Source organism: Passer montanus, unplaced genomic scaffold (assembly GCF_014805655.1).
Source record: "Passer montanus isolate IOZ18808 unplaced genomic scaffold, ASM1480565v1 scaffold54, whole genome shotgun sequence".
In the NCBI taxonomy this organism is placed as follows: Eukaryota; Metazoa; Chordata; class Aves; order Passeriformes; family Passeridae; genus Passer; species Passer montanus.
In genome coordinates, this window is record NW_024370374.1 from 5,545,565 (window position 1) to 5,617,653 (window position 72,089).

The 72,089-nt window shown below is 37.8% G+C and overlaps 1 long non-coding RNA gene across 2 annotated transcripts; it reads right to left on the reverse strand.

Moving 5' to 3' along the window:
• Positions 1 to 25,886: 25,886 nt before the first annotated feature.
• On the reverse strand, positions 25,887 to 53,621 carry LOC120509896. 2 transcript variants are annotated; one of them, XR_005629362.1, is made up of 4 exons: positions 53,487 to 53,621; positions 48,603 to 48,761; positions 47,972 to 48,141; positions 25,887 to 26,672 (listed from the first exon to the last, which is right to left on the reverse strand). It is a non-coding gene; the product is annotated as an uncharacterized LOC120509896 (long non-coding RNA). The 2 variants fall into 2 exon arrangements; XR_005629361.1 differs by lacking the exon at positions 25,887 to 26,672 and adding an exon at positions 36,704 to 37,183.
• Positions 53,622 to 72,089: the final 18,468 nt, after the last annotated feature.

Genomic DNA, 72,089 nt, shown 5'->3' on the forward strand with positions numbered 1-72,089 from the left:
CTCTGAAGCTTGGTGTTTCAGCATTAAAGGTCAACAGAGCAAACTTTAAAGTTTCATTTAATTTCCTGTGGTTTTTCCTAACCAACGAGCACTTTCATTTATTCCTTTTCAAATGGCAACCTTCACACAATATGTCTGCACAGAAAAATTAAACCTGCTCTGCATTTTAGACCAAGCATAAATGAAACAAACTGCCACCAATGCTGCTTCTTGTGATGCATTTACTGCATTAAAATCTCCATTTGGCAGTAGGGACAGCCAAATGTTACCTTGTTCCACAAGGAATTTTCTGCTCTGGAATGTGTCTGCTGGTCAGATTTCATTGTCCCTTCACAGCCATGTGAAAATATAGGTAAGTCCTAGAAAAGGACAATGGAAAACAATTAGTAAGTAGATAAAGTGAAATTTCTTCCTTTCACCAGTGAAACTACAGGTCTGGGTGTTGAAGATTGAGTGCTGAAGCTTGAAATCTGCATTCAGTGCTGAAGGAGATGCTCAGGTGCAGCTTCCACAGATGGAGAACACAGCCTTAAGTGTATCAACACCCTGATTCTACAGCTGATCACGTGCACTTGAGCTTCCAGGAATATGTGTCCCATTTTGATCCAGGTCTAACGTTGGAACTGTGATCTTTGAGCTTCATTTGAAACAGCTACTTGGTTGGATGGGAAAACACTCAACATATGAAAATAAATGTTATTTAATTTTTTATATTTATTATTGATTTTAAGAACATTATTTATTATTTATATTTTGCTATGCGTTGCATAGAAAAAGTTAAAGTAAGTGTTAAATAGTAAATATTACAGTGTAGAGTAAACAAAATGATCAATCGGTATCTGAAGCACCACCAATCACAACTCAAAAATATCATACTTCAGCTACAGGACCTGCTTAAGAGCCTCCCACTTTCTCAGATGCACAAATGCAGAACTCATCCCTTTGTGAAAACCTACCAAATTTTGTACCTGTGCCTAAATTTATATTTTATTTATTACTTAAATAAACTTACTAAAGTGTTCCACCAGTGTTGTCTGATAATGTCAGCTGTCCACTTCCACACAGACTCAGCTGATGGAAATTTCACTGCAGGCTCTTTGCCATGCAGATCCCAGGCTCAGAAAAGTTCATTGAACGCCAGATGTACCTCTGGGACTCACCCTGGACCACCTCGAAATCCTGGAATCAGAGCTGAAGTTAAGGCATGCCTTCCTTTGAGATATATATTTCGTATTAATAAGGGTTCCTTGTCTCCCTGAAGTTTTTCTGAAATTCTACAGGTTTGAAGGGTCTCACTTTTCTTCTCAGAAATATAATCAAGATATATAAGAGTTTCAGTTAAATCCTCAGAAAGTATAAGGTCTTCAAATCAGAATGTATTTTATCTGTAACACCAGACAAATTTTTAAAAGAAATTATTGGAAATATGTAGAGAAATAAATAGAGTGATAGTTGAATTATCAAGTTAATTTAATATCTCATGTTAAAAAACCCAAACTGCACTAGGGGATCTTAAGGGAAAATCAATTAAAATACTTTCTGCAGGTGAATATCAAAGAAAAACTAAAGACCAGCCCAAACTAAATTCACCCCATAGAATTGCTGCGGCATTTGCAGGGGATGGAGGGGTTAAGAAATGTTCTCAGAACCCCAAAAAAAGAACATTGCAGCAGTACAGCCCAGACAGAGCAGTTGTCAGATGCTGCACTCTGCTGAGGAGCAGCTCCAGCTTCTGTGCAACTCAGGCATAAAAAAGGAGTGAACTTCAGTTCAGGATATATTTTATTTCTTTAGTTTTGCTTCAGCAAATATGAGATTTCATTTTGCTTTGTTTTTTTTGCTTTTTAACTTCACACTTGGCTGTAGGTCACAGTAGCCCAGGTAGGACAACTTTACTTCTAGAGAAGTAAAAGAAATCTGTTGTGGAAGCAGAAAGAAATAATTCAGAAAAATACTAATTTAGTTTTCCTGTTCATTTGTAATTGAATGTGATCAACTATCTTTGCAAAATTAAAATCAAGAGATTTGCTACTTTGGCAAGAAATGAAAGTCAAATGAAACTGAGATAAACAAAAAAGCTAACCCTCAGAAAAAAATCACTAAAATGGTAAAAAATAGAATATTAGAGATACTAAAGAATTAAATAAATTTGCATGTGACTGTGGTTCAGTTCTCTTCAGCAGTTTAAATATTATGAACATTAGAGCAAATAAACATAGTCTAGGTAAAAATAAAGATTTGCAGCAGCAACAAAAAAATACATCTACAGAAAGAGAATGAAAACACAGACCTTCAGGGTTGGGTTTTTTTGTGTACACTGGATATATTCAACCCTGTTTGAGATATCTGGTGGTTCAGTGGTGGTGTATGAATAGAATAGAATATATAGAATAAATATAACCATATATAATGTAATAAAATACAATAGCATATCACATAATATAGAGTGGACATAAACATACTGCAGGCTGTAATCCACGTGAGGTTATAAATACTGACTTTTATTGTGTAGCTTTAGTGGTCCACTTCATTGGTTTAGCACTTGATTTTTAAAGAATAATCCTTTGAAATCAATGAAAATTAGAAACAGAAACATCTTTTAAAAAACCAGCAGCATCCAGTGTGTGATCCTGCATGCAGCATCCTGCTGAGCACCTTAGTTTGGGTGCAGATGGCCAAGATGTGGCCCCAGATCACCAACTGCAGCATTAAATAATTTCATCTTTCTCTCTGGAGATGTGATTTAGGAAGTTTTTAAACACTCACTGATGTTTTCTCAGAATCTGTTCTAGCCTGTGCCGCTGTCAGTCCCTGCTATGACAAACTGCTGGCATGTAACTGTGTATAATTAATTCCTGTACCCCTACACACCTTCCCTAGAGCAGCTAGAGGTACAACTTCGGTCTAGGAAATCTTGAGAGCTCTGGTGACAAAGTGCAGAGGAAGGAGGTGTTTTTTGGGATGCAGTTCTTTGAGTAGAGAAGCAGTGACTTTCTCAGGTGACAGAAATGCAAAGTTGGTTTGAAAAGCCTGGTGTCTGCTAAGGAAGGCAGGAGCCTCCCTTGAAATGGAAAATGCAAACCTCCTCTCCCTGAATTATTATAATTTTGAAATTAAGGAGGGCTCTCAGGCAAAGATATGGGAGAGTAAGGATAACAGTTCTGTACTAGGAAAATTAAAAATAAAAGTATTGTAATACAAACCACTGGCAGAGTGAGAGCAGGAGCTGAGCCCTGTGGGTCAGGGTGGTGGCACAGTCCCATCCCATGGGGGCTCAGCCCTCCTGCAGTGCCAGCTGTGCTTCTGCTGGAGCAGGGATCCTGCACAAGGCCTTCTGTCAGAGGATTTAATGGCTGTACCTCAGATTCCAATATCCCAAACCACAGAGAGGCTTTAAAGGGTTGGGTCGCTTGAGAATGCCCAGGCTGGGTTGCTGGAGATGTTCCCTTTAGGAAGCAACAATCACAAAGGTGCTTAGAAGACAGTTCCATGATTATTATCTCAAACATAGTGTGGAGAAAAAGTGACATTTTTTTTTCACATCCCTTGGAAGGGAAACGTAAGGGTCTCTGCCCCAGCCTGTCCATTTCAGCAAGGGCTGCAGCAGGACTAAACAGCTGCCTCCTCTGCTCAGAGGACTAAAAGGAAGACTAATCCATGTATCATTTACCATTTATCATATCCATGTATCATTTCCTGACAATCTTACAGAACTCCAAAGGTCCATGTGACAGCATAGTGAAACTCAGATATTTAAATGAACCTTGCAAGTTATGTGAACCATCTGAAGCTATTACAACAGTTTTTAGTTTGTGCCCAACTTGATATCGAATTGTTTTTATGTATTTTCTTTATGTAGAAGATGTAGGAAAGTACTTAATACAACACTTCACTTGTATATCATAACCAATAAAATTAGATCCAAACAATGCTCAAAGTCTGAACTAAATATGAAAAAAATAGTTAAGCACCATTCTTATCCTGATTTATTTAACCTATTGCAATTTATAGCAATATTTATAGTTCTAATCTTGATTTACATTGTTAAAATCTGAATTTATAAGATGTCCTACAAAACTGGTGAGATGTGACTATCTTATTTGAGCAAGAGTAGATACATTAGTTACAGCTTATAATCAGAAAACAGCATGGGTTTAAAATTATCCAAAGAGATAGAAATGGGTTAGATAATTTCAATTATGATGGTTGTTATAAATTTCACAATTAAAAAAAAAATTAAAATTGCAATGTACCTACCAAAAAGACCATGGGATGCTTAGTCTGGTTTTGAGTCATTTAAAGCACTACAACATCATAAAACGGGTTCCAATTGTTTCTTACAAAAAAATAGATATAAAACATTTCTTAGAAAGAGAGTCTGATAGGGTATGTCTCAATGAAATCATACTCTGTTTCTCACAGAAATCCACACAAACTCCATCAGTCACACTTTTACCCATCTCTAATTCCCTATAAAGGGACAAGCTAATTCCTTGTGGTAGTTGACTATATTGAAGCAAGACTGAAATTTGTAGTGAGCACTCACACTGAGTGTTTAAAAGCATAAAACATATTGCAGATCAAAGTCACTGCTTGTCTTGGTATTTCTGCTTCTGGAATTATTGCAAAACACTATTTCCTGAGCTGGGAACTTATGTTTTGCACATGCTTTATTCATAGGACTGAATACTATTTCACAGTAATTTTCTTCGAGGCTTGAGGAGGTAATGCAAACAGCAGTGAATTTGCAATTATTGTTTAAGTTGGTATTGGACCAAAGATGTAAAAAAAAAACAGACTGTAAAGAAAGAGCCTGCTAGAAAGCTGCTATAGTATAACCCTGTCAGTTTTAATTCCTTGAATTAAGTTATGCTTTGTGCCCCTTTCTCCTGTCTCAGAGCACTGCCTGTAATGTATCAGCCACTCACTGATTTACAGATTGGTCAATTGGAAATTAATCCTTGACCCAGAGATTCTGCAGCCACGAGGGCACTCCATGGTTCAGTGAAGTTCCTGCCAAGATTTCTGTGCTATTTATTATTGATGAACATATTCATTAACAATAATGAACATATTAATGATTGTATACCAAAAGGTCTTTGCAGAAAACCCTGAGAGCTGCAAATGTCAACACCTGGTGAACTTTTAAAGCAAATTTATAAACTTTGTGTGTTACAAATGAAACATTGACATATTTTAATCTATAATGAATTAATGACTGAAACAGTAACTGTTTATATGAAGAATAATTTTGTATCATTACAGAATCTCTTGTGCTTGCAGTGTCCCTGCCACGGAGGGTTTAGGAGCCCAATTCCTTGCTGGCAGCACTAGATGGAGATAGTGACTCACACAAAGCTTCCTGACAGATGCTTTCCTCTCTGCTGAACCAGTCACTGCCAGAGAACAAGGTTTCTTTTGGCGTGTTCAGTTTATTACAGATTGCACAGTTACTGTTGTTTGGAATTCTTTTTTTTTTTAGTAGTCATTACAAAAAAAGTGAAATAAAATTACTCATGCTTTGAGTAGCTGGCAGGTCTCCCTGAATCTCTTTCACACACACATATGTAAATGCAAATCACAAAACTCCTGGCAAACTATAAACAAAGGACCAGGATTTTATTTCCAGGTTTAGTGTATGTGAAATCTATTTAACAACAGTAACACCGATCATGTTTTTATTTGACCCATAAGAAAAATCCCTACCCCTACTTTGTAATTGAGTGTTCTTTTGAAATTTCTGGAAATAAACAAAACAAACAAACAAAAATCTATACCTGCTAGTTTACTTTCCCCACACATAAGTCAACATATTGATCTTACCAGGTGTATTTAATTGTGTTTACCACAGAGCAGCTTCCCAATTAGCAGCTGGACAAAGCTCTCACGTGCCAGTCAGGAACACTGATGGACATCACACTTCCCATCCCTTATTTTTGATTTCCCATGACCGAGGTTTGGGAAGAAAAGGGATGCTAAAACAGAAAAGTCAACAGGGAAAGAGAATTGCCTGTAACTAAACAACTGCCAGGAGAGTACTGTGCAGATATTTTGGGTTAAATTTTCAGAAGTGGCTCGTGATTTGAGGAGGTATATGGCATCAGTGTGAGACAACGTGTAATTAGCAGAAAGGAGCTACACAGCACAGCCTGCAAATCTGACATGTGTGAATTATTAAAAAGTTGGAAGTCAGGTGTGCAGTGAGTCCTTTTATTTAGGCTGCTGTTTAAGACAAAAGCAGCTGGAGTTCTTGTGCTGGTGCACAATCTCCCAATTGTCTGAAAGATGGGACCTCCTGGCAGTGACATTGTTTTGACTTAAAAATCATTTAAACACACTGAACTGGAGTGTGAGCTAATTTCCCAATGGCAATCAAACTTCAGATCCTGAATTTGGCTGAACCTAGCTGTGGCTGACTGCAGTCTCTGCAGCCACGTTGGAACAATGCATCCAAAAGGACCCTCTTGCAAACATCTGCTCCAGCTAGCTGAGCCCTGGTAGGCTCCTGGCAAATTGCAGTGGCAGGCTGCTGATGTTCATCACAAACTGGCTGGAATTAATACAGCCTGGCCTGGTTTATTTGGATTTCTTTGCACTCTTGCACCTTTCTAAGGGAAAAATAAGTATTTATACTGTAGAATACTGTACATCTAGTGTGCTGGTGGAAGCTGTTCTGACTTTTGTTCAACAACACAAAGATTAATTGGCTTCACCTGAGAGCCTTTTGAGGCACCCAGCTCTTTGTAAGATGTAAATGCACTAAAATTTGCTGATTGGTGTGACAGAGAGCACATCCAGACTGAAAAAAACCAAAGAATTCTTCCTCAAAGCAAGGAGGACAGCTCTCAGAGAACACAATGCTGTGGTGTGCAGCTGTCCCACAGCTTTTTTTGTCTACTGAAAGGGGAAAAGGAGCTGGGCTGGCTGCTTGAGCGTCCCAAAGTCAGTGGCTGAGGTTAGTTATACACTTGGAACTCCCCCATAATCATTCACCAAAATTAACATTATTTACAGCTGGAATTAAGGAACTTCTGTAGTTTAGATGGTCTCCAGCTGAATCCACCTCAGTATTCATGGTTTAATCAGGATTATGATGTTTTTCTGGCTGTTTTGGCAATGAGAAGGCTCCTGCCAATCTTAATGTATTTTTTTGGTTCTTATTTTCTTTAAGACAGGTTATCACTACTGACATCTAACCTGAAAAACAAATACCTAAGCATACCTGATTATGTGAAAGGGGCCAAAGAAAGTCCTACTCAGGGCAGGCAGAATTTCTGTTTATAGTTTGTGATACGTACAGGAAAAAATCCAAAATATCCTTCTGGAGCCTTTCACTACCAGTTTATTTCCATCTTCAGTTTCTGACAAATGAACAAGAACAACCACAAAATACCGCTAGGTTTTTCTCTTCGTTCTAGTTTTTTTTTTTTTTCAATGACTCACTCATTTTTCATGAAATTAATTATTACCATTAATTTATTACTAAAAAAGTAGTTACAGACTGAGTTGTTTGGGAGGAACAAATAAATGCCTATATTCATCTATCCCTTTATACTGAAGTGAAGCAACTACAGTGTATTTATAATTCTCAGTGATTTTGCATTATCAGAGTCCCTGTTAGGGCAGGTAGTTTGCGTTTGTCTATTTTTTTTTAGCTTGTTTCTGAATCCTGGCTCTTCCTGATGCACTCACAGCACCTTGCTTTACTTCCTTTCCCAAGAAGAAAGGGTAATTATATGAAATCTGGGAATAATAAACTTAATAAGCTGTGCTGGGTGTGTATATTCACAACAACCAGAGGAAAGGAGGGGGATAAAAGACCATTAAATCTTCCACGATAGGATTTGAAGAGTATCAGGGTAGCCACCTGCTTTGGGCCTGATTTTGCTGACAGTAGAATGAATTTCAGAGCATTGTTTTTCCCTTGGTAATTTGACTTTAAGAGCTTGAATAAGACATAGGTATGACTTTTTGGTATGATGAACCCTTAAAGCCAGCTGTTAAATAACTACTTTTAAAAAAAGCTCTGCTTCTTTTCCATGTTTTCTAAGAAGGCTTCACTTACATAGGGAGAATACCATGAATTTCTTCTTGTGTGGAGAGTCAAACATGAAATACAGGATTAAATCTTAAGGTATAAAAAGGGGCCTTTTTTTTGTTAAAAAAACAACTATATTCTTTGTAGTGTTGCAATGAAGTGCAAGATCCAGTGCAGGATATAATTTGAATATGATACTGTTTATCATTATCACTCAAATTATAATATAATCTTATATAATTATTAAACATAATATAATGATTAAATATAATATATTATAATAGCTTTAGGGAACCCAAAGCACCCAATTAGCATGTCTGTAACAAACATGCATGAAAGACTTAACAGATTAGTACTTGTTATTGCCAAGGACTGAAGCTTTTCTGCAGTTACTCACTTTGCACATGGCAAAACACATTGTTCTTTGTCTTTATATTTGTGTTTTAATACAGACTAAAGTTTTGAAGCCTTGGTATTTAAAATTGCACTCTGAAGTCTGTAAGAGAAGAAAAATCAGATTTTCAAAGACTCTTTACAGAAGAGTTAGCAGAAATATCCCTTTTTGTACTAGGCTTGAAAAGATAGATTTTATCTTAAGAAAACTTTAAGTTAAATAAAGCAAATTTGTTGAAATTATCTAATATTTATAAAAAATAGAAATTCCATGAAATCTGATGGGAAATAATACTTTCCTTCCTCTTGCAAGCTATAGTATTTTCCACATATCTGGTGTTATGCTGTTCATAAATGTTCCTCCATATCTCCAATATGGACTCTATGTGCACGGGTTAAGGGAGAAGGAAAGAAAAAAATTCTTCACCTTTTACATGTAAAGAAAACCTTTAGGAGGGGTCATCTGAGCTTTTCCTTTGACTTCTTGCCACGGGAGTACCATGCTGCAGAGAGTTTAACCTGGTTTTGCTTGCAGATGATCTCAAGTGAAGTAGTTGCTGATAGTGATCAATATTGAAGGGTTAAATGCAGTGGGGAATGGGGAATGGGGAATGGGGCAGGAGCATGGGCAGTGTGTAGGGATGAGGTCAAGGCTTATGCCCTTGTGAACATTTGCCTGTGGGAATGTTTCATAAGGAGATGCTTCCAATTTTGGAATAAAAACAAATGGATTTACAAAGATACATTGCTTAGTGATGAAAAAAAAAGTATATTGGTTAGCATACTCAAAATACAGATTTGTGCAGCACAAAAGAAGGATCTGCATGTCCAAGGGAGCAGCAGGGACAGGAACAGTCAAAGGGCTCAAAGGAAATCCATGCGAAAGAAGGGCACAACAGCAGTGCCAAGACTGGCAGCTGTAAACCTGAACAAAAGATTGCAACCCTAAAAAAACCCCACTGCTCCAGTCAGGGGTTAAATTCCCATCCCTGCAATGCCTGCAAACCCTGCCAACACCCAAGGCACTGCCCGCATCCTCACCTGTGCTAGCAGGGGCTCTCCAAGCCTCCTTCAGCAACCATGCAGTCCCACACTGTGTCCTTTACAGCACAAAAATACAATTACTCATAGCCAAAACTTCAAATTCCCCACATTTTCAGAGAGTAAATAATATATACCCTTACCGAAATATTTGCTGAGCTGAAACAGCTGACAAAATGTTCTTAACCTCAGTGCAGCCAGGGTCTGAAACGTGGACTTCAGGAACAAAACAAAAAAAATATAATATAGTATAATATGTAAAAATATAACATTTATATATTATATATATATATAAATAAATATATCTTATTCTAGCTGCAAGTAGAACCTCTGCTCTGCATTTAAAACTGTTGTAAAAAGTCAGATGTTGTTCTGTGGAACTATGATAAGGTGGTTCTTTTAATTTGTATTATATACAAATATATATATTTTTATTTGAATGTATATATAAATAATATATAAATTAAAATATAATACATTATATATATATAAAATGCAATTTTTAATATAATGGCACAGTAAATAAAATATATAAAGGCACGTGAATTACAGTTGGGCTGTGTCTCTGATAAATCACATAAGCAACTACTTCCAGATTCCTCTAAATTAAAACAAAAAGTGTAAAGAGAAAAAAAAAATTCACTTATACTATTTATTATACTAATAGTCAAAGCTCTCCAACTCAGGCCTAATAAATGGCTTTTAAAATTTCTCCTCTGAGCTCAGGCTCAGAATGCATTGCTGAAACACAGAATTCCAGCCCCTGAAGATCTAATGCACTGATCTAATGCACTGTGCCTGACCTATTACAGATGATTATAAATTACACAAGGCCTTGTGTTGCTATAATTTTCTAGAGATTGCTTCTTAAAGGCAGAGGGTGAAAAAAAAAAAAAAAGAAAAACAAACCAGGAAAGGAGAATAAACTACCATTTCTTTTTTCTGTGCTGGTTTTAGCTCAGTCAGAAATACAAATTTGGAGCCATAACCACTGCAAACCATTTATTTACTCTCTTACTTGAAATTTACACCATGAGAAAGCAGAAAAAAGTTTATTTTTTAATATAAAATTACAAGAGGGGGTGGGTTCTCTGCCGCCCACTCTTGGGAGATTTGGCAATTTTTCTGCAATATATTCCAGAATATTACAATATATTCAATATATTACAATATATTCCATATATTACACATATATATGAAATTAGGAAAATTATTCTCTTTCTTTAGAAAGATGAAAAATTTGCTATGGAGATTTTGTTATGTGACAGCAGTGTCATGCAAATACACAATTTAGAAAAATAAAAAACCTGCAAAATTTGTATTCTGAATGGTTACTTACTTTATTTTTGTTGGGTAAATTATTTGCAGGTTTAGAGTGTGTTTGAAAATTAATAGTGATGTTCTTTTGTGCCATTTTATGCAGTCCCAGAGACCAAAGGAGCCTCAGGAATTAATTGCAGCCTTCTAATAAACACAATGGTGTAATGACGTATTTAACATTACTGGTTTTTGTTTGATTCCAAATAAATTGCCTTTTTTTTTCTTTTCTGCTGTGATACTAAAACAATTACCATTCTGAAACAAGGATAATTAATCTACAATTTTTTCGCATTAGATCATATATCCCTAAAGAGTGCCCACAGATTTGATGGTCTTCAGCTGCTGTGTATTTATTTTTCATTTTTTCTGGTGGCGCACCGCCCCATCAGCGCTGACATTTAAATGAATGAGTATTCAACACAAATGTGATCGTTTGTGTAGCATCCAACGTGGCACCATACTGAGATGATTGCTTCTGGGAGCCATCCATGGGTTCCCGAATAGGGGGGAAAAGCCAGGCAAAATTTTATCAATTTACATTTTTCTGTGATTAATTTTTATGCAAATAAGGGCCCGACCGTGCTCCCATCTCACCTGAATCATGCGGATCATCAAAGACAAATTGAGCATCACTTATTTAAAAAATAGGCTTTAAAATACTCTACAGCTGTGTTGGAAAATGCTAAGAGTGGGGCATGAACTTTTCTAATGTAACAGGAATAGATAAGAAAATGCTTCTCTTTGCATTTTTGTCCACACTGTGATAAACATGAGTCTTAACAAAATCCTAAAAATTGTCTTTGTTTTATATTCCTCATGCCCTTGTAAACATTTGACTGTGGGAGTGCTTCATAAGGGGATTCTTCCAATTTCGGAATAAAAACAAATGGACTTACAAAAACATATTGCCTAGTGATGAAAAAAATTATATTGGTCAGCATGCTCAAAGTACAAATTATATTTTGATTTTAGATACAATTCAAGAAATCATCTGGTGATATACTGCAGTGGTAAGGGCCTTACATAAACAACCTTCTAATGTTAAAGCTGTTAAGACACACAAAAATGTAAGTTCTGTCTACAAATTAACACATTCTGTACATTATTGTACATATCTATGTGTATCCACAGAATAAAATTGCATAAAACTGGATATTTAGATTTAAACAACAGACTTTGAAAACAAATTTAGGATAAGGAGGTTACACTGATGGGTATTTTATAATTATTGATACTAATATTGAAGTATATAAGTGTGAAGAGCTATTCTTATTTACTTTGTAAAAAATTATATTTCTCTTCTTTTAGGAAAGGAGCAAAAGTGTTTCTTTATGGCATTAAGGAATAAGGCAATGCTGTCAGCCAGAGCTGTCATTTTTACAGCTGTAAGATTGCTAGCACTCAGGAATATGAACACTTGTGCCTCTAATTTTCACTTGGAATTTGAATCCAGGTGTAAGAACATGTTCTCACAAAAAGCATTCTCTTATAAGAAAGCTGAATTTTGAAAAGGCAGTTTTCCCTTCAGAGCCATGTTCTGAAAATTGTAATATGTAATGTCAGTTCAGAGACTCGTTTTACAAGTCTTCCCACAAATCCACATCCCCAAAGCTAATCTCCGAGGAGTAAATGTGATGTGTAATAGAGAAAAGACAGTCTTTATCAGTCTGAGCTGGAAAAACAGAGGCACTGTGGCACCGGAGCAGAGATGGCCCCTATGAATTGCACACATTAAAGCTGTGATTGTACAGGTCTGATTAACCCACAGCTTAATGAGCTACTTTTCATTAAGCTGCACAGCTGAATGTGTGTTACTGCACACCCAAATAGAATATGTGTTTGCAGACATGACCAATTTCATGCTCAGCCCTTCCTCTGAATCAGAATCATCAAAACCACAAACTTCCACAGACCCTGAAGAGTTTGGTCTGTAGGTGTAAAAATACAACACACAGGCATTAAGCACAAAAATAATAAACTTATATTTCTATAGTTGTAAGTGAGAATATGCCTTAAGTAAGTGAGAAATTGTATTGATAAGAGGGTGAAGAGTTTATAATGTAGTAATGCAATACTATGGAAAAAGTTGGGAGGTTACAAGTTATAATATGTGTGCCTGTGAGTTAAAAGCCCATTGGATAAAAGTATCTGCAGTGCAGCAGATTTAAGTAAAGGTGATAGGTTAGAAAAACAAAATAAACCCTGCAGCAACTGCCTCTATTACATTAGAAAGTTCTATATTGCCTTGTAACAAAGATCTTGTGACTGTTCTGAGCTCTGACTGACTGCTTGCTCCTCCAAAATCTCACAGCCTCTGAGACTGATGTTTATCTGAGCAATAAATCCTTCTTAGCTTAAAAATAATCCCATCCCTTCATTACTGACAGCCACAATGATACTCTGGAATGTTTCATGCTAAACCACAACACCTGAGGTCACAACTGCAGCAAAGCCACCAAGGATCCCCACACTGGTCCCAGAGCTCTGCCTGGTCTCCAGCCTCCAGCCAAGACCTCCTTAATATCTCAGACATACATAACCCATAGAGTCTGATGCCTATAAATGTCTACAAATTCATTCCTCATCTCCCCCAGTTGTGATTTTTGAAAACAACTGTACTGTGGTAAGTTTGGGGATACCCAACAGCTTGACTACATAAATGGTACAATTCATCTATTCAGAAAAAAAAAAAAAAAAAACTACTATGTAACAGCTTCCTGTGAGGATTCTGAATCAACTGAAAAGGTTGCAAGTGATATTCTGGTGTTTAACTCCAAATAATTGCCACAATCTCATGGGATCTGAGAGGCATGAAGAGATCATTTTACAAGCTGTGGGCACACATTTGAGGATGGAAAATATCTGTTGTCTAATAGCACGTGATCACACAGGACAGGTTTCAGGGCAAGGAGTTAAAGATTTAGGAAACATGATGGATGTACATCAAACCTCCTCAAAAATCATGTGCTTCCTTTGCCATAGGAATGCAAACAGTGCAGAAAGCCAACAAAAATCAGCATTTCTATAAAACAAATGCCTGCATTCACAGTTATAACAAAACATGGAGAACATTTGGAAGTAAAAAATCTTGTCAGACTGATTATTTCAGCCTTAAAAGAAAGTATGTGTCCTTTAATTTACACATTTAAACCAAGCAAGACACATATGTAAAAAAGATATTATACATGCATACATACATATATATACACATATATATGCATATTTACACACATATCCATACATACATATATATACACACACATATTCACACATTTATATGTGTATATATAATATATATATTCATACATATGTATATTTATACACATATCCACACATATATAAATAAATAAATATAAACAAATAATATATATAAATACATATATATATAAATATATTAAAAAATAAATATATAAAAACACACATACAGATATTTCCTCTACAAACACATGTGGCCCCACAAGGTCCCTTTTTCAGCAATCTAGGGAGCAGACTAGGAGCTGTTAAAAGGTGCTTTAATGCACCCCCAGAGCTGTCAGCTGAGGTGATTCCAGCATGCTCAGCTGCAGCTTAAATTCAGTTTTCCCCCTAAGGTAGTTCATCCCCAGAGTGCCAAACTGGCCCCCCTTGGCTCAGGGTGATGCTCTCAGCTGAAGGATGGGCATGAAAGGGTGGCTGGAGTCCAGCTTTGGGAAAAAAACCCCAAATTTTCCTAAAGTGCAAGACAGAGGTATTACTAAAACTCATTAAAAAGAGCACAAGGAAAGGAGCTGATCAAGGCCAGGCTGATGCTGTGCCTTGCAGAAGTCAGGTGGCAAGCTGCTCCATTTTTGCTGCTGAGGTACCAACCTTTGGCTTTAGGCCCATGTTCTGAAACCACAATGCTCAGAGGGAAATGCTGCATGGAAGGCAACAACAGACTTTGCTTTCTGGGTATGAGCCTAGTGACCCAGAAGCAGGGAATTGAACTTAAATGTCCTTAAAATATCTTTTACTGTGGTGGATGCTCAGAAAAGTATGTTTTACTGGAGTTTTATGTGTAGAAACAAAAAAATGGGTAGCACAGAAATGAAAGATTTTGAAACCAAGGTGCAATATTTGGTGGAGAAAACCAGAAATAATTTGGAAATGGAATGGTATGAATCAGGAAAAAAAACCCAACATATAAGTCTCACTGAGGTATGTATTTGGTGACACTATTTCTGCTTTTACATATTTTCCTGAACCCCAGTTCTGTTACCTGAAATCTTAAATGTTCATTTTCAGGCAATTACTAATATTTGTATATTTTTTTTATACAGATATTACCACAGGCTCAATCAAGCAATTGGCATGAAAATAATGAGAGGGCTGCTGTTGCTAGAACAAACTTGTCAACGTTCTTTTGTACTGTCCTAGTGATTTATTTTTTGGGTACCCACATTGCAAAATTATGAAAAGAATAATCATTTTATAACTATTCATTGCATAATTTTCATTTCATAATTTTCCAATTAACTGGAGGAAACTTTACTTTTAAACATTCCCTATCATTTTAAATCTACCAGGAACAACACTGGATTCCCACCTGTTATTATCATTGTTATTATTATTATTGCAGTTAATTGTTCTTATTATTGCAGTAAGTTTATTATTCCTGCAGTGCCAAGCTGAAACAGAGACATGGTTTATTCCTCACTCCAGCCTGGATCCTCACTTAGCTCATACCTTGCATCTTCTGTCTGAGGATACTTTATAGACACTGCTAGGGATTAGAGCAAAGAGAACATGAATACTGAAAATAAAACTTATGCTGGGAGCCTCTGTTCATATAACAAGATAATTCCCATGTTGTCTCTATCCTCCTGTTATTACAGTAACATATCCTGAACTCCCTGAGCTTTGTGGGAGATCTGTTATTGAAGGATTTCCAAATGGATGCAACGTGTTGGACACACCCTACCACAACCTAAATCATGATTTTCAGATATGCCCAGAATATAATTCAGAATCTTTAGTTAACTGAACTTGATCTGAACTGACCTTTGCACTCCTGAGGCTCATGCCTCAGGGCCCAGCCTTCCAGCAGGGCTGAAGATGCTGTCTGTGGGTTTGTGACAAGAAATCTGAGAGGTGTGACACCAACCTCAGCTGCTCCTGCAGTTATTGAAATTTAACTGCTCAGGTGAGGAGGCTGAGTTGGTGCCTTGTGAAGCCTGACCTAGAACAGAGACTAGACTCACAGTTCAAGCTCAAAGGGATATTATTTAACACCTGCCATTATTCACCACTTTCCTTACTGTCTGTCAGAATGGGAATCTTTTGAAGGACAACAGAGGATTCTAATCCCACTGAAGATGCATCCAGAGAGGGGGGAACAAGGCTTGTGAAGGGTGTAGAGAAGAAGTCCTGTGAGGAGAGGCTGAGGGAGCTGGGTTTGGTTAGTCTGGAGAAGCTGCGTTGGTTTCTCTGGGCCTGCATTGAAGGCACTTGAGACAGTAGTTCATGTTCAGACTCAGGTGTTTACTATTTCTTATCAGTAAAACAGACTCACTAATGTGAGTTTTGCAGCTTTTCATTGGAAGGCACAAAATGGCTAAATATCTCTTGTTACAAGGTCTTTTAAGACTAAACTATTCAATTAAGAGCTGACACTTAGATTGTTTTCCCTTTTAACCCAATGACTGATCCCTGGAAGCCCACAATGTGAACTTTGCTGTCCAATTACAAAATGCCACCCAAACCCATGAAGAAGAAGGAAGAAGCAGCATGAAGAAGAAACCCAGGATGACACCCTGTGCCTCCATCTCGCTCCCATCCACTACATACTAAAAATCCAAAACCTAAATTTCTCGCCAAGTGACACACCCACACTGCTCTCTATAATCTGTGGCACACTTTTGTGGATTCTAGTCTTGTCTTGAAGTCTAGGGAACTTTGTCCATGGATGAGGGTCAAAGTCAGTGCTCCCCTGGGGGTCAGGGCACCACAGAGCAGACAGAGAAACATTCCCAGTGCCCTGGGTTTCCATAACTCTGCTCTCCACAACTGCCTGCAAGGCTCTCCTGCTCTGCCTGGAGTGAGGGAAAGCAGCCTTAGGCTGAGACAGGGGAGACTCAGATTCCATATGGGAAGAAAGGTTTCACTGTCAGGGGGCTCAAGGTTGGAACCCTGGCTGCTGAGAATTTCGGACTTTCTGTGCTGGCAGGCACTGACCCCCAAGAGAACACTGCATTTGACCTAAGACTGTAGAAAAGACATCCAAAATTGAATGATAAAACTGAGATTATGAGTGTATAGTTTAAATAGAAGTGTATAATATCACATAGTAGAAAACTTAGAGTTTAATGTTTTAGAATATAATAATATATATAAAACAAGATAGAGGTTTTAAAGCAGAAACTAGCCCTTCTTCACCTTCTTCATGAGTTTAGGTAATATTATGTAATTAGATAAAAAAGTCCACATTGCAGGACATGATTAGTTAGTTATTAAATTAAAAGTAAAAATAATATAAGTGTCATTTCCTAATTAAACAATTTATCCTTAAAAAGCCTTATGGAGAGAGAAATACAACTCCGTTTTAAGCTTGTTATAGTCAAGTGCTGTAAAACTCACAGTTTGTAACATAGATAGGGACTAATGAACACCTGAAAAATACTGTCTCCCAATTTTACCCCAACCTTAACAGAAAAAAAAAAAAACCAAAAAATCCATATAGTGGTGCCAGGTGTGAGGAACAAACTGGAACAGGTTGCCTAAGGACTTTGTTTCCTGATAGCTTTTGATGAATCACTTAATATATGTTTCAGGTATCCCCTCTGTAAAAACAAACTACTACCTCAGTTTATGAAGTCCTCTGCAGCTGTAGAAAGAGAAGTTCTGTTGAAAGCTAACTATTACTGTCAAAATATCAGGAAGATAAAATTAGTATTCATAACATGACAGAAATATTTTCTTTGAAATGAAGGAGACAGATGCTAACAAATAGCAGAGAGCTCTGTGCCTATATTGAAAAATGGGGTGATACTGAGAAGCAATGCCAGAGGAAGTAGACATTTATATTTTTCTGCATATTTACTTCTAACTATAGTTCATCTTTAATAATTTTGCCCAGAAATTACCTATTATAATATATTGGTGCAATAGATCTCTAAGGCAAGTCATGTTAAGGAGAACAAAAAAAGTGGGAAAATCACTTAGTTAGTCCAGAGTAAACTACATCAAACTGAGTTTTAATATTTCTTCTTTTTCCATTTAGCAGCCTAAGGGATGTCCCTGCTGCTGACACAGCAACCTTGAAGAGTAAAGCTGCTGTGATGAATGGGACAGAGTATTGCAGAAATTATATATTAATTGGGTTGGTTTTTTATTCTTGGTTGGTTGTCTTCCCTGGTTTTTCTTCTTGTTGCTGTTCTTTGGGTTTTTTTGAAATATTATCTCCCTGTATTAATCTTCTGCTTTTTCTGGTCTTAGATATGCTTTTTCTGGTCTTTGATATGCTTTTTCACTCTTGAGTTCTGTTCTCTCTACCCTTCTTTTACTCAGTTCTTGCTGATTTTAAGTTCAGGTCTGAAACTTCTGAACCTGTTGTGGTTGAGTTTAGAAATTTCTGGAAAATTCTAGAAGCAAGATCCACAGGGGCAAATGTACTTATTCTTACAGCCTGGATGTTTGAAATCTGATTTTCTAGTCACAAACCACAGCTGTCCCACCACTCTGCTGCCAGTGCCACAGCTCAGAACACAAGTATGCAAATTGTCAGACAAAGCACACATGGGACAAAAAATCACCAGGGCAGGAGTCTAAGGAAACATAATAATCAATTCTCTCCATCAGATGTAAGAGAAGAAATATTGTCTATTCAGATTTCATATAGAGGTTAACTGTCCCAAAAATCCGTGTCCTTGGTGTAATTTGAAAAAAGGACGTCAACACTTCATTCTCAGCAGCTAAAAAGCTATTTCCTCTTGAAAAAGAGGAGTGACAAACACCAGCAAACTCTTTTGCAGTTTAAAAGCTCCTGTCTGTGCACATTACTCTTTCACAGGAAAAAAAAAAAAAATATATATATATATATAAAAAAATCTCTGTTTTGCTTTGTACACAAGGCTGCAACTAATTACAAGAAGAGACAGATGCTGGGTAGCCTTAAGGCTTTCCCTGCCACCACAGTGAGTCTGTGCACTAGTCAACAAGCAGGTAGTGAGTGAACTCAAATGTTATCTGACAAGGCAGCAGATCCCATCACCTAGGGTTAGAACACAGACAAGCAACTCCGTGCTCAAAAGTAAAGACAGAGAAATTTCAAGCAGATTGTTTCTGACAGAAATCATATCACAGCCTCACTCCCTGACAAAGTCTCTGCCAATGAAACTCTACACTTTCTGCTTTCCATCCTCCCCTTTAAGAAACAGCCAGCATTTCCAAGGTACATTGGAGGTGACAGCTCAGTGCACAGTGCTTAGCAAGTGCTTCTATGCTTGTTTTCTTCTCAGAACTATTAGGGAACCTCCACTGTGGGGGAGCAGAAGAGTGCCCCACTTTTTCCTACCTGGTTCTTTGTTTCTCAAGCACATCCAGCTTGCTCACAGATGTCACACGTCATGTTCACAACATAAAATCCTGGCATGCAAAAGCTTCACGTGCCCACCTGGAAGTTTTAGTGAAGTTGAAACACCCTGAAAAGGAAAGTTAGCAAAGGGATAAAACCTGGCTTTAATTGCCAATGCTGTTTCCCCTGAAAGTATTTTGTTGTTGAAAAACAAAATCTCCTAGCTGAATCCTAGGGGAGAATTATTAGTTTTGAAATAGAATTTTTGCCCTTCCTCCCAATAAGCATGATCTCCGAACATGTTTGAGTGTTACAAATCCTTGCAAAGTAACAGATTTGAACAGTTTTCTTGCTTTCCTGCCCAGAAAGGATTGAGTTCATCTAGATTGATTTGGCTGTTTCACTGTGAGTAATGTCAAAACAAGACAGGAGAAATACAGTGTTCAATGGAGCACGAGAGATTTCATGTCCATGGGTTCTAGCAGTGCTGTGGATTTTGACCTGCAAGCTGGGCATTTGCTCCCAATGGCCCGTGAAAAGCCCCAGGGAAGTTTTTGGGCTCTACTGACTAGCATTGCAAATACCACTTTCTTTTGCTGAAAAGGAGTGTTTTCCAACCTCAAAAATAAAAAAAAACAGAGGACGTGAGGCATGCTTGCTTTACCCTGTGGTATCACTAAGACACAGAAGGTGAATGAGGTGCTTATTTGTAAATATTTCTTTCAGCATTTTGGGATAAACACACTGCTGATTAGCACAGGTGAGGAACAGGACTGTGAACAGAAGCAATAAAAGAATTAGCAAACCTTACAGACAGAACATGGTCACCCTGTGCTAAAGTTACTTTGGACTCCAGAATTATTTTCCATTTCCATTCCTCCCGCTAACATTTTTAGGAAAGACGTTAAGGATTAAGATATTAAATTTAATACTGTGAACTCACAGCACTAATCTCTTTTTTTTACATTACTAAAATGACTATTGCAGCATATTTCACTTGAGATTACACCATAAAACTGGCATGGAATATGGAAAACACATCTTGTTGGATTCAGTCAGTTTTGTAATCAGTGCAGCACGCTGATTTCTCTGCAAGATATTGGCTTTAGCCATAATTGAATTTACATGGCTTGGGGTGATACCTTCCACTGTGGGACAGGGTATAAGTTACGTAATATTCTAAATGAATTAAGCTTTGAGCAGACTCTGATTGATATTTCTAGGCATAAGAGCTAACAGACCTACATTACCAGTAGTAGCTCCCAATTACACAGCACTACATCAAATGTGGTTTATTAAGTCTTTGTGCCTCATCAGAGAATTTTTAACATTGGAGTATCAGAGAATTTGTAACTTTGGAGTGGTTTTCTGTCTTAAAATATTTTATGGGAAGTCAAATTCTTTGCTAGCAGTATTAATCTACAAGTGTAGTTAGCAAGAGTGTGCTTGCTCTCCTTATCCCACTGGAGCTGCTTCAGTCAGCTGCTCCCAAGGTAAATTCTGCTCTCTGCTGCACTAACAGCACTGCCACACACTTTATGAACAATTTAAAAGCACTTCCACTCTGGGGCCAGTCATGCACATCATGTGTGGATGCAAGTGTCCTGCCTGAGGTTATGAAAGACCTACAGTCCACTTCTCTTTAAAAGGAGTCTGAAAAACCAAAAAAAAAAAAAAAAAAAAAAAAAAAAAGAAAAAGCATAATTTGCAACAGCAGACCAGCTTATATCCCCATTTCCTCTGTCAAACTCTCGGATCTCTGCTAGGGAAATCAACAAGCAACCTTGAGGTGTCTTTAAAAGGGATGGAGAGGAATAAAAACTTGACAGTTTTTGTATTGGTAGAAGATGACCAAGAAAAATCAGACCTAAAAAACTTAACCACAACCTTGATGCTTCCAAACTTCTGGTACCTCAAACCTGATATACAGTTTAATTCATCCAGGCAGACCCTGGACTAGAGAGCACTTAGGCTTTGGACCTTCCTACTTAAATGAATGGTTGGCTTGCAGTAATAATAATAATAATAATGATAATAATAAAATTGATGATAATAATAATGATTGTTATAATAATGATAATGATGATGATAATAATAATGATAAAGACAAAACAACAACAAAAATAGCAACAACAACAACAACAACAATAATAATAATAATAATAATAATAATAATAATAATAATAATAATAACAATAACAATAATGATGATAATAATAATGATAATAAAAACAAAACAACAACAAAAATAGCAATAACAACAACAGTAACAACAACAACAACAATAATAATAATAATAATAATAATAATAATAATAATAATAATAATAACAATAACAATCTTTATTTAATCAAATTAGCTGCCTGGTCTCTGTGAAATCATTACATCACGAGTGCCTGAACATCATGAGCTCTCCTTGATTAATGTGACCAGCCAGGAAGGCAATGTTCACAGAAGGGTGAAAATTACCAGAAATGAAAATTACCAGCTGATTACTAAAGAACATGACTAATGTAACCCAGTGACTCACTTACTCTGAGGTTGCTCTGGACTTTCAGTAGGATGAAAAGGAATTACTCCAAGCATTAGCTCTTTTTCCACGTTTTCATCCTACCCATGGAACAAAAGCTGTTGGTTCATGCCTTCCCAGACACGGGACCAGTTGTTTTAAGAAGTGCTGGGGAGCTGCACACAGATAAGCCCTGATGTATTTCAGAGATGCCCTCCACAAGTTTGGAAAGGGCTTTTAAATTCTTCAGAAATTGTAGCTTCATCACCACTATATCTGCTTTGTCCCTCCATAAAATTCCAGCTACTTCCAGGGCACTTTCTTGATTTTTTTTGTATATTTTGATGACCCAAAAGAGCTAAAAAGAAACTTTTTGGAATCTGTTTATACTAAATTATGTAGGTTTTCCAAAAGTAGTCGCATATAAAATTAAAGTAAATCAATAAAATTTGATGAAATAAGTGTTCACTGCAAAATCAATCAGAAAGCATTGGGCAGAATGGTGGGTAACTTAACAAATTATAGCTGCTTTATGAAAATTATAATGGAAATAATTTTAAAAAATTGGTGAGCATGCAGAGAAAGATACGTATGGATTTTGGAGGTTCCTGGAGGACTCCCTGGCAGGTGGCAGTGCTGCAGCAGTGAAGGGGACGTGCACAGCACTCAGGGCTACCTCTGCTCACAAGTTAACACACCCCTGGTGTGGGAACTCAGTACATCACTCCGGATGCCCTGGTGTGGGAACTCAGTACATCACTGCGGATGTCCAGAGCTACCGAGACAACCCTCGGGGGGCTCGGGAACCCTGGAATGTTGCCAAAAGTGCCTGGTGGCTTGACTTTGACCCTTCGGTACTTTGAAAAGAGCCCACACTTCACTTCTAAAGTTGGAAAAAATAAAGTTAGCAATCCAACTTCCTGAACACCTGACTGGGGAATTCAGAGTAAACAGACCCTGCTGACAGTCAGAGTCAAGGAGAAGCAGCTGCCTGAATTCCCTCCCTGGATTGCCCGAGGGCCCAGAAGTCATGTCTCACAAGCTATAAAGCAACACGGGCAGCACAGGTGCTCAGGAGAGCCCAAAATAAAATTTAAAAATGTCTATGTGCTCCAAGTGCATATCTGTGCATTGAGAGCTTATCTAAGGATGGCATGTGCCTTTGCAGAAATGATTAAATGATTTGCATAAATGATTGCCTTAAATGATTCACTCAGGGTGTTGTCTCTGCAGAGGAAAACATACAGGAACTGTCTCTCAATTTGGTGATAAAGCCTTGTAGCAAGGCATAGAATGGCCAATTTAATATGTAATTTTATTTATTCTAATCTGTGGAAAAACAACCAAAACTGCACGATGGCCAAGGGTATCTTTTTGTCCTGCTACAGATAACTAACTACTACTGAAATGATGTGTTATTTTAGTTCTAGCCAATAAAAGAAACTGAGGAGGCTTTCTTTCTTTCTCTCTGCTGTTTCCAGGTAGCTGTTGCTAGTTAGTCCACACAGTTAAATGATTTCTTGTGCATCAGGTGCTTGCAAGGGCAGGAACTTTGCTTTGGTACACATTTGTAAAGTGCTATGGGTGCTTCTGGTCCTTTAAAGAATAAACAACACTAGTATGCTTCATTTAACATGTCTAAAAATATTTTTCCCCCAGGAAGAGCAGGCAGGCACTCTGTAACTGGCCACAAGGCCAATAAAGGGTGATGCACACTGAGGATTGTCTCTCCACATCTCACTGGCCATTGCTGTGATCTCTGGCTTAAAGCTCTACCACACTGGGAACTGCTTATCCCAGTAATTATTAATCAGGGTTAGGTGCTGGTACCATACACATCCTGACAAAATTTTGACATAAAAGAGCTGTTAAACTTTGCCTTTTTCCTCACTGAGATCCTTTGCTAAAACAAAAATTGTTTTTTCGCCCTCAGCCTGGTAAATTAAAAAAAAAATACAGTTTTTTTGTATAGAAAAAATCCTAGAGAAGGGTATGTTGTGTCTAAAGGTAAGTGCCTTTACACCTTCCTGGCACAGCTCTTGCCAAAAAGGAGGTTTTTAAACCCTACCTTCCCAGCAGTGGCAGGATTTGTGCCCGTGTTCCCCCCAGGCTCTGTCCATCCAATGGCTGCTCCTTCCATGGACACACAATTCCCTCTCTGGCCACCTCTGCTCATCACTGGCAGTGGCCCTGCTGCTCTCAGAAACGCCAGGAGGGAGAGCTGAGGGGCAGCAAACTCCCAGCTGCAATTCCCATAAACGATGGCCACAAACCCTGGAGCAGAGCCGCATTTCCAGAAGAACCAATGGAGCTTCTGTGGGAGGAAACCAACATGTGCTGGGTTAGCAGCAATTCTGCATCTCCATTTCTTCTGCAAAAAATTAAATTTACCTTGTCCCTGCTTTTGGTCAGGCATTTTTGCTTTTGTTTGTTGCGTTATTTTTTTCTTTTTCTTTTCTTTTTTATTTTTAATAGACATTTTGTAAGAGTTCTCACTATTGAAATCGCGTGTTTTCTAGAAGAAATTTCCTGCCAGTCAGACAGCATTTGTAATGACTCAGGTCCCCTTCCTTCTTTGGGAAGAACTCTGAAAGAAAAATGCAGCATAACTGAGATGAATGGAGCTGCATAAAGCTGCTTCAGTTGTACAAGGCACATCCCATCCCCCCGAGCCATACTTAGACCTCACAATTATTCTTAAAGAGAGAAAAGGACAGAAAAATTTGGGTTGGTTGTGTTGTGGGGTGTTTCCTTTGTTTGTTAGAGATCAAATGAGAAGAATCATCAGATTCACCCTGAGAAGTGGATTCTCCACAAGGGAAGTTTCTGCTTTGGCTGTCCTGGAGAAGATCAGATGTGCTCTGCCCTATTGCTGCACCTGTTTCAACTAATTTCAAATTTAAAAAGGCAGATCCATACCTATTCTGAGTCACAGAAGAGCAGCCAGTCAGGTGGAGGACAGAAGAGAGGGGTGGAATTAAGAGTGGTTTTACCATTAAGAGTGGTTTTACCAGGCGTTCTGGTTTAGGGTAGCTTTGGGAGAAAAACTTCTCAAGGGGTTTCCTCTAGAAAAAACAAATTGGAGTGGTGTTAGTGAAACTGTGGGATGTTTATGCCAGCACAAAGGGGCAAACCATCACCCTGTGCTGCACACCCTGCAGGGTCAAACAAGCATGTGCCTTGACTCCTTCAGGATTCTCTGGGGCAAGGAAAAGCTCAGTCATGTTACAGATCCTGTGGCCAATTCTTTCAGATAACTTTTCCTGAGCTCAATTTTTAATTCTTAAAAAATATACTTAAATTATTCTATTAAGACTTATATTGACTGAATCAGTATCCAGGAGCATGCTGGGGACAATCTGTCCCATATTCTAAGATTATTTGTTCACTGTTGATTATTTTCCATTATTACCAATAATTTACCCATCGACCAGCAGATAAATATAAGCATTTGCTTGAAATAAAAATTATTTAAATTTTACACAACAGGAAAAAAGTACAGGATTAAAATTATGTTCACTAACCTCCAAGAAGAGAAGCCCAAGGCTTTTGGGTGTTTAATGAATTAAACCTTGGATTGTTGTTAAACATGATTTTTAGCCACACTGAGAATTGTTTCTTGGTAATAACAGGTTTTGAACAAAATGTGCGGGTTTTTTTTTTTTTTGGTCTTTTCTGCCTCTCATCAACTGTTATTTTGTTTCTCTTTTTCTCCCCAGCTGCTCATGTTATTACTTGCTTAATTTTTCCTGTTTCTCTTTCGATCTTCCCTCGCTCCAGGTGTTTCAATGCCAGATTTCAACTATTCTATAGATTTCTCTAGGAGGGATTTGTTTCAATTGTATTGCTATGTTTTAGGGACTTATTGTTGCTGTTTCAAATTAAAACAATCTTATCAAATCATGATTATTCCTGCTAGAGTAATTTTTTGTTGGGGTTTTTTGGCATAAATACATGAGATTAAATTGTGGCTGAACACAGCTTCATTTGACAGTATAATATCATCTTTCTATTTATTGATTACCAGCTCAAGTAAACATACCATCAGCTCACCAAAATCAATACAGAGTTGGAATTTATATTTGAGAAGAATTGCCTGGTGGCAAATAACTTTTCTCTCTCTGTGCATGTAAGTTGCAGATGATCTACAGCCTGGAAACCATATTCAAGTTAAGTAGCAGAATAAAAACTGCACAAGGTACATGACAAAGCTTTTTTCTGTACAATATTTCCTTCTGTAGCAGTAGGAAAATCTATTCAGTGACCAGCCCTGGTGGTTTAGCAGGGTTTTTTTTCACTTGGGCAGTTACACCAGTAAAGTCAGACACGGACTGAAATGAAACAACCTGCAATTGCTGTTAGAATTATATCAGTAACTGCTTGCCATGCCAGATATGTCAATAACCAGCTGTTTATGTAGAAATAATCTGTTTTGCTGTTATGCTTCCATTGTATTTAGCCACATTCTTGTTATGACATTCACTAAACAACCACTAGAACCCAAAATGTCATTTTAGAGTATTTTGACATCACTGAGAACAGCAGGCACAAATGTCTGAACCTAAGTTGACTGTATAGATATATTGGGGAGCTACACAGGGATGGAAAAAAAACCTGAGCAGCATTAAACTTGCCTCCTTACACCGATTTTATATTTGTGCTGTAGCAAATATAATTTCACCAAAGTAAAAACGTAGGTGAGATTTCATTTTCCTCCACATCTGTGGTTTTTTTGTAGTCATTACTAAGAAAACTGATGAGCTTTCAGCACCATAAAGGTCCACCAGGTCCGCCTGATGATGTCTCCATAAGGTTTTTCAGCTCTTTTTCTTGAGGAGTTCCTGTGCCAACACAGAAAAAATAAGAAAAGTGAAAAGTCTCAAAAATAGTATTTAGTTACATTGCCTTAAATTGGCTAAAGATACAACAGATATCTGCTGTGGCCAGACCACACGAGCCTTTAAAACACCAGTTCTACCCAGCATTTCTTAATTTGCATGGACTCACACAGCAGAAAAACAAACAAACAAATAATCAAACAAAGGAAAAAAAAAATGCAAAAAAAACCCCAAACCAAGAAAACCTGAAAAACAAAAACAAAATAAAACAAAAACCAAACAACAAAAAAAAAAAGGAATCAGCTTCAGCAGCAAACAAAAAAAAATACAAAAAAACCCAAAACAAAAAAACCACCAACAACAAAAAAACACAAACAAACAAAATATCAGGAAAAAACTGTTTGCCTAACAAAACCAGCTTCAGTAGAGGAATCCCCTGGTGGTCTGCCATGGGGCTTCCTCCTCTGGGGAAACAAACTGCCATTATCCTACCTGGGATTCAAATCAAAATCAGATTACATGCTCACTGTGTGCAGTGCTCAATCTTTTCTCCTCTGCAAGCGTTTATAAGACACGGGGTATCCTTCACCAAGAAGAGAACACATAATGATAACATATTTATGAAACTTAAGTGGTTCAATTATTTTCATCCCAGTAGCTTTATGAGAGAGGTAGAAGTATGAAACTCCACGAAATAACTCAGAGGAATTATTACAATGCTTGTGCATTACTACTAATTCCACCCTATTAGATGATACTATATCTTTTCATAATGAAGATTAAATGCAGCAGAAACCACATAATGGCAGAACTGCTGTAGATCAAATTGAGTCTACCATAAGAAAAATGATCACTGATCCCAAGACGTTATGGAGTAGTAAACTTAAATTGTGCTGCTTTTCAAGTTTATGTGACTATGATTATTTAATTTTCCTTTGTGCCTGCTCAAGTATAGCTGTTATGCGACTACACATGAGAGAACCTGAAATTAATTTGTCTGTATGAGATCAGTGACTGTACAAATTCTTATGAAAACTAACATGCCATGACAATAGTAATTTTGATAAAATTACAGCAAGAACTGCAATTCTCTGCCATCTGGCTGTCTCATCATAACTACTTTGATGTGCTTTTTATTACTTATTTACTTACTTCAACTACTTTAACAGTTGTTTCGGAGCTTAGAAACATTAACTGCCAAGCAATATTAAAGAAACAGCATTGCCAAAGCTTAACATTAATTCCTCACAGAAGTCTCAAACAATCTAAAATCATCTTTAATTAAAGCCCTAAAAATGATAGATCTACTCCATAATAGATCTACTTTATGAAGCAGACACATTTTCTATTTCATATTTTAAAATGCAAATATGTATCAGTTTTCAGAGTAGTCTGATTAGTTTATTCAAAAGTCTGAATGAACTGCCAGACTCCTTTCATCTTCCCAAATAAAACCTTTCAATTACTTTTGGAATTGAGTTACATATTTACTTAAGGCACGACCACAATTAACAGACTGAAAGAGAAGTGTATCTAGGTACATTTTTACAAATAAGGAACCCATTTACTTGAGGTCAGGGTATCAGTACTGTGCATTTCTAATTCAATCATATTTATTCCAAGGCAAATCATCTCTTTGGTGCCTTCTTATGAATACTAACCAGCCATCATGATTTATCTTCTTTATAAGGGGTGGAGAAGGTCAAATACTGCCTTTATGTTACCACTGCAAATGTGTTTGCTTGGTAAAGGTCCTGATCTGAAAACACAGAACTTTTGTAATTTTATACCGTAATCTAGCAGATTTCTGAGATAAACCCCAGCACATCCAAAGCTCAAAGAATCTTGGCTGTTCTCCAGGAGCTAAGGACATTTTCCACATCCCTTGGAGAATTATTAGATCGTAGTACACAACGTGGTTCCAAACGTGTGCGCACGAGGTGTCATCTACAACGTGGTGATTTAGCACATGTAGATTTTATAGAAATATTGGATTTCTGAGTACACAACCACCAAGAGTCACACCATGGGTCTGAGAGAGATGTCCTTGAGGCTTGGGGCTGTGACCACTTCCCTGGGGAGCTGTGAGGGGTGAAATCCTGCTCCCCAAAAAGCCACATGAGGTTAACCCATATGGACCTGGTTTGGCTTTCACCCCTGAGCCCATAAAATCCACTCCCACTTCCAAAGGGTGGCCAAACCCTCCTCTCCTAGTGTACAGCACCAGCCCACTGCGTTAGCTGAGCTCAGGAACTCTAGGAATTAACTGTAGGAATTAATGCCACAGAGGTCAAATCTGTATCTTGGGGTCAGGGCAAGGACCTGGAATGGTGGAACTCCGCTAACAATGCTGTATTTCACCTTCTGTGAGCTCTAAACTTGCAGGGAATTACATAAAAACACCCCCAAAACAAAACTAAAAAAAAAAACCCAAAAAACAAAACACACAACCCCAAACCCCCCAAAAGCGACAACTAAAACAAAACAAACAAACACCCAAAAACCAACCAAAAAAACCCGAGCAACCAAACAAACCAACAAAACCAGCAAACACAACAGAGAGAGCTGCCATCAGAAACTCACAAAAAACACAACCCAAAACCCCCCAAAAGCAACAACTAAAACAAAACAAACAAACAAACACCCAAAAACCAACAAAAAAAACCCAAACAACCAAACAAACCAACAAAACCAGCAAACACAACAGAGAGAGCTGCCATCAGAAACTCCTTGCAGATGGCATAAAATAGCTTAACTACAATTCACTGGGAGCTAATTTCAGTCATTGCTAATACATGCTGGGTAGAAAATTAGTGTCAAACAACAAAATGGCATAATTTTTTAAAAGCATTTGGATTCAAGTTTCAAATAATCTCTATTAACCAGCATTCAAGTTTGCAGATAAAAATCTCCCCCACAGAATTACACGGTACCAGCTTTTCCTTCAGTTTTAACAAAAAAAACAGAGGATGTTGAACATTATTGTTAGATTGTAATAATTAGAGTAGTGAAACATATGGCTATATAATACAGCCAGATATTTATGTAGTGACTGGACAGATACAGCATTTTGCTAATTGTTTGCTTATCTGAGTTGTTTTTCTCTGCTGAACAGAGTGGAATGTTTCTGCACAGAGCTTTTCCTTTTATTCTATATTTGATCCCTCCCTAAATTTATTAACACAGACCTGCCTGAATAGGCCATGATACTGAAATTATGGGGACAGAACAGGATATCCAGATTTGCTGCCCATGTCTGTTTACTCATTCTTGTAAAAAAAAAATAAAATCTTTCTTACTTTTTATCTGAAGACCCAAAAATTAGAGGGCTATCAATTGCACCATAAATGGGTATATCAGAAAATCTGCAAAGACTTTTGCAAAGACAAAAAATTAGACTCATTGCAAAAGTACTTCTCAAAAGGAGCAGGGCTTTGCTTTGGTAACACCACATATGAAGATTTCAGCAGCACACCTGCATTATTATTTTTTTATTATGCTTTCAAACTTCACAGATTAATAGCAAGTTGAAACAGGTAGTAATGGAGGTACTCTCTGTACATCTAAGATGTTAAACCACAGTTTGCACCTGTAGAGAGTTAAGACTGCAATACTATTAATTCCATATATAAAATTCTGCAATACTGTTACTTCTACAGGGTTTCCAAAACTTGGGATTTTTTTTTTTTTCAATTAGAAGGTGAATAGTTTTTGGAAAGAATAATGGATTTATTTTTAAAAATAAATTTACTCTAGGTTCTAGTAAGAGTCAAGCAGTGGGTTGCATAAAACTGAAGATAGGAACTTGGCATTAAAAAGACCCAAATCATTTTTGCTTTCTGTTATTGTAAAATTAGAGAGCTTCGTAAAAATTAGAGAGCTATTGTAAAATTAGAGAGCTTTCTGATCCGTTTCGCACTGACACACATTCCTAAACTTGACCTGTGTTTATAACAGCCAGAACACATAACATGTGCAAAAAAAAAAAAAGCCAAATGCTGAGGCAAATTAAAGGAACTAACAGCAATTTAATCTGTAACTTTCTAAGACGTTTGAATATAATACATTCTACTTTAACCTTTAATTCCAGTATTGTCATTCCATATTAAAATTCAGCATTCTCAAGTCCATGCTTTAAGTGAAATCTCTGTTGGGCTTTCTATTTTCCTCCAAGCAAACTGCAGAAGGATAAACACTTGTTAGTTAGAAAACCAAAACTGTTCCAACTCTAAATAATATCAATATTTTAAAGTGCGTTTTTGCTATGAAAATAATAATTACATGGCAAAAACATTCAAACAATTATGCTGGGACAAAACTCTGACTTGGGAGATAATGGATAGAGCCAGCAGGGACTAAAATGTGCAGCATTTCCTGGTCATTTACTCACTGGAAGATTTGAAAATCAGTTTATTCATGGGAGAAAAATAACCTATTGCCACCAGTCCTTGATCATAAAACACATAGAACTTTAAACTCCCAGTGCAATATTGAAAGGAAATAAATGTGCATCTAATCAGCTTTGCCCTTCATAGCAGGTATCACTTTGGCAATCAGGAGCACACTGTGGATAGCAAAAATAATGGGAAGACAATATTCTGAGTGGGGAAAAAAAAAGCCTCCACACTTTGCAAAATACACAGGAAGACTGTAACCACAGGTGGCTATTTCTGCTGACCTAAAACAATTCCCTAAAACGGTGGCTGTGATGCAGCCAGAACACCAAGGGCATGTTTTCACTTTAACTTATGCATTCTTCTGGAATCCTGAGGTCTGAGTAAACTGCACCATCCCAAATAACCCTTCAAGATGCAAAGGCAGGCTCACACCGACAGCCCACAAAGAGGTGCATGAAATGACTGCCTCTTATTGCTGAAATCCCAGAGAACCATTTCTCTTTACACGTCTCCATCAGGAATTTGTTTTCGCTTCCACTTGAGAGAAACCTGACAAAATGGAGCAACCTTAGCGAACAGAAAGGCAATTTTCATAAAATGCACAGTCAAACTGGTAAAGGCAAAATCATCTAAATTCTCCAATTTTTACTTCAATTTGAAATAAAATAATGTGAAATACAGTCATTGTGGGTTTCTCATAATAAGACACATTTTACAGGTACTAACACCAATAAGTAATGTATATGAATTTGCTGGCAATTCCGAACTGCTTGTCTTTCATAGGATTTCTTATGGCTATTTACATTTTCACTCAGTGAAAATCAATTACCTTCCTGCAATAAGCCTCATTTGCTACCTTTGAGTATAATAGAAACACCATTAGGATGATGACATTACCCAAAAGAAGGGCACCACACAGTTGGTAGACATAAATTAAGGACCCTTTCACATATGCATTAGAAATACTGCTGTGACTGAAATATGCATAAAATCTGTATCTATTAGAGCTATTAGCGCGTGCCGGTGATGATTTTGAAGGAGGGAGGACGAGGGGGGAGATGGCGATCCGCTACTTCGACAAAATCATGTATTTCCTTTTTTTTTTTTTTTTGTGTTAGTGTGTGTGGCTCTTTTTTCCCCCCCTCTCAGGATGCACCACTGATGCAATAAGCAGAGGCCCCCAGCTGAGCTGATTTTGGAAATGCCACTGAGCATGGCGTGCGCGCTTCACTTGGCTTCGCCAGCGCTGGGCTCCGCGGCCGCTCTCCTGCCGCCCTGACCTCCGCTGCTCCGCGGATGTACGCCTGGCTGGGGCCCCGCTCATGTGGAAAACACCTCCTGCCCATCAATTCACGGGATTTAGGGACGTTTAACTTCCATCAGGGCTCCTCGGTATGGCAAGGGTAACTTATTACCGAGCGTTAATGGGACTAACGCCGAGGGCTTTGTGCGTGCTTGGGGGGGGAAGAAACTAATTTAGAGATTCCGCCCTTGGAGTCTGTGAAGCAGAGGAAGATACTTCTGAATGCAGTTATTTTTACCTGGGCTCTTATGAGCTTAAGCAAAGCAAAATTATAACGCAGTGTGATGATGTATTATGTACTAAAAGTGTAAAATGCAGGTCCCTCCTTCCTGCTTCCGTACTCGTTTGACATACCAATGAGCCCATTAGGAATAAGAAAAATATTGGGATGCTGTTTCTCCTACAGGACTGCTGATCATATTTGTCATGTGATTTCAAAAGAAAAGTTTGTTTCTCTTGTAAACATAGCAAAAACTATTTGGTTCTACCAGTACTGAGGAGAAAGGAAGGTTTTAAGGTTGCTCTCACCACTCGAAAAGTCAGGACAATCTCAGTCCTACAGCAGGCATTCTGCTGACAGTGCTACGAACAGAGTTATTTCCACCAAACACCCAACATAAATGTGTGAAAACTTGCCAAATTACCAAAGACGGAAGTATTTAATGTGCAGAAGTGTGATCCAGGACTTCTGGCATTCCATAATGAAGAGCCACGTTGGACATGCAACAAAAGCAGGAATCTGGGGCTCCTCTGCCTTATAAATGAGTCAGGAAAAGGTGCTTGGGAAAGGCAAATGGAGGGGAGAGGAATCAGATCTGGGCACTGCCCTCTGCACTTCCAAGTTCCCTGTATTTTGAGCCTCCTTCTCCACTGCGGTTCTGTACCCTGACAGATCAGAGAAAGTGCCGCACAGAGTGCTTGGTGCTGAGCAAGCGGGTATTGTCAAAAAGGCTCCCTAAAAACCAAACATTAGTTCCTTTTGCTTAGCCAGATGGACAAAGGTTTCACTGTGTTTGAAAAAAAAACTCTGCTGAGAACCGTGCAAGCTAAAGCCCACAGATCAACAGCAGAGTTAGCAAGATTGTTCAGATTGCCAAGAGTAAAAAAAGGATTCTCCTAAAACCCAGTCTATTTATACTGTTATTTTCATAAAGTTCCCATTAAAGCTTGAACTAAAAGAACATGGAGTATTTCCTAGGTAATATGCCTTCTAATGTATTGCATTTTTCTGTTAGGCACAAAAATAATAGCTGTATAAGTTTGCTACATGTGATTTCCAAATAAGCTTGGTAGGAATAAAGTGTTACTGAGTTCTTAAGGAAAATGCAGTAAAGAACTAACCTTTTCTATATTTTTTTCCCCTAGGGAAAAAAGACCAAATGGATAAAAAAGTCATCTTACATTATCTACTTACAATGTTGTCTATTTACATTAAAAATTCTGATTGGCAGAGGAATGTTCATACCTCTTTGGACATTTCTATTACTATAATGTACAGTGGAAAATACGCAGAATGGATGTGCCTTCAGATTAATCATTTAGACACTATACATTTCATAAGTTTAAAGGTCATAACAGCTGAGCAAATAATTTCCATCAACATTTTAAATAAGATTATAGGATACATAGATTTTTCATTCAAACTGGGCAGAATCTGTGCAAGGTATTGTGGCATTGCAGGAAATTATCTCTCTGAATGAAGAAGACACTACAGAGGAAAATACAGAAGTTCTTTAAATAAAAAGCAAATAAAACCACCCACTTAAATATTAGATGCTTTTTGCATTATCTTGAGTAAAGGTAATTCTAAAGACCTGTTTCATTTTAAGGACACATACAAGTGCTACATTTATTCAAATGTTAATTGAGTTTTTTAAACATATTTGATCTTCTCTTAAAACACATCTATAGAGCCCTTTAAAAAGAACATTTAAGCAAAATATCAAAGGATTGTCTTCTCTGAAGTCACTGTAAGAAAATAGTAAGATTTTGGAATTTAAAATTTCTATTTATTGCAAATGTATGTCCCTAAGTACAAAACTACCAAGAGCACTAAATATATTGCTTTTCTTCCTCAGAAGATTGTTCTGATCTTTACTACATAAATATATGTGAAGAAAAACATTTCTTATTTTCTGGTTAAGGTGTTCTCTTACATGTAATTATTAGCAATGCTTAATAAATTATTTTATAAATGCCTTAATTAAATAATTGATGGATCTCAACCTTGAAATTACATAATCTAGCTAGTAATTATAACTTTTCCTGTGAAAATTTTTGTCTATATTGGAAGCAGGACCTGGTGAAATTGATGCATTTCCTTCCCTGCTTCTCCTTCATCCCAACCTCCCATTGCCTAAAGCAGAGGAGAATGAGTAAAAATTCTGGCAGATCATGAAATAAACAGTCTAAGAAAACACTCATTCTATCACAAATACATTGCAAAGTCCAAAATAAGTATGCTTTATACTAAAATCAAGGAATAAGGCAAGAAAAGCCCCAGGAATTTAATATTTCCAAAGAAACTGGAAAAAGAAAATATGTTTTATTATACTTCTCCTAATTTAAAGCTATTGGAAGTGTTTATTTGAGTTTAGTGTCACTTCCTGCTGAATGGGAGACAGAGAGCAGAAAATGGAAAGGGACCCATCCTTCTCCATCTCACTGCCACTTTTCAATTCCAATCAGAATCTGTGCCCAGTCCTTAGAGCTCAGCCCAGCTACCCCACAGAACACAGGCACACTGCAAAAGCAGTCCTGCTGCAAGTCAAGTGTTGCAGCAATGCTGGGATCCCCCAGGAACCAAATTCAGCACCTTCACAGCTGCTCTGCACTACCAGATAAGCTCAGAGCACAAAGACCAAGGACTTGGGGCTTAATTTTATAAGGATAACACTAAACTCCATCAATGTTCGTAAGTCGATGTAAAATGTCATCTACAATCCATGAAAAATGACTGTTTGGGAAAATAAAACCACAGAATGAAAGCTAGGAATCTGAGGCTGAATGTGAATTCCAGCCTTTAGCTCCTTTGCTTTATGTGATGGATTTCCACCTAACTCATTTGTACTAACAAAATTCCTTCCCAGGGATTTGAAAGAACCCACTGATAAGTTTAGTCTAGATGCTTTGATAACTTAGATGTTGCTTCTTCAAGTGACATATTTGATTATTTTTCTGGCACTTTAGATGTGCTGCAGGATTCTGATTCCAGGAAACTCCCCTGATGGTCCTGGAAATCTCCTACTGCTCCATTTGAATGGAGTGCTTCCAAAACCCAGCACTGCAGCAGAGTCCCTTGGAGAGGCATAAAATAGAAATCAGTGGTTTTTGCAATGTTATGCCACCCCTCTCCTGGCTTCCACTGCAGCCCTCTGCACCTCACAGCCATCAGTTTTAGCTCAGCTAGATGGTGCAGAAACACTTCTACAATGTTTACCAAACTTTATCCTTATTAGAACAAATCTATGTACATAAAAGGGAAAAAAACCTCCAAAAGAAGATCTTTGTTCTTATGCTTCTTTAGAACACATTACTGTGTTTTCTACAGCTTTTGTAGGAAAAATCCTCCAATTATTTTGTAGAAAAAAACCTGCAGTTATTTAACTCCAGTTGCCTGCTGAAGAACCAGATATTGCAATAAAAGAAGGTCCCATGGAAGCCTCACCTGCACAGCAGATCAGTGCCAGGACAGCAGATCATGGTTTGGATATTTTTGGAAAACAGACATTGAAAAAAACCCGCAAATACCCCTATGCCACTGTTAAATCCATGAACAGCAGCAGTTCTGGTTCTTGCCATATGAAAAAGAACACAGAGGAAAACTGGTGGAAAGCATAAAGAGACACAAGAGGCGTGCAGTGCTTTTTTAAGAGAGTGAGGAGAGTGTAACTCTTGAGTGTGGAACAAGAAAGCAGGGACCATGACGGCAGTGGGTGAGCAAGGAGAAGGGACTAAGATGTCCCCTGGCCTGGCTGATCACTGGGTATTTCAATTTTAGAAGTTGCAGCTGATCAGATGATCAGGCTCCAGAACAAAGCAAGGAACAAGTGCCTAATTAACCTGTGGAATAACTTGACACAAAATGCTGCAGCTACTGTAGGACTACAATTTTTGAGCCAAATCACAGCGGGCTTTTAAATTTCTTATGCTAAGAAATGTTTCATTTCAGCAATAGAAAGCAAATTAAAATATACATATGTTCCAACACACACAACTGCAGCATTCCTTTGAATTATTTCTGTTGAGGATTCATTACACATTAAGCAAAATATTCTTTAAAAATTCTTTTTAATGGACTGGAATAATCATAATTATCACCATGAAGAGACACCACCACACCCCCCCTTTCAAAAATCCAAACCCATTATCCTCATCTGCCTCAAAACATATGTACACACTGTAGTTCAAGCCACTGCCATGGCACAGTTATCTCACATTCAGGGTACTAATAGGATGATGGTTCTTGTTCCTGGGTCAGTGAGCAAGCCAAAGCTGCCTAAAGTCACACTCAAGCTTGGAGAGACAAGAAAGAGGGATTTGCTTTTTTTTTTTTTTAGCAGAGGGAAACAGAACTGGTTGGATTTTGCTGGTTCCACACTGTTTTTTCTTTGTGTGTGTGCTCTGCTTCCTGCCCCAGCATAGCTGTGCTGGTGATTTTCCTGCCTCCAGGCCTGCAGGTCAGGGCTTGAAGGACAAGATAAAAACTTAGGCTCTAATTCAGTGGTGCCACAGAGGCACAGTGCTCGTAGGGGAAGAGCAACCACACTGTCAAAGGTGTCTTCTTTGGATGAAACACTGAGCAGAGGTCCCTGCTGGCAAAGTCAAATGAAAAAGGAATGAAAGCGCCACTGCAAAAAATGGCTTTTGAAAATGACTGACACAGAGTTCAAAAAGAAAGCCAAAGTTCTGATGGCTTTCTTATTTAGCTAACATTTATTTTTACATCTGCCTTTCAATATTTATGGAGGTCTGGCAAAAATAAAAATACTTATATTTTCAGTTTCATTATCAGTTCATACTAGTGTAATTAGACAATAAAACCTCTATCTTTTTAAAATTGATGTGCCTTGCATTGATCAAAAATTAAGGCGCATAACCAAGTAGAAAAACAATTTCTATCCTTTTTTGGAAAGAGATTCAAATTGAGTCTTGGTTTTCCCATTTTAAAGTGTTTAACTTACCATTTTCATGTTGGCAGCTGGTTATTACTGCCAAGTGTTTCTGCTGGTCGGCAAATAAATGAACCATTTTCAAAGTGAATGGAAAATGATAAAATAAAAATTACAAAACAGATAATAAAGTTATGAAAATGATAAAATAAATAATTCAGTGAGCACTAAACTAAGCTTTACCTGAAAGCAAACAACTAGCAGTATCTTGAATACTAAGCTGAAAGAAAAAAAAAATTAAATAAAATTCCATATTCTAGCAATCAAATAGAAGTGCACTGGAAGTACAGTTTAATTTTAATACATTTATAAACAGCTGTAATGATATTGGTCAACAACAAAACACTGGACAACAAAAACGAAATATTGAAATTCCTAAAGTTGGGGAAAACCTGACATTATTTTATAGAAGAGAAAAACTCACATTTTGATTCTTAGCTTTATTCCATGTAGCTGTGGCAAATTCTTAAAGATCAGAAAGTAAAGTTAATAAAAAATTAAACAAACCTACCCACAAATGTTATAATTTCTGAGTGGTTTTGTGTGGAAAATTGTCATGTGCAATACTGTGATAGACACAACAGCACTGAATTAAAGCAGCAACTAAGCTTTCATCAGTATAGTTTTTTCTTGAGCGTGGAGGGAAATAAATTAAGTATTATTATGTTGACAGAAACCTTAAGTTGTAATAAAAGTGTTTGAACTAGGAATGCTCTCCTTGTAGGTACAGTTCTCTCATAGGAAATCCTGGTCAGAAAAACCAAAAAGGTGTGCTAAGGCCAAAGTTTATGTTCAGAGGAAAAAAAAATAATCTAAAGATGTTATTGAATAGCATTGCAACAATAAAATATTGGCCCAGGCCTATTAAAAAGGCCTGCACTGTTTTTGTTGAGAGGTTGTACAATTATTTACCAGTCCTAACCATTAACCATTCACTTGGAATACCTTACAAATGTTTAAGGTCCCATATTGTCCTATGGAAAACTCATTGAAGCTTCTCTTAAGCTCCTGACCCCATTTCAGAGTACTCAGTTTTGGATCCTGCATGTTTCAGGTGTGTTTGGGAACCTAGACAAGCTTAAAAAAACCCCAAACAAACTGTGTTAAAGCTCTTAAATACCAGACTTTCCTCTCAAACAAACTTAGAGTATACAAGAAAAGGCTTGCAAGTTGGAATGCAAAAAAGGGGGTTAGAGTATTATACACTCATTTCAGGATATCAATCAGTTATTAAAAGAGTATCAATAATTTCAGAGTATTCATACACTTCTGATATTTCAGAATACAAACCTTTGCCTGGCAAACACCCTTGGAATGAAACACAAGATTCCCCTGGAAATGAGGTGAGCCAAGGTGAAGTAATTTAGACAAAGGCGTTCCTCATTAAACAGCTTTGCAAAGTAACCACACACAGCTAAACCAAGCTTCACCATTGCATGGAGGGGGATAAATTCCTATCAAAAACACTGGGAAGGTGCAAACCTATGCAGCACAAGGGGAGTGATGGGAGTAAATTGAGCAGACAATGTTTTTTGGCTGAATGTCAGAAAAAATAGTCCTAAGAGAGAAGACAACTATTATACTGCAGAAAAGCCACCCCCAAGGGAAGTGATGAAAGTCTCATTCCTTCAGTCCTTTGAAAGGGAATTAGGTACTGCAGAAGATGCTGTAGAAAACAGTCCTGTGCTTTAAAAAAGATTTTTAAATGACTGTTACACCTTTCTCCTCTCTCATTCCTGACATTTTCAGAACATGACTGGGGGAGCACAGATCACACATGGCAAGGAGGGAAATCTCAGTCTGCCTTTGGGTTCCCTCCCTGTTTCCTGCCATTCCCACCTTTCCCATCACCTACAGATGGCTGCAGGAGCAGGGGGCAATTACAGATTACACAATTACAAATTAATCTCTGCTATTGCTGCAGAAGCCTTGAGCTGTGCTCCAGCAGCACAGAACTAATTTTCTTGTCTTTGGGAGTGGGAAGATTGGCTGTGCATTTGTCAGTTTTATCTTTGTCAGGGTGTTTGTAGGGGTGATGCTCAATATAACAAGCTAAGTGAGTAAAACAGCATTTCTCAATTTTAATATCCCAAGACTTTGCACTGACATGAGGATTGCTGGCAAAAAGCCTCCTTATAAAATTCTTTTGTCACATATTGCATTATAAACCTATCAGACACTCTCCATTTCAGGCACTGACACATTTTCTAACCTTTTCTCACTCTAAGGCTCAGAGTTTTCACATGGCATCAAAGAAGAAAACACCCACCAAAAATTCAAAGTCAATCCCATCCCATCTGTTGCATTTTAAAGCTTTATCTCAAAAGAAATTCAGCCCAGTTCCTCAGTTTCACTGTCACTTCCTGATACACATACTTTTAGCAAGAAAAAGGGGTGCTGTAACTGTTGTCCAAGGTAATAACTACTTTTTGCTGTAATTTAGGATAAATTGTCATCTTTTACCTTCACCAATTAAATTATATCTGGATAATAAGACATGATTACCTCAATATATAAGTTAAGAATAAGCACATTTCTCTCTCTTGTATCACTTTACCCAAAAAGAAAATGTTTTTTTAAAAAAAATGCAAGCCCAAACACACAGAAAACACCCCAAACTACACAAACTCAAAAACCAGCTTACAAACAAACAAACTTGGAAAAAACATCCTCAGGAGAGCGTTTGTGCACGACTCTTAAATTTGTTTACTATTGTTTTGTATTCTGTACATTCCCAAAAAATTAATTTGTGAATAATGTAGAAATGTGCAAAATTGTTGTGAAAAAATATCTTCTTGCAAACTTTTCATTTGAAATTTTCAGTATCTTTTTATCCTTCAAAACTGACAGATCCAAGAGGCAGCTGTTGCACTTTCTTGGGAATTTAAGACTGATTTACAGTTTTCCAATAGCTGACATTTTTTAACTGTGATTGTTCTATTAAGACAATGATAGCAAAAAAACTAAGTTTATATGAGTGAGTGCCCAACCAGCAAATAAAAGTTGCATTTTCCCTTCAAGAGCATTACCTATATGACAATATTAATTCATATAAAGAAATTATAATTTTTTTGTTTTGTTTTTTGGGTTTTTTTGTTTGTTTGTTTTGGTAAGTCCATTGGACTTGAAACTCAAGTGAGTACAAAAAATCTCTGGAAAAGAAGGGATAGAGTTTCCAAATAAAACTGTCAACATGTGTAGAAGTCGAGGCCCACCATCTCTGCCACTTTTCAGTATGTATTAACACACCATTATTATTTTTTGAACAGTAGTTTAGTACAAAAAATAATGCCTTTAACTGTCCTAAATGCATACAGATACATGTAAATAGATATGACAGCAGGGCAATTTCTCTGCAAACAACAAACAAGTTCAAAGATCTGACAGATGTTCCTCTGCAACTCCATGGCTTCAACCAGCACCTGTGGCATTATTAACCCCTTTTAAGAGAAATAACAGATTTCAAGAAGATCTGATGGAAAAAAAAGCTTTTGGTGCCAGAGTTCTCATTTTCTCCCACCAGAAATAATGTTGTGCCATTTCAGATTTTGCCAAAACATTCACCTGCCTCTCACAAATGTTTGTAGAGCTGAGCAGCTTCATGCAGAGCTCTGCTGTACAGAGAACTCCTGCTGCTGCTGTGGACAGCAGTGCTGCTGTCAGCTTCAGGGGAAGCCAGAGCTGTGCCCTCTTTTGTTACCAAAGCCCACAAACCCAAAACTCAGCCCTTTGTGGTTTGTTTTCTACAACAAAGAGGGGTGTCAATACTTGCTGTAAGGTGTGGTATTTTCTGAGACCCCTGTCATAGGGAGGAAGGAATGATGAATCTGACTCCATGTTTCTAGAAGGCTAATTTATGGTTTAATGACGTCATATTATATTAAAGAATGCTATACTAAACTATACTAAAGAATAGAGAAAGGATACAGACAGGAAGCTAGAAAGATAACAACGAAAACCCATGACTCTCTCCTCCAGAGTCCAACACAGCTTGGCCCCAGTTGGCCAAGTAAAAACAATTCACATGACACCAATGAAACAATCACCCGTTGGATAAACAATCTCCAAACACATTCCAAAGCAGCAAAAGACAGGAAAAGCAAATGAGACAATACTGTTTTCATTTTTCTGAAACTTCTCAGCTTTTCAGGAGAATAATGCTGGGCAAAAAGATTTTTCCAGAAAACATGACAGTGACAGTAAGGCAGTGATGTTTTCTGGTTATGCTAAACATTATTTAAACTGATCTCTCTCAGTCATGAAGGTACCCATACTGTTGGAAATGTCCAGCTTCAGGTAATTTATCAGTATAGAAATGGCAACACCCGTTTAATTCCCACAGCTGCACTTTTAAGCAGGAAAGGGCACAGGACTGCACTGGTGAGAAGCAAAAAAGCAAAAATGGAGCAACAGGACCCATTGTTGTGTGTGTCCAAAGACTCCATCAGCTCAGTTAGGCAGTGGTTGTGAGCTGTCTGCTAGAGCAAGTTGCACACACTTCCACAGCCCTCAAAGGAAACAGTTCAGAAATCTCTGTCCTCAGAGGTAAAATATAAGTTGCTTTTTCCTTGCATGTGAGCGCTATCGAGGACAGCTTGAACTTGAATAAGAAAAAGTGTAAATACAAAAAAAGGCAACCTAAACCTCCCCCAAACAATTAGTACTAAAAAGCTTTCAGTTCCAGCATGATGTTCTTTCAGTCTAGAGAGTGCAGTCTTGAATATTCAACTCCTGCAAAGTAATTTGCACCAGCCTACTCCAAGCATGTAACAACTTAAAAGCAATAGGGTATAACAACCATGCAAAAACTTCCACTTTTTTTGAAATATCTTCACACATTTTAAGCAATTTTTTACTAATTAATTTTTCAAAAGTCAAGATTTCACTTTGTTCTTTATCATCATTCACAAATCAGCTAAGAACCCATTATGAGAGCATTTATTTAAGAGTCTCCTAGCTGAAATGCTAATAATATGAGCAAAGTTACCCAAGATTTAGCACCGCTGTACCAGCAAAGACATGCAGTTTTTGGTCAACCTGCAATGATAATTGTTACTTTTAACAGTAAACAAATGAGCAAGGTTGGGTTTATATTGTAATCTATAATTTTTCCATAAATCTAATAAATAAATAAATGTGTATAGTTTCTTTATACATATTTTCATATAATAAATATAATACCATTAATTATATTAGATTGGCATAATAAAATTACAGAAACACAAATATCAATATAAATATAATTTAGCCATAAATATATATTTTACATATTTATATTTATAAATATATATAATTTATAATTTATAAATATATTAAAAGCTGCCTAGTTTCATTGTTTACTGGAATATTTAAAATGTTATAACCAGATTTCTATATTACCATATTTATATATAAATGCATATTTTATATGCCATTTATATATTTATAGATATATAAATAGCTGCCTAGTTTCACTGTATACTAGATTATTTAAAATGCTATTACCATAAACTCAATGTTTTACTCCAAGTGTTTAGCAAATCTTTGGGATGGAGGGGTACCACCAGACACTGAACCCTGCTGCAAGTTATGCAGCTAAGACAAAATGATTATGTGAATAGTGCCAACAGGTCTTAGGTGGATGTAGAGAATATTTTCATTTACAATAATCATAAATCAATTTACAGTTATTACCTGTACTGCATTTCATTTATATGCTGTATAAATGCTGTATTTCAATTGAATTTCTTTAATGCCATAAACGCCAAGTAAATCATTAAAAGAAATGTCAGCTCTATCAGTGGCAGCTGCTGTTCCTGCAGAAAGAGGAGGGGAGGTGCAGGAGCAGGGCAGCCAGCAAAGCCCACAGCGCTCTGCAAAGTCACTAGTGGGAAAACAACAAAGGCCTTTCCATGCAACTACCACAGATGTGCCCAGAGCCAAACTGTCAGAAGCAGTTAGGGTGACAGCCACTCACAGTTCATTATTTCCTTCTCACAGGTCACTGGGTGACAAGCTGGGTCACCCTGCTTTGTCGGCTGCTCCCAACTTCCCCACAGCCCCCCGGTTCTGATGCCGCCGGAATAAAGGTAAGCTCCTGGAATTAGTACAAATATCTGCAAATGCTCCCTGCAAACGGGAGCGTGGTGTTTAGTACACCTTCCTTTTCAGATGGAGAGATGGCAACCCTCTCTGTGCTGGATTTGTATCTGTACCAGATACAGCTACTAGAATCATTTTGTCAGGATGTGACTAAAGCAGATAATGAAAGCTAATTTGTCACCAATTGGAAGTTTTAACTTTTAGAACACTCACATGGCAGATGCATCATGAAAAATCATTGCAACTTGGGAAAAGATGCTTTTCTCAGAGAGGACTTTCCTCAAATAGAATTCTGAAGGGTTACTTAAAATGAACACAGACAACACAGTCTAAAGCACACATTCTCCTTTGTTTTTTGTTATGTTTTGTTTTTTCGGTTTTTTGTTGGGGTTTTTTTTTTTTTTTGTGGAATGTGTATAAACAGATTTTTTAAATACTCCAGTAATAAATTAGTGCTTCTAATACATTCTTCTTCTGTCTTCATGGAGTAACCAATTTACAATATAGACATAGATAATGACTTTTTCCTCTGTTTTGCCCACATGGAGTTTAAAATTGGTTAACAGAGTATCAAGAATCAAGGTCAAGCCTTTGCTTAGCTGTAACAATGGAAGTGGGAGAAGGTTTCCATTTCCTTGGGGCTATTTCTTAGTCATTTTCCCTACATTAGCAAGTCTTACAAAAATGTAACAACTGAATTTGTCCAAGTGATTCAGAAAAACTAGAATGAAACCAAGTGTCCCAGATGGATCTGTGTCAGTAGTAAATGTGACAAGGTTATCAACATTCTGACTCAGATCCAAGAGAGCTTGTACCTAGCATGCACCCAGCTTGGAGCATAACTAAATTCAGGTCTGGGTTAGAGACCAAGTACCCAGAAACTTGTGAGAGCAAGTTACTTAGAGAAACAAAGTGATCCAATAAGGCCTGAAACTAAAACTGCATCAAAACAGGTGATTAGTTTAGAAGGGTGACCAGCACCTTTCAAAGGGACAATTCTGACATTGAATGTACTGCTAGGACAGCACAAATCTGTTGCAGCTGATACAAGAGCACCATCTTACTTTCCTAGTTGGGCCCAACATATAAAACCACAACAATGAGAGAAATCATTTAAAACACTGCCAGAAGTTACAGAGGTTACATTTCCACAACACTTAAACCATTATTATCTTGACCCAGCAAAGATAATATGTCGTTTTTAATAAAACTGTCCATTCCAAACTATTTTTGAGTGAGAGGAGGCAATGTATTAGCCATCTCCCACACACAAACAGTGGGAATGAGAATTAGGATGGCAAGGAAACCAGTGGTCATTAGTCAATTAAGTCATTAGCTCTTGTGCACTGAGGGAAGAGCACAAATCACAGTCACACAACTCAATGCTCTGCCCAACCTTATCCTAAAAGCCAAGTCTTGCCAGCAGCTTGGACCCTCCATGTCTGCAACTACCTTGTGCTGGGTTTTGGTCTGTCTGGGACTTGTCCCTTTTTCCTCCATGGTATTTGCTGGAATGGACAAGTTTTCTGCCTTTCAGACAAACTCAGGGGTTCTCTCAGGTAAATCAGAGAGGAGGCTCATGCTGTTCTCTCTTACAGGCATCATGTATCATGCAAAGTGTCAAAAGTGTGAGATGCATTAAGTAAACAACATTGGAAAAACACTCGGTAAGATGTCTGCAAAGATGCTAAGGACTTGCTCAGACTACTAACATGAGACACACAAAAAACTCCCCAAAACTACAACTTCATTTCACTGTTACCTTAATACATGTCAGAGGAACATGTAAAACTTGCTGAACAATGTGCAGGTAAGACAGCGACTGCCTGCAGCCTTCAACCAGCTACGATAAATACGGAAAACAGTCTGAAAGTATGAAAATTATGCAGACAGCCTTGCAACCTAATTAATTATATCCTTTGAAACTTAACCCTATTATAGTGCTCTGCCTACCCCATGTTATAGAGTAAGGATTTCATTGGCTGTTGTGGCTCACTGTCAAAGGGTGGCTGCTCCTCAGGAACCAAACACTAAATTGGACATAGCTGAGATGTATGTTCCTATGAAACTAAGCTGGAAAACAAAACCTTTAGGGCAGGACTCAGTAGCTTAAAGGGAAACACTGGCTGGTGTTTGGGACTGTCACTGTACCCCAAGGATGTGCATAGTTCCACAAATCCATCACGGTGCTGGCAGGAGACTTGCAGCACTCCAAAGCAGCTGGATGCCTGGTGATACCCCACATAACACCTCAAAACCCCTCTGCACACCTGTGTCTGCGCAGCTGAGTCTCCTTCCCTCCCTCTCAGCAAAGCAAAGTTTCACCAAAATTGACAAACCTGTTGAGCAGGGCTGTTAACCAAAAGAATTTCACAAGAACCTGTTGAACCTTGCAGGAACAGTGATCATAATCCTCAATTTATCGACTCATGTAGCTGGACCAACTGAACACAGGTATCTTTTCCTCTAACACACAGTTCATACCTCATTTGTGCTCCTGGAAGTTTTACACATTAGGCAGAATTTCTTTGCTGTTTGGAAATTGAACAGCTTTTCAAGTCACAGGAGATAAAACCCTGTCTCCTTATCTTACATCACTTTTCAGTCACTGAAAGGATTCTACAACTACAGAGTGGGATGTGGCAGGTGTTTAACAGAATACGTTAGTACTTTTCACAATCTAGTGGAAAATTGCAGAAAAGGGATTTCAAATCATTTAGTACCTCCCTAACAGTGGGAACTGCAAAAGTTTTGCATTAGTTATAATTGGTATTTAATGCCAAATATTTCTGACAGCAAAATAATGTTATTTTGGTATTAAAATGAATTTTTATACATCTAATTCAAGTTCAAGAAAATGTTCCAGGCTGCAAAGTCTACTTTTGGAAGATCTTGACTGCAGAGAGCTTTCTAAATCAAATACGTTTGTTCTGCAAGAGATTTTTTTGCTTAGTATTTATACCCTATTATATCCTGAGGCTAAAAGAACAGACATTTAGTTGGAAAATCTTTTATTTCATTGTACTGAAAAGAAGTTAAGTAGCTTTTAGTGACCCTGACATCACATGACATATTTAAAGCACGCAAATCCATACTCAAAGCACAGAGGAGCAAATGATGGTGGTTAAATCTTCACATTGCTTTGCAGATGGCATCTCTTGAAAGAGTCAATATAGTCAATAAATAGAGTTTACATTTTAAACATACAAGATGATTCACTAGTAGTTTAATAATTTATTTTTAACAAAGCTTCAGAGTTATTTGATCCATCAAATTACCCAAAATACAGGTGAGCTACCTCTACCTATGCAGCTCCTTAAAAGCTGCGGGCAGCCAACACTTTGAAATACCTCAGTCATGGCACAGCCTTCAGGCACATTTTGAAAAACATTTCAGGCACAAAAAGACTTCATATTTGTAAAATAATATTATAAAGGAATACCTGGAGTTGAAGTCCTTGAAGGAGGACTTTGAAAAACATTTCGAAAAACATTTCAGATAAAACCAAAAGTACTTGTAAAATAATATTACGAAGGAAATACCTGAAGTGGCAGTCCTTGAAGAAAGGCCAGAGGAGCCAATCTATGGCTTCTCTAAGGGGAATTCTTCCAAGGGAAGAATTACAGCAACTTAGATGAACCAAACCCTCTTGTTGCTTGAATCATCTCAAATTACTGCCATTAACAACAACTTTAGAAGTTCAGCTTCATTCCTGATAGCAAGTGATGCCTTGTGACCAAAATGGCAGCTCCATTTTTAATATATTTTGCTCTAAAAATACCTCCAAAACCACAAAGATAACCAGCCAAATGCCATTTCTAAAACACTGTTTCAGTTATCTAAAGAAAGACAAAGTCTTCTGCCTGCTGTCAGTAGAAGCAATTAAGAACACTACTCCTTATCTTTTACTGAAATTAAAATCCAGTCCTACATGGAAAGGGACTGTCACTTTGTGTTTTGGCTCAGCATGACTTTCAGGTTTCTAACAAAACCTTTACCATTTAAATTTAAGTCTTGTGCCACAAAATATGTCACAATGTTGGAACAAATCCAATTCATTTTTGTATTTTGCACCATGTGAGGTTTGTAGATAAAAAATTTAAAAGTAAACTTGCAATTGCTACCAAACATCATTCACCACATCAATCTTCAAAAGAATAAAAAAAAAAAAAGAAAGAAGCACATAAATGTCACCCCTTTTCATTAATTTTGGTCAAAAACTCTGTTTGCTTACCAGCCAGAGGGTTTCTGAGATATTTCAATAATATCCAGGAAATCAATCTTACATGAAACTGAAGGAAAACATCTAATGTCATTGAACAATAAATATCAGTTCTGTCAGTGGCTTACCTTTGAGCTGGGGCCTTAGGATGTTTCTCCTCTAGTTTCCTCACCAGTGCCACTGTCAGCTGTGCAGTCTGCCCCAGGGGATCTGCAGGCATTAAATGGGCGTCCAAAGGTCCTGAAAGTTGTTTCTGATTGGGGTTGATGACATTTTTTGGGGTTTTTTTTCCCAGAACCTAAGAGATGAAAGTGCAATTTATATATTGCTAATTATAATAATGTGTGTCTACTTTTTCAAGCAAGGCTGTTGATTAGCAGGAAATGTCAGAAATACAAATAGTTATGTCAAGATGCATCAAGAAGCACAAATCTAGAGATTTAGTGGTCTGGGGTTTTGGGGTTTTTTTGTTCGTCTTCCTTACTTCAGGTTTTTCCACATAGAAAATAAGAAATTTCCAGAATTTGCACTATAAGAATAAACTGCTCTGAGACACAAATGGATGTAATTTTTTCTTCTTCTATAATCCTACTATATTATTTGCCTTATTAAGAAAAACCTTATTAAGAAATCAAATAACAAAATTAAGAAATTTAAGAAAAATTAAGAAATCAAATAGTTTTGTTTTTTTTAAGGAAATAACCTTCCACACTGATATTTCTCTTTCCAAAACCTGTTTTTGAAAGGACTGTCTCTGACCTGCCTCTGGCTTAGTGCTGTGACCTCTTCTGCTGAGCTGCTGTCTGTCTCCTGATGAGCTGCAGCCCAGGCCCCATGGTGAATGTGGTTTTCTGTCTGGGTCACCTCCTCTCTTTCATTTAGCTCCTCTAGGTAGGTCAGGACAAACTCAGGGTAAGCCTGGAGGAAAGGACAAAGGCAGAGGAATAATGAGGAACAACATCAGCTACATCAGCAGAATCACAACAGCCCGAGCACCAGGGAACAGTGGGAGAAGTGGCTGCTGGTGCACCAATGTCACAGGAGCTCCTGCACGGACAGGCCTTTGTGTTCCACAAACTTTTCAAAGTCAGGGTTAAATAATGACCTTTTCATATGCACTACAATGAAAAACCAAAAGTACTGTAATATTATATATATATATCAGTTTGAGAATAAAGCCAAACAGCTCTCAAAATGAATATTGTTATATGTATCAGTTTAAGAATAAAGCCAAACAGCTCTCAAAATAAAAATTTTTGTAATAGAAAGATAAAATTTTGTATCCTTGGCTTTTGGGAAAATTTATTTAGTTATAGGTGACGTTTTTGATACATTTCCATGTGGTACATTAAAAGACTTTAAAATTGCATTTATTCCGAATATTATTATATATTTAGAAATATATATATGAAATATATTAGTTCAGAATATTCATAATAGTCTGAAATGAAGACACATACTACACAGAAAAAGCCTTTGTGATGGTTTTGAAATCCGAGTAAATTTTACTGGTTTAATTCCTCAATTCAGTCAATTTGCCTCATTAATGCTCTTTAGGTCCTTGCTTATGGGGCAAAATGCCCCAAATAAAAAAGACAATCATCAACTATGATCTGTTGACTTCAAGGCATTAACATCTCATCTACTTAGCCTTGTAAAATCCAGATTTTGCACCATGGAAATGTGTTTAATGTTATTTATTTTGCATTTTCTCAGGTGTTACTTCAATTCAAGCAGTAGTCACCCCACTATCCTCATGATGGAATGGGAAGAACTTACAGAAAACATTATTTATTTATGATTGAAATTTTCATTTAAGGTTCTTTGAGCAGCTATATTACTTTTAACAGAAAATACATATAGATATTAGGCAGACTAAATTAGACCAAGACCAGAGCTATGAAAATGACAGGTAACACTAACAAATTATACAAAAATCAATAATCTATTGTAACCTCGTAGTCACAGAATGAAATGTACAACAAGTACAAGGAAAGCCCCATTTTTCTGTTCCGTCATTCATTGAATAAACAGAAGTAATTCCATTTACAAGGCAGGTAACACAGCAGTAGTTAAACACTTGGGCCTATTTCCCAAAGCCAGTTCTGAATGGGCAACCCAGAGATTCAGTGAACCTTCTAAGCTCAAGTGGAAAGCAGAATACCAAAACTTCGAGTTTTGAGAAGACTTTTTTCCTTGTATCTTAAGAATACTCAGTAATATTAAAGCATTTAGTAGTTTTGATCTTGATTTGTACTGGAAAATTCCAACAGTTTAGCTTCAGTTGCATGGCATTTTCTTGAGCCTTCTCTCAGACTTTTCCCATGAGTGCAGTGATTTTCAATTTAGGACCACTTATATTTTACTTTAAAATAAACCCCTTCAAGAGCAAGAATACAATAAGCAGTAGGGGGCTTTTATTCCTTAAGGAAAAAAGTTCTTCACTGATCAATAACAGTGACTATCCTGCTGTTTATCAGCTTGTATGGACAATATATTACAAATATAATACAACACCCAATATATACAATAGATAATATATTCCAAAACATTTATCTCCTGCTTCATGGTTCCATCCACATTTTAATTCTGAGTAAATAAACTCAGATTCATAGTATATCTTCAGACTGATAATTGACTTGTACTTTCATTTATTTGGAGTTTTAAATTTACTTTTTTTCAACTTGTCTTTTGTTTAAGTTGTCCATAAGGTTTACCTGAATGAGAGCACATAACTTGACCTTTCACAAATATGAATACAATTAAATATTAATATTTTGACTAAAATGTAAGGGAAAATATCAAGATTAATTTGTTGTTGCTGCATAAGAATAGGTGGGAAAAAAATCGGTATTGAATTAAGGATCATCTCAAAAACACCAGATGATTTTACTGGATAGTTTTTTCAAAATATTTTATGTAAGTATTTCCACATAAATATTTTCTGATTGCATAGGGAAGTCATGCTCATGGCAAACACAGTGAGCAGTAGGTACTAGCTCCAAGAAAGTTGAATTTCCTTCTCAATCTGGATGTGTCACATATCATTACCCTGCACTGTGCTGCTTTCCTTTATGTCAGCTTTTGTTGGCCTACATATGCTGCAACTTAAAACAACATGACACTCCAGATAAAGTGGATGTGAAATACATGGAGAAACACACCATTTTCCAGGGAGCTCTGCTGTTAACCACTATCATCTTTCCTGAAAAAAAGAAACACAGGCAAGAACCAAGCAGTGTTGTAGTTATTAACTCTCAAAAACTTCAGAAATCTCCCTCCTCATGATACACAAACCACTTTTTTTTTGTATAAATAGCAGTCAATGTGCTTAGAGAAATAAAGAATTGTGCAGCTGTCAACTTAATTTATGGATCTGGATCATTCTGGAAAAACTCCAGTTAACGGACAGAACCATGGTGACCATTTCTTCAGAATATTGGGAGTTTCGCTGCCATTCAAACCCTCAATCTGACCAAACATACTGGAAAGGAACCTCTCAGCAGTTTATTTCTCCAGGAGAATATGTTTGTTTTAATCAACAATCTATTTTGAAAGGATTATTTTCTTCAGCTATGCAAGAGTAAGGACAACCAAACCTAATCAAAGAACATTTCACTATTTACTAATGTTTGGCCCTATTTGTTCCATAAATGAATAATTTTTATTTTGTGCTTGTTAACTGCTAATAGAAGGCATTAGTAGCATAACCAGCTTGAGCCCAGTGGTCTTAATTTCTATCCCAGAATGTGTTTTAAGCTTTTGTTAACCAAGATATATATAAAAGCAAACAACTAATTTTAGATACCAATGATTCTTTAGATTTTTTTTTTTTAGACTGGTCTCACTTCTAAACACTGACTCTTTGTCATCACAGGTTACTACACAGATGAAAGAATAAGGCTCATTTTTGCCATGTAATTGAAATAAATAAATAAGAAAAGCACTGCATTTCAAGGAACAAATCATTAAAACAAAAATTCCCTATGAAAATTATGAATAGGTTCTGTTCAATTTAAAAAGGTTTTAATAAAACACAGTATGTTTCCAGTTATTTAAGAAATATAAAATATTTATGGAAATAACATGAGCAATGACATCACAACACCAAAAGAGCAATTCATTGAAAGCTTCATTTTGAAAAAGGGAAGACAAAAACAAGTGAGAAAAACCCTCACAAAAATCCATTTCATGGGAAATACAAATACTTATGCTGTTTCCAAAACCCATGTTACCAGAGGTCAAAAATAAATCAGCAGATAAAGCAGTATTTATACTTGAAATAGCATGGTTTCACCAGGAAAGAACACTTGATTTCCGAAACTAACATGATAAAAAATCATCTAGTACAGTAAATAAAGATGTGGAAAAGAATTAAATCCTGTGCAGATTACTCTGTTGAATAAAAGAATTGGGAAATGAGTCATGCCTTAAGATTTTGGAGGGAAAATGAATTAATGTTAATAATGGTGCAAATTAAATCAGAAAACCTACTTCAACCAGAACAGTTTTCCAGCTCTATATGATACTGACAACACTAGACTTCACAAATCAGGTTCAAAATTATTGCTTTTCCCATTTCTCTTTTACAGCATTTGAACCCAAACCATATTAATTAAGAAAAAAAAGAACAGATTTCTGAAAATATATATTTTTTAATCTAAGACATACCAGTTCTGTTGGAAATGATCAACAATGCAACTCCCATAGCACTTCTGGGCTGCCCAAAGATGAAAGCATGTGATGAAGGGCATTGTCCAAATGCCTCTAAACCATTGTGGGAATTGGAAAATCCAGAAATTTCTACAGACACTGGAGGGTTTGTTTTGCAGCCTTGGAAGAAGTTTGGGTTGATGTAAAAATACAACACATGGACACTAAGCAGAAAAATAATGAACTTATGTTCCTATAGTTGTAGGTGAAAATATGCCTTAAGTGAGAAACTGTATTGGGTAAGATGGTGAAGGGTTTATAGCGTAGGGGTGTGCTTGTATAGAATAAATTAAGAGTTTAGAAGTTATAACAGAAGCAGATGTGTGCATGCGAGACAGAAGCCTATTGAGGAAAAGCACCCACAGTGCAGCAGAATTAAGTAAAGGCAAAATGTTAGAAGAGCAAAATACACCCTGTGGCAGCTGTCTGTTGGGTTAGAAAGTTCTGTATTGCTGTGTAGCAAAGAACTTGGGACTACTCTGAGCTGTGGCCGAGTTCTTGCTCCTCTAAAATCTCACAGCCTCTGAGGCTGATGTTTATCTGAGCAATAAATCGTTCTTAGCCCAAAAATAGTCCCATCCCTTCATCTCTGGCAGCAGCAATGATAAACCATGACAGGCCTGGGGCAGCAGCTGCTCTCTAGAAGGCAGTTCCAGCATTTGACCACCTCTCCACAAAGAAATGCATCCTCATACCCAGTCTGGACTTACCCCAGCACAGCTTTGAAGTGTTTCTGCTCACCACTGGATCCCAGGGAGAAGAGATTCCATGGTCTCCTCTTACCCACCCCCCCAGCAGACTGCAGAGAGCAACGAGGTCACCCCTCAGCCTCCTTTTCCCTGTCACAGCCGAGATGGCCACCATACACAGAGTGTCACCCCAAAATATCAGAAAGCTTTAAACATTCTCCCAAACACAGTAACACCTCACCTCATCAGAGGGCTTCAGGCATCTGCCCACACACAGTAACACCAGAGCACTTCAGGAGGCTGCAAATGTCTGCTCCTGTGTCCTTCAGCCCCCTTTATGCCCTGCTGTTGGTGCAGTGCCCCTGTGTGCCCTCTGCTCCCTGCGGGGTTGGGCAGCACCCCTGGGCACTCCATGGCTCCTCACCTTCAATAGCATTCACCTGTGCTGCACAGCTGCAGCCCATTAGGGATCAATTAGGGATTAATTAGGCCAGCCCAAATCACCACCAACTGTGTGCCTACATGTCCCCAAACCAGACAAGCCCACAATCCTCAGGGGCTCCTCCACAGCCTGTCCTTTCCAACCCTTCCATGAGCTTTGTTGCTCCTCTCTGGATGCATCGAGGACCTTCACACCCAATCTGGGAGGCCAGAGCTGCACACAGCACTCGAGGTGAGGCCCCACCAAGCTGGGCTCAGCAAGATCAGCTCTTGTGCTGGACTGGCTGAGCTGGTTTTAATCCCCCCGGAATGGAGTTTGCCCTCCTGGCTGGCAGGCACCCCCAGGCCCCTGTCTGCAGGCTGCTCTCTACCCTCTCCCAGTTCACACCAGTGCCTCGTGTCACTCATCCCAGAGGCAGAATTGGCCTGGGGTGACTTCATGATGCTCCTATCCCCATTCTTCTGTTTAGCCCAGAGATAGGTTTTGCACCTTGAAAGCTGGTTCTGAGTGAAGAGGGGGGAAGAAGAAGCATGGAGTTTGTTTCCACAAACTGCAATCATTCCTTTACGTTCCTGCTCCTGTGTTTGCAGATGGACAGATGGCAGGACAGAGCTCTCCTTTGCTTTTAGTTGGTTTTTAATTAGCTGAGGCAAAGAACTTCCCTGGACTGGTTTCTCTTTTTTTTTTTTTTTTTTTCTAAGGAAAAAGAAAAAGGATATATATATATATAATTTCTATATAAACCGAGGCAAAGAACTTCCCTGGACTGGTTTCTCCTTTTTTTTTTTTTTTAGGAAAAAGAAAAAGGACATATATATATATATAATTTCTATATAAACCTACTCTAGACTAAAAACCCAGAAGAACACTGACAACTCACACCTATAGCCCACCAGACCAGACCTAAACCACAACATTTCCATCACTGAAGGGGCTAATAAGAGACTAAATCAGCCCGCAGAGGGAACTTTCTGAGTTTCATGGTCTCTTTTAAAATGACAAAAGATTTTATTGTTTAATATTATCCCATTTTGGGATAATGTACTAATAAATGCTTTACCTATTAAAGAAACAGGTTTCTTCCACTTTTCTTCAAAGAAATCTTTTTCCCGAACCAATTAGGGAGGGGACCACTTGAATTTACTTACCAGAGGAAACCTCTTCAGAGGTTTTCTCCAAAATTTACCCAAAACCAAGACAAGAATCCAGCATTTGGACTTGCTAAATTCCATCCCATTGATATTTGTCCAATTCCCCAGTCTATCTGGATCCCTCTGCAATATGTCTCATCTTTCAAGAGAGTCAACTGCACATCCCAGTTTGGCATCAGCTGCAAACTTGCATTCAAATCCTGCATTTGGATCACTGATAATGGAATGGAACTGAAGTGGCCCTGGAACTGGGCCCTCAGGAACACCACTGGTGGCTGCTCATCAGCCTCATAGAGCTTCATTTCTTTTCTCAACATATAGAGATAAATAATATATGGATAAATCCAAAGATTCACATCTGTATACGTGTGTGGCATTTTGTTTCACCATCTGTGTTATTGAAATACCCAGTAAATATATCAGAATGTAATAAATTTCCCCAGAATAATAACCTCAACCTGATTTTCAACCTGAGAATTGCCTCTGCTTCTGAAGGTTCACCAAAAAATATGACAGAGTTTTGAAAGCTTAACGTATTGGAATGCAAAGACTTTCTAGTAAGGTTCTTGAAACCACTCCAGATTTTATTTATTTATAGGTTAAAGAAAAGGTGAAAATCAGCTCATGAGTCAAACTATGTAAAATGAATGGGTTGTCCTTGACTAGTTTTTATATATCAAAAGACAGACAAGATTTTCATCCCAGATGTGAAAGTTGGGAACAAGACATGCTAAGAAGACACAAAGTATTCCTGACAGTAAGGCCAAACTGAAATCTCCCTGCCAGTCCAACAAGCTCTGCAACGTTAAATAAATTTTAAATTATTTTTATCTATATCAGCTGAACAAAAAATCAGATAGTCACAAAACTTAATTTCCACATATCTGCTAAATTTTTATGATATAAAGATATGATCTAAAGGTATGATATAAAGATAACTATCTTTATCTAAGTGTTTTTTTAAACTGAAAAGCAGCTTCAAGAAATGAAAAGGCACTGCAAACACAGAGCAATATTTATTAATGTTTAAAATACAGTTTATAGTCCTACTTTCTCTGAGATCTACACAACCTATGTAACAAAATATTTTGAGCCTTCAGTGAAAAAAATTCATGTAAAAAAACCTTTAAATTCAAAAGCCCAAATTTCAATTAGGATTTGTTTTATGCTGGTTTTTTTCCTCTAATTTCAGTTTTCCAGATTTCTTTGTTCCCTGTGAATTTTGATGCTCTATGGTTCTATAAATAGTTTCTTTCTAACATGACAGTTGAACAGAGGTTTCTTCAATAAATGCAGTTTTATCAAGCCTTCAAAGAGAAGCTATTCTTGCCCTGCAGTTTCAGGGTGTTTACAAAAACACATTTCCCAAGTAATGTCCTACATCAGGCAAGAAAGAATCCTTCACATGCCAACATGCAGACAGTTGCTCAAGGATATATCAGCCAGCCAGGATCCTGCATGTCTGACTGGCACAGCACTTGCTTTAAATGTAAATAAATCCAAACTAGGTCCAGCACACAATCTTATTCAGCTGGGACACATCTAGGGAATGGCTGGCAGAGGTGGGGGCTCTTTTTCTCCCTAAGTGTCAGCCAGTGACAGATCTCAATGACACCCCACGCTATTTTTCTACAGGGAGTACCAAGAAGCAGAAAGACACAGACTTCCTACAAATCTTGACATGCCTAACCGTCCCAGGGTATCACATCAGCCCCTTTAGGTTATTTCGATTTGATCTACATATCCATGAAAATAAAAATCAATGTGCCCAATGGTCTAGTAAAACATTCACCCTATCCTGTGCCGCCGTTTCCTCTCTGCAAAGTCCAGGCATAAAAGGCACAGTGACCCTTGGAGCTGTGCCACTGGGAGCACATCCATCCCAGCAAAGGATGGCATGCTCAGCCAGGTCTAATTTATTAACAGGTCTTGCCCCGGACTCTTCTGGGATGGCCTAGGCCTGGTTAGAGTGAATGCTGTAAATACTTGCAGGTGTTTTTACAGGAGCCACATAGAAAGACAGTAAGTGGAATTTTTTTGAGGTTCTTGACAGCAAATATTTATATGAATATATTCCTTTATATGAATATATATTCCTTTATTTATGAATATATTTTTACAAATAGATTCCTTTTTTAATATAATTTTGTCACATCATAGAGGCTTCAATTTACCAACAAAAAATGTCAGAACATTTCAATGTTTGAGACAAAAATATTGATTGATACAAGGAGAAAATCCTTCAGTACTGAATATTAGATCCTCCCTATTATTCACCATATGGGGCCCTGGTTTCAAAGTGAAAGCAGTGCTGCTGAAAGCAGCAAGTATTTTCTTCTATTACAACACTGAAGTTGGGCAAGATTTACAGATTTTAAAGAGGAAACAAGGCATAGAAAACACAAAAAAACACATAAAAACACATAAAAGAGACAAAAAAAAAAACACATAAAAGGGAGCCAACAATGCTGAAGATGAGCAAAATATCCACCTGACATAGTGCAGACACACTCTACTCCTTGTTGGAGACAGCTAAAGCAGCCCTCCAAAATGCAACTTGCTCCCTACAGCACCAGAGAAAACTTGGAGCTACCCAGAATATACTGTGCAAATAAAAACAAAATAAACATTGTTCTTTTGGTGGGGAACCAATAGAAGAATAGATAGGCATGGCTCAAACCTGAGACAAAATTTTAGCTTTCACTAATTTTAAATCCATATAAACCAGGTCTGGATTTAGGTCTGGAAAGCAAATGTTATACACTGCATATAATCCCTGTTTTCTTTGCATATTTTGAAGTATCAAAGTTTTTAAAAATGCAAATCTTCATCACCATTTAACATATTTAATACCGTAGGTATTGAGATGTAATGGTAATTTCGTGACTAGTTGAAAAGTTGGTATTTCCTTCCTATCAGTTTAAATATCAAATGTGAGCTATAACATAATAGAGGTTGTTGTAGTGTGGATTATTTACTATATGAGAACTAATGAAACCAAACTATACCACAGATACACCAATATTATCCAAAAGACATGCATTAGCCTATATAAAAGAAGGGTTAGTGCAGATGCAGAGCACCTTTCCTGCACATTTGTAAGTTTTTATTCATTTACAGATGTGCCACCACCATGTATTTCAGCTGCAATTGGCTGACTAACCTCTGTACTGCAGCTCAATTCAGAATCCTTCCAGCCCTCCAATGAATGGAGAAAAAGGAGGAGGAAAAAAAAAAAATAAAGGTTTGAATAAGTTGAAAGAACCAGAAAATTCAACAATGTGTCACAAATAGAGAGGTCATTATGCCTGGATAAGCCAGGATATTAACAGTTGCAGAAAGTGAAACACTACCCACAACTTAGCAGTCAATGAGCCCTGCTCAGAACCAGTGATCTGCTGTACAACAAGGGTGGCATTTTACAGTTCAGTGAGAAATGGAACAGACCCTTGATATCTTCATTTGTCCTTTTGCTGTGCATATTTCACAGTGCAACGATTTAGGGTCCATAACGTGTCACTTGTTATAACTACAGAGTTTACTTGAAATATGTATGCACAGAAAAAAAAAAGTTCAGTGAACTGCAAAGATTGCAACAAATCCATATTCTTTGGGTCAATATAAAGTTTTACTCCAAGTCTGAAACAATGTTGGTTAAACATACCAAAAGTGCAGTCTGAACTATTTTTGCTTCGAACGCAAAATTTACTACAACATTTACAACATGTGATTTACTTTTTAAAAAGCATGTTACACACCAGATATTATTATAATTTCACATTCAAATGCAACATTCACTACAGAATTAGATCATTTAAACCTTGGCTACAGGTCAACAGCTCAAAAGAATATTTTAATTAAATCCCATTTTAAAGTAAGAATGGCTATAGTAATAATACAATTAAAGTGTTTAGTCGTCAACATTTTATTACACTGACTACAAGGTGAGAAAAATTAAGAATGAAGGGAATTATTTTTATAAAGGACACTGTCAGTGATATTTCAATCCTTCTTAAAAAGTTGTAGGAGAAAATGCCATTAACATCTATTCTAGACTGGGAATAATGGTGGGTATTTCCATATTCATATTTCTAAGAACGTTTTCTGCTTGTGAATTTTTTCTGCACATCCATAAACAACCATTCTGAACCACTGATTAAGAGGTGACATTAAGAAAATGTCAGTCTGAGAAGACAGTTCCTTATTTCTAAGAAACATTTGCTGTACACATACGCCTGGAAATGTTTCAGACAACACTACGCTACAGAAGAGCAAGGGATAAAAACAAGCATAATTGAAGTTTACTGTGGACTGTAGAATGCCAGAAAAACATTATTTTGTTCAATTAAGCATGAAAATATATGTTTCAGCAGCATATCCAAGAACTGGACTGCATGATTGTACAAGTGCTGATAAAGATTTGTATCTAAACTTTCCCAGGTATTCTGGGAAAGTTATTATTCTGCTACCAGAGGCCAGGAATGAAAACATTCTAAGTTTATCCTTAATTGTTGGTTTGACCAAAAGAAGGAAATACTGAAAACCATAAAAATGCCAGTTTCATGCGTTTTCCATCTAAAAATATTTTAGGTGGATTCAAAGGAGCTTTCAGACTGCCCTGTGTTGATGTAATTCAACTTCTGAAGGTTCCATGTTCAATTTCAGCTTCCTGTTACATGCTTTGTATACATTGCTTTTCATAACTCCATAGATAAAGGTTTTCCTGCAAGAAAAAAAAAGACAGGTGAACTTCAATTAAGCAGAATATAAAGATGAAAAGGGAGACCTTGAAGTAATTGTGGGGGGGAAAAGCTTTTAAATATTAGAATTTTCATTACTCAAAGCCTATTGGTCATATCATACCCAAGTCTCATATGGACAACATAGCAGGAGAATAAAATCAGACATTGCATTTTGGAACCATAAAAAGAGCTGTATTACCAGATGAACTCTTCCAAAGACAAATTTATAAAATAAATCATCTACTAAAATGAGCTTAAGTCACTTTGCCAATAGCACTAGATACTTCAGTAAATGCTTACCTTTTTTTCCCCTAAGTAAAAACAAGAAGAAAAAGAAAAAAAGAAATTGTACTTAGGTAATTTCAAAAAAGCTATCAATATTCAGATTTGATAGGACTATTGTAAACTTATCCAGTTTGCTTTACGTGTTTCAAGAGTACTGTGAATGTTCCTCTTAAACTGCAGGGAAAATGTAACTAAAGCTGGTACATTTAGAAAGCTCATACACTGAGCTTTCAGGAGTGGACTCTGGATGGTCAGTTATGTGAGGTCAACAAGGAGAATGTTTCCATTTAGGTGTATCAGGACAAAAGATTTAACAGCAGAAATAAACAATTTGGAGTTTAACTAAAATCTGCAAATCACTCAGACACACAGCTTGCTGTGCACACACATCACACACACCCAGAACAAGCTGTTTGTCCTGTAATTCTTGGCAGGTATCAAACTCCAAATAATGGTTAGCGTAACCAGGCTCAAGCAGCTAATTGGGCAAATACTCCTCGTGCTGAGTGATGCTCCCAGCATCAGCACCTCCCTTCAGATGGATCCCCCAGCACGAGGAGCTCACATGGAGCAGGGAACTTGGCAATATGTTCCTGCACCCCAGGAGTGGGGAAAGGTTCTGGTGCTGCCAGACCTTTGACTTGAACTTGCTAGGGCTGATTTGGCATCCAGAGACTGGCTACATTCATCAGGAGGTGAAGCTTCGCAGCAAAGATAATGTGGTGGAAGCAATTAGTATTCACAACATCAATAATAGCCCTTCAGCATCTGACTGTGGGCTAAGCAAGGCTTTAATAATGTCTGGTATGTAACATGCTTTTTAACAAGTAAATCACAAAATTATTTTGATTTTATGTTGAAATATCACCTGGTTTTCATAATGAATTTTTTTTTTTTTACATGGACTCCAGTTTTATTGTATTCCAAGGCTTTTACAGGCTTTCAAAGAGGTTAAATACATTTGTTTTCAATTAAAGTGCATGATAAAGTGGCAAAAGCCAGGTTTCTCCTTTTCTTCAAGAGTTCACTTGAAGTTCTTCACATTTGCAATTTATGGCATCCGATTCTGCTACATCGTTCAGCAAGAAGTCAAGAAGAGGACAGCAGTGGTAATTTCTGTCCCACTCCCATCTCCCCAACAGGGTGCCTGCCAAGAAATAAAATTATTATTCTATGCTAGCTGACAACTTGGCATGCAGGACCCTGTCTTGACCCTTCCCCCTAGAATTTGGATCTCAGCTCTCATTCGAATTCACTCCCTCTGCTGTCAGTCAAGAGAACAGCCAGCAATGCTCCCTGGTTGGCCAGTAATTCTCCCTGTTTGGCCAGCAATTCTCCCTTCTTGGTGAGCAATTTTCCCTTTTTGGCCAGCAATTCTCCCTGTGTGGTCCATTTGGGCAGTCCAGTTCAATGTATGGCAAAGGCCCTGCTCCTGTAAGGTTGTGGTGAGAAATGGGAGAGGAAAAAAAAAAAAAGATATCATTCATGGTGCAAGGAACTTGAGGGGTTTATCTGCTCCAAAGTCCTGTTCAGAGCTGGGACAGCCCTGACTTGAAGCCTCGTTGCTCAGTGGTGAGTTCTTTCAGGCACTGAGAACCTCCAAGGACTGAGGTTCCACAATCCTTTTGGCACCTTGTTTCAATGTTCAATCATCCTTAATGAACACTTTTCATCCTACAATCACTAAAGATTCTCTTCCAAACCTTGTCTTTCACTCCCCCAGCACTGACCTCCGAAGAGCCTCTGGGCTCCTCTCACTATTAAGCTCCCACAGGTATTGCAAGGTTCCATCAGGTGTTCCAAAGCTACTCAATGAAACGTGACAGGAACACAGGGCTGGATTACAGAGGGAGAAAAACCCTTAGAAATGAAATCTAATATTTAATCCTGATTTTGAACAAAAGATATTTGGAATAGAATCCTAGAATCAAGCGAACTCTGTGCTAACTTCAGCCTTCCCTGGGAAAACTTACTGATGTAGGTAATTTACCAGAACATCTGAATAGCTGTAAAGAGGTATTTTAAGTGAATAAAGTTTAAAATCAGATAGGAGTGGGAGCAATTTCAAACAGGTTTGTAGTTTAGGAATTGTCTGATATTCAGCTATGTTTCTATTCCTTATGGTATTTACAGGGCATTCGTTTTACAGGAATTTGCCTGTAAATTCCAGTGCTATTTTTCTGCCATGTCTTTTTCAAGAAAGATTAGATAGAAGTTTTCAGTTCTATCTTTACTTTCCTTATGACTACTTTCTGTCATCACCTCACACTTCCATGGCCACAAGGCTTAGACACCACAATTCCTTCCAAGCACAGTAATGATTTTTGTGTCACTTGCTCAGAGTACAGGGAAAATACCCCAAAGCCCAACAAGGAAAGAGAGAGAGGAGAGGAGAGGGAAGGAGAGGAAAGGGGAAAAGGGAAAAGTTAGTTACGCCAGAAGCATTTTAAGATCATTTTTCCCCGTGATGACTTTTACAATCATCACACTGGCAAAATTATAGAAACCAGAGTTTACTTCATAGCAACTAAACTAAGGAAAATAATTTTTTAATATCTTGTTTCTTCTTAGCCTAAGAAATTATTTTTCCTGCCTAGCATAAACTGCCATGTTATAACATTCAATTCTCTTTTAAATTGAAATTAGTCCAGCCTTTTCAACTTTGAAGAATCCGCTCTGTTACAAGAGAAACAGCCAAAATCCAGCAAGAGTGCAAATACAGTGGAAGTAAAATAATCTCTTCTTCTTGCCGTTCCAAGAGCATTTCAAAAACTACTGTTAAATTTGGTTTGGGGGGCTTAAAATTTTTCAATTAATTTTACAGCTTGTTCAAGACTAGCATCCCATCAATTGCAGGGGAATTCGATGACACAGAACAGTCAAAATTGCAAACAAAGTTGAAAAAGTTTGTCAAATTTGCAAAGAGCAATAAAAATTACACAGATTGTTTCATTGTGCCATGCAAAACTATTGTATCACACATCACAGATAGGGTGCCATGATGACACTTCTGAGTTTTCACTAAGCATTCATAAGTTAAACATCAAATCAAGCAGTAAAAATTAGAAAAGAGTATAAGGCATCTAATAAGAGCCTACAGGGAAAAAACAATTCGAGAATAAAAAGGGTTTGTTCACTATTTAGCAAAGCAAAACCTTGTAATCTTACAAAATATCAGGGGGAAAGGCTTCAGAAAGAATGCCAGTGCAGTGAAATCAAAACTTCAGGCAGTAAAGGTTTTTTCCTATTTTTTAAAATTAACAAAAATTAATTCTAATAAAAATAGTTTGACAAAGTATTCATAGTAAAGGACTAAAGCTCTACTCAATGTCTTTAACTCATAAATGGGTCTCAATTATTTTCCTCTATTAGGCTTTCTCCTATTCAGAATGCATTCATCATTGAATGGTTATACATAAAATGTAACAGCATGATGGAAAATCAAAGTTGAATTAGGCAAAACACTGAAAATTTCCTGGTATGAATGAAAGAAATTAGTAATCTTTAGGGAGAAATTTAAATTGTTCCACATTCTTCAACAGATCAAGGACATAGAAGTGTACACAACAGTGCTTCTAAATCTTAGCAGAAATAGACTGCTGAACTCTACAAAACCCAGATGCCAAAACCAACGCTCCCCACAGGCCTCTAAAAAACCCCAAAACATCTGATACAATTCGGAGGGATTATATCAGGAGATGATTGTCTATCCCAACTTGCTGGTTTAGAGCTGATCTTCCTGAGTGATAAAAGGACAACAGGCTGTAATTGCCAAGGTTAGCTACAATCCCAGGCTTATAGACAGGGATTATACACCCTGAATTCTCCTCTGCTGGAGAGGTTTCATTTGGCAATAAAAGATGAAAAGCAACAGCCAGGGGCTCAGCTCTAATACCTAAATCTGAAGATGTTTTTAAAGCACACACATCCAGAACATGCATCCCCTCTTAGTGTAATCCTCTTAGTGTTTTCTGTACCTCACTGAACTTGAAGCTTCTGAGGATAAAAATATACTGTACCTGGCACCTTTATCCTAAATTTAGCTTCAAAGGGTCCCTCTTGAAGACACTGCATCACTATGTGTGATGCAGTGTTTATTCCAGATGTAGAACTGTGGGATCCTTTCATCCTGTGGTCTAATATCAAAGCCGGAACATACAAGCACAATTTCTAAATTTTAAAGTTTGTATTAGCTACGTCTTTCATTGTATGACATATTTGAACTTGGAATATTCAAATGTTCCTGATCATAAAACAGCTCTGAGATATGCTGGATAACTGTGAGATGACAAAATATAAAAGCATTGAACAAAAAACAATGTTAACGTTGACTATTTTGAAAAAAAAATTGCTAAGCAAATCACTACTCTGTTTCCAAAATGAAGGTGGGTAAAACTCAAGTCTTCAAGTAATGGAGGTACTAATCACTTCATCTTCTCCTTGTGATGCCTTGTGAAGGCTGAGAACAGAGGCTGGGCAGAGCTACAGAATAAAGCAGGGATTCATTCCAAGGATCTCCTCCATGGATGCACCTTGGGCAGCACCAGAGCCCAGCCAGGGCTGCACCCAAGATGAACCCAAATGGCCCCAAAATGCACGAGCGCTGCCGGGGTCTCTCCCTGGGCTCAGCTCTGCTCCATGTGCACATTGCAGTTCAGTGTCCAGTTCCAGCTGCAGCCCCTGCAGTCCCATCCTGCTTGTTTTTCTCTCTGCAGCCCACGGGGTTTGTGCTCCTGGGCTGAGATTGGGATCATTTGTCCTTGGTGCCCAGCTGGAGCAGGAATTGTTTTGTCTCCCTGCTCTGTACACAGAGCTCACCATGCCTCATGTGAAGCCCAGACCCACACACTAAAGCAGCCCAGAATGTGAGAAATAGAAAAGCTGAAACCTGAGGCATCAGTTGTGTCCCACTGGGAGGGGGACCCAGCACCCCCAGTGCTGTCTACTGAGTTCTACAGTTATGGAATCAGACTGGGAATTCCTCCAAAAGGGATTGTGATGCTGTGGCCATCATGACAAACTGCTGGGTAGAGACCCTCTAACCCAATCTGGGGACATTCTTCCAAGACAAGTCAGCTGGCTTCTCCAATGGAGTGCATTGCAGGAAACCTGTCCAGAAATTGACTTCAGGATGAAATTGATAGCTCTTTACAAATGAGTACACACCTCAGATAAATATAGAAGTAGCCCAGATAACTCACAGTAAATAACTACTTTATGCTGCTATGGTCATCAATTCTAGTCCAGTACCTGTTCTTAGGGATAAATGGCCTCTTCATTTGACACGAGTTTAATTTGTACCCAAGAAACGTTGTGACTACTTGTTACACACACAAGTAGGAGGTTAAATAATTGTATAAAAACCAAATTTGCTTGTGCAAATCTCAACTTTTCTTTCAAAAGCCAGCTGGTGAGAAATACCAATGAAAGACTTAAAGATAAATTTGGGTTAGTACTGTTGTAGATAATTGTCTTTTTTTGCTAGTACTTAAGACTCAAAATGTACATATAACAGTATTTAATACAGATTCTAATTCTGCAAACTCACATACCCTTATGGCTGCTTGTGGTGAGCACAGAAGCATCATCCTGAAAATGAGTGAAGCTGATCAAAAGGCCAGCACTGACTGCTCAGAACCTGGATGCCCAAGCACTTACAGGATCGAGGTTGTACAGGGACAAAAGCGCACAAAAGACCTCACAAGGCATTAATAAACTCATGTAGCCCCAGGTTTATGCTATTGGTAATTTTTGCTTAGATACCTTTGAGGAAATGTCAAAACAAGTGTCATTTTGTTTCTTCATTTCCAGTAAGCACAGAATTGAAATAACCCATCATACTGTTGCAGCCAGGAATGGAGATCATATTCCATTTTCCTTATTCCTTTTTACTGTAGGACACACTCTCTTCATAAAATTTCAGTTTTTCACCAGATTTTCATTGTTTCAACAGGTATAAAAATTAGAACAGTAGAGATTAATCACTATCAAAGCAAAAGTAACATCAAAATAATATTTAATAATTATACACTCAAAAGCAGGGGGGAAAAAGGGTATTTTCACTGAAGAAATTTTATGGAGATGACATTCCTATTTATTGTAGAATATACTCTGTTACAAGGTCAGTTTTTTTACCAGATTGTCATTGTTTCACCAGGTATAAAAATTAGTTGTGCTACATTCTTACCAGCCAGCAATTATCTCCAACAGGGAAATTCATTCTCAAGGCTAGCTTTTCAGTGTTGAATTCTTTATTTTAAATCTCTTTCCCCCCTGTTCCTCTAAGCCCAATTACTCTATTATATCAGAGAACTTTGACAAAGTAGGAATTAATGCACTTGTCACATCCAATCAGCAAATAAAACTTAGGGCTCAGAAAAGTTGTGTAAATAAACTGTAACATCACCGTTCCCAGCCGCAGCCGCTCTGCCAAAGGTCATCCTCAGAACATGATTTAAGGGAGACCTGGATATAGAAATCACATCAAAGCTGACCTCTGGGTAAAATCAAACAGCTGCAAAGGCAGTAATGAGATTAGCCACACAGAGCCAGCCCACATGGCAGAGAGAGCTCTGCAGAGTGAATTCAGAGAGGAAATACCAACACCTGGGTTGCATTTTGATGTGGTGGGCACAAAACTCCAGCCCCACACTTGGCTGGGGTTAGTTCAGGTGCTTCCCACTCAGACACCTCCCAGCAGGCACATTTCTGTCTTCTGTAACCTACAGGCTGTGGGGAATCACTCCACGGGATTGATCTTCATGCTAGATTTATAGTGCCAGAAATGAAAACTGTTCATAAAGAGATGTATTTGAACTATATGATGGTTTATTTATAAATTAATTACAAGTTATAAATGTATTCAGGAAATCATGAATATTCTAACGTTCTTTACCTGAATACAATGAAGAAATTTCTGCTGAAGACTGTTAGTGTTCAGTGACACAGTTATATACATGAAAACATTGAGTCTGTTAGAACAGTAGGAACAATGTGTTCTCTTTTAATTAGAGGGTATTTTAAGAGACTTTTCTTAAAATTCATTAATTTGCTTGAGATACAAGTAATGAAAAAGTACATGTCTATGAAAATACATGAAATTACATTAAATTACTAAGAAAATACATGAAAGTGCATGTCTATGAAAAGACAGATTTAATAAATGATATTCTACCTTTTCCTTCTTTACACTGTGTACGTTTTACTGTATTTGTGCCTAAATCATCTCCACCACACTGGCATTTATTTTCCTGCTGTGGATTTGGGTATTTCAGGCAGATAATCAGAAAGTAAATGTTTTGGGAGCTTCTTTGGGGTTTTGGGTGAAGAGGCTTTTTGTTTGTTTCTAAATCCTCTTTTTTTCCCTTGTGATTATGTGGTATGTTTGATTTTTACTGCAGGGTTATTGAGAAAGCAGCCTAACTTAAAAACTAAACAAACCCACTTTTAATTAACTGTGGTGAAATTAGCCAGTATTAGTTGTCAGTTTGACTTTATAGTAAGATTCAATGGACTGAAATATAATTTCTTAACACACTAAAAGAAACACAGCAAAATATGAAAAATATAAATTTATAAATTGGACAAAATAGAACAAGTTATTTGCTCAATACATGAATTTCCTTCTGAGTAAAACAATCATAAATTGATGGGAGAAGAGATAGGAGAGACAGAAAAACTGCTTTAGAAATTAGAATACTATAACTACTCATTATAAATCATGTAATAGTCCACCTCTGATTTTCCATTGAATTATGAACTAATATATTTTATTGGTTTAACACAGGTCATTTGAGTATGGATGAGAGAACAGCCAGAGCAATCCTTTGCTGATGTAAGAAAGAGTCAAATTGGCTTATACCAAGTACAAAAGTAAAAAAAAATAAATTATATTTAGTTTACTCACCAATTCTAATTGATTCAGAATTTACCCAGAGTATTACTGAATCTAGATTTAGGACAGACATTAAAAAAAAATCAATTAAATGGATTTTTAAAAAATCAATTAGCTTGATCACAGCCAGGCTTTTAAAGGTAACTCATTGTCTAAGGATTCAGGCAGGTACCAAGGAGCTTTTTCAAAAGTGCCTTGTCACTTACCACATTTAATTTCAGCAGATGTAGGCATTTCACTGCAGCACTAAAAAGTAACAAACAAAAAACCCCCACAAAAATAAAACAAGCCAGCTCACCCCTCATAGTGTGTTATCTTCATTTAAATGGGACAGCCTACAAAATTATTTAATTGCTTCTCCTGCATCCTGAACTTGCTTTCATCCAAGAATTTAGGAAATGAATTTAGCTTTGATGCTTTTCTTCACTTCCATTCAACTCCTGAGTAACAATGAAGATAATTAGCGTATGATTCCATTTCAGCTTAAGAAAGCAGCCAAAATATTAAATAATTTGATTTAATAGTTCTGAGGCTGATTAAAAAAAAAAAAAAAACACACTTCAAAAAGTATTTGGGCTAATTTTTTAAAAAATATTTAAAATTGAAAAAAAAAAATGTTATTTCTGTGTGGGAGAAGGAACACTCAAATCCATGCACAAAGTTTCTTCACACCTCAGAAGTGGTCTCTTCACTGTAAAACATCACAGCCCTGGCTTTCTGAAGGTTATTTGTAATCCAGTAAAATTGAGAGCTTGTAATTTTTCCTCTAGAGAGATTGTAATTTTTCCTCTAGAGATATGAAGGGTATTTTAGTATCACATGATATTAGACAGAAATTTGTACATAACTAATATGTTTTCCCACTATTCCACTGACGTACCACTTTCTTTAAGTTGTAATGATTTAATGGCTTTTCTTAGCTCAAAACTATTACTAAAACCAAAATCTAATCTCTCACTGATTGTAACAACACAGATTTCACAAATCAGATTATAGAATCCTAACAAAAAATAATCCTAAAATATTCAAGCCAACAACACAGAATGAATCTTTACAACTAGTTTTAGTTTATAAGTCTTTAACTAGTTTTAGGTATGATCCTAGAAGCTTCTGGTCAATATGCACAACCAAGACACAGCAAAGAATTGATAGTGCCTGTGTATTTGTCCTTAGGAAATCGATAAATCTGTGCAAATAAAAGCTACATTGAAGGAAATAAACCACGACAAGGATGTAACACGGCTCGGATGTATCCCGAGGAGGGAAAGGAGAAAGCTTTGGCAGGCCAATCTTTATAAAGCTTTACCAATTTAGCTTGCTTCCTGCTCTTATTGGTGCTTAAGAGGTTAAGACTTTATTTGCGAAAACAGAGCGAAAGAGAGCGGGGGAATCGCGCTGTCTGCAGCTTCCTAAGTCTTGCTTAAGATCCTTTTCAATTACCATCCATTTCTCCTTTAAAAAGGGACAAAAAAACGGAGGAGTGGAAGCGGGTCAGGGCAGCCTGTGACAATGACAGTGTGATGGGCTCGGGCCCCCCGTGGCGTTTCCATCTGCTATCATTAAGGTGACTACTCAGACATGAAAAAATCCCTCTCGCTGTGCTGACAGGCAGGCATCAAGAACTATGACAAGGCATTAGGACAGAAAGTAGAGACAGAGATGTCGTATCCCGCAAAACAATCCTGCCTCGAACGGGAGCGCTAAAATTTTAGTGGAATTTAAAATCAGAATCAAAGGGCTTTTTACCTGGGGCTTATCAAACTTCCCCTCGCATTAGTTTGACAACGAGGATGCGGCTGACAGCCACAGGCACACTCAGCTCCTACCTGGAGTCTCTACCGCAAAAACCCCAATTTTTAAATGGTTTTCTCTTTTCTCACTCTCCCATTAAAGCAGAGCTTTAATTCCTGCCCTTTTCCCTCCAGGAAGCAGAGCGGGAATGGCGAGGCCTGGAGGTTTGAACCTCGTTAAGCGCCGAATCCCACAGTGATGATGACAATAAAAAATAAACTAACAAAGCGACGTTTTAACTTCCGTGATAAACCAGCGCTGCTTCCCGGCGGGACAAACGGCCCCTGGATTCCCTGGGTTCCCGGGAATTCCGCTCAGGGAGCGGGCCGGGAGCAGGGAGCGGGCCGTGAGGCGCGGGCGGGCCCGGCAGGGGGCGCGCCAGGACCGCTCCGCTCCCGCTCCTGCTCCGTGGAGCTCCACAGCGCCAGGCCCGGCTCCACATCCCTGTTCCACAGCTCCAGCTCCACAGCCCCAGGCCCGCTCCACATCCCCGTTTCACGGCTCCACATCCCCGTTCCACAGCTCCAGCCCCACAGCGCCATGCCGGCTCCACATCCCCGTTCCACAGCCCAGCTCCTCAGCCCCAGGCCCGCTCCACAGCCCAGCTCCACAGCCCCAGGCCCGCTCCACAGCCCAGCTCCACAGCCCAGCTCCACAGCCCCAGGCCCTCTCCACAGCCCAGCTCCACAGCCCCAGGCCCTCTCCACAGCCCAGCTCCACAGCCCCAGGCCCTCTCCACAGCCCGGCTCCACAGCCCCAGGCCCTCTCCACAGCCCAGCTCCACAGCCCCAGGCCCGCTTCACAGCCCAGCTCCACAGCCCCAAGCCCGCTCCACAGCCCAGCTCCACAGCCCCAGGCCCTCTCCACAGCCCAGCTCCATAGCCCCAGGCCCGCTCCACAGCCCGGCTCCACAGCCCCAGGCCCGCTCCACAGCCCAGCTCCACAGCCCAGCTCCACAGCCCCAGGCCCGCTCCACAGCCCAGCTCCACAGCCCAGCTCCTCAGCCCCAGGCCCGCTCCACAGCCCAGCTCCTCAGCCGCGCCAAGCCCCTGAGGCAGCCCAGCCCCGGGACAGGACATCTTGAATCCTCTAGAATGATTCCTTTGGATCATAAATCCTCTTATTTTGCCACTCGTTTCTGTCTAAAAGGCAATATCCTTGCAGCTACTGCACTCTCTTGAAGCATGGTTATTTATAAATTGAGTTTCCTCAGTCTCATCTTCTTTACGTACCCACAGACTGAGTTCCACTATTTTCTTCACATTTTCACCTTCCTAACTGTTCTTTTAGACATGCTAAGAATCAGGCTGGAAAACTGATGCTTTGGGGTTTTTTACTTAAAATAATTTGAGAGAAGGGGGTAATAATATGTGGATGTGGTGATGGTGTTAAAGACAGGGACTACTTGTTTGTCACTAAAAGAAATATGTGTGTGTAATCATGTCCATCTTATCTACTGACATCCCATTTTACACTTAATTAAATTTTCTCCTAATCACACTTAGCAGAGGCACATTGGAAACAAATGTGGCAAGGCTTTTGGGATTGAAAAATGTATTAAATATATATATAATATAAATTCTCATTTGAGCTGAAGAATGGAGGATATATGTACACACACATTTAGGCTTCTGTATTTTTAAATAATCCACTCTGATGGAAAGTATTTGATATTAAGTATTGGAGATTAATTAGACACCAAACAATATTTTCCACATTGTTATCCCAGTTGTCTTGGTATTCTAATATTTATGAATTAACCAATATTAAGTTCAAATCTATATTTCAAGTATGTAATGATTGCATGGAAAGATAAAGACAATACCCTAATAGCTGAAGTTTAATTGTTTAATTTATTGTTCACTTAATCTTCTTGCTTTTTCGGCTTGTAGCAATATGAAAAAATGCATGTTATTGTTTGAAATATGAAGTTTTCTATAAACATATTTCTAAGTTTAGTTCAATCACTAATTTTCATATTATATATATAGAAGACAAAGTAAAAAAAAAAAGGATAGGGCATTTCCCTCCATCCAGTTAGATAATTGAGTCATGCCAATTTAAATTTCAGTAACCACAACAGCTACTTCAGCCACCAATTTAAGATGGGTTCTAGTTTCATGTAGAAGAAATGAGATTTTAGAAATCATCCAGTCTAAAGTAGGGGTTTAGGATTTTTCTGTAATCTGTAGGCTGAGATAAACACCAGCCTGAGGCTATTCACACTGGTTTTATGATAAACAAGGCATTTTGCATCATTCTCTCTTTTTATTGAGAATAAACAGATCAGACAGCTTTCTAGTTCCTGCCAGGAACTTCACTGCTATTAGCAGGAGCTTAAACCCAACCAACCATCATGGTCTCTTAAATAAGGAGGATTTTAGAATAAATTTCAATGCAAAAATAATTTCCATGCAAAAATATTTACACTATTCTGATTATAATGAAAACACTGGAATAATCAGATATATGACACAGATAGGAAGAGATGAAAGAATCCCTTCAAGACTGACAGATTAATTCTTAGAGGTCCAAGGCT